The sequence below is a fragment of the Geotrypetes seraphini genome, chromosome 1 (assembly GCF_902459505.1).
Source record: "Geotrypetes seraphini chromosome 1, aGeoSer1.1, whole genome shotgun sequence".
NCBI classification, from domain to species: domain Eukaryota; kingdom Metazoa; phylum Chordata; class Amphibia; order Gymnophiona; family Dermophiidae; genus Geotrypetes; species Geotrypetes seraphini.
In genome coordinates this window covers 379592609-379664697 of record NC_047084.1, presented here as the reverse complement: position 1 = coordinate 379664697, position 72089 = coordinate 379592609, and the positions used below count along the sequence as shown (strand labels likewise).

The window sequence follows — 72089 nt, the reverse complement described above, 5'->3', positions numbered from 1 at the left end:
GAGCAGGTTCTAAACCAGTTCATAGGAGAAAGTTGAGAATCACTCAGGAGCACATCATTTTCAAAGGAGAATGGGAAAGTTACAATATCTCAAATAGTTTGTTGTAAAGGCTGAAGTAGCTGAGCTGCATTTTAACACAAAATTGACAGACTAAATGGTTCTAATTTACTCAGATCAACCTCTAGATAGGTTTTGAATTCAAAAAGCATAAAATCAGGCCTTGAACTGTTTTTATGTGAATGCCAGAAGTCTATAAAGATAAGATTGGAGCCTTGGAAATGGGTGACCTCTTTTTGATACGTACATCTAGGTCAGGATGTGTACAGTTCTGCTAGTATTTCAGAAAGAGATCTGTCAACAAAGGGCCTTTTCTAAAATACATGCAGGAGTGAATATATATTTGCTGGTACATTGGAGCAGCCAGTTTTCAATGATACACAGTAAAATACTGAATGGAGGAACTGCAGTAGCTAACAAATGTAAGTGCCAATGCTTACCCATGCCAGTCCGTAGTTCACAACATACACGTACGTGTAAGTGTGGCTTTTTAATATGCCAATTGTTAGTTGATGTTTCTTTGTAATTTGTTGTGTTTTTTTAAAATTATTAATGGTATTGTTAATGGCATTTTTATTATGTTCATGGTCTTTTTTTATATATTGTAAACTTGCTTAGAAATTAGATAAGCGATTAAATCAAATTTTAATAAAACCTTGAAACCTTTATATGTGTATGTATGCCAACTGATAAACCTACATGTAGACACACTCCAGCCGATAGTCAACTGGAAGCGGTAAGCAGTTTCTTTAAATGTTTGCCATTGCTGGCTATATTAGCCCCCAGTATTCGTGCTGGGCTATGTCCGAGCACTACCACTGAATAGTCAGGGCTAACAGAAAGGATCCTGGCCGCTGGAGCTTACACAGGTTCTGGCCAATATTCAGCCAGGGCCCGCATAAGATAATTATGTCTGCCTCGGCTGAATATGGGCCGCAGTCTACATATCTTTTTTATTTTTTAACTTCCTGATCCCTTGAAAAAAGTCCCCTCTTTTCTTTTTCCTTCCCAGGCTTGTGAGCTACAACCTCCCTCCCACTACCCCCTGGAATGACCACCAACCCCCCCCCCCCAGTCTTGGTAGGCCTACCTGATATCCCTGGTGGTCCAGTAAAATAAGTGGGGGCAGGAGTGAAGGCCACTTGCTCCTGCCCCTTGCAGCTGCTAAGAGAGCATGGTCTTTTGTGGCAACTTGTGGTACTTATATAGTGTTGCAAAACTGCTGCAAGAGGTCACGGCCATCATCAACCCCAGTGGGCCACTAGGGATATCAGGTGAGACCAGGGAAACAGAAATTAGGAAGGTTAACAAAGTTGGCAAAACAATGTGAGTGATTTCATTTAAACTTGTATTGATTGGATAAAGGTCTTAGGGCACACTCGAGAGGTAAAGCTTCCGGATATCATGAGTGCTCCATGTAATAGCTGTTTCTAGACTTGATGAGAGGGCGAACTACTCTAAATCTAGTCCTTAAGGCAATGGTGTTCTTGATATAAGAGGTAATGGCAGCAGAGCCACTTAGCGAGATGCTTGTTAATGTGCTTGTTAAATGGCATATTTTGTTTTAATTTACCATAATGTACATTACATTTAAGACAATCTACCAACTGTAATTCCATATGGGTTATTTATATTATCATCTGCCTTTGTGATTTTTTTTTTATGTCAACAAGACAAAAAGAATGTTTAAAATGATTACCACCCATCTACCCAGCATTATATCTCCTACTGTCATTCCTTCTATTTGTGTGACGGGATGTACGTCTTGATGAATTTATTTTTTTCATCAAGATGGGACTGAAGTGATCAGAGTGTCTTAAGCCTTCACAATCTGTCATATCCTCAATCTTTCACTTTCTACTGCAACTGTTCCTCCCTTTTTTATCCAAGCTATGTGAATGTGCTGTTCACTATCGTTGTCTTGACTTTCTTTCATCTCAAACTATTCTTGACCCACTTCAATCGGGATTTTACCTTTTGCTTTCTAGGGAAACTATTCTTGCTAAAGTCTCCAATGACCTGTTCCCAGCCAGATTTGAATTCCTGGAGGAAAAGTCCATATGCTGTTATTAAGACATGGGGGAAGCCTCTTCTTGCCCTGGATTGGTAGCATGGAATGTTGCTATTATTTGGGTTTTGGCTAGGTACTAGGGCCTGGATTGTCCACTGTGAGAACGGGCTACTGGGCTTGATGGACCATTGGTCTGACCAGTAAGGCTATTCTTACGTTCAATCTTTCTGCTGCTTTTGAGACTGTTGACCACCACCTATTCCTCAATATGCTGTCCTCACTTGGATTTTGGAGCTCTATTTTTTCTTGGTTTTCTTATCTCTCCCATTATACTTTTAGTTTATGCAGTGGTGGATCCTCCTCCACAGCTATCCCATTATTAGTCAGTGTATGTTAGGTTCTGTCTTGTGACCTCTTATTTTTCCATCTGTACTCATTTCCTTGGTGCTCTGATTGCCTCCCATGGTTTTCAGTATCACCTCTATGCTGACGACTTCCAGATCTACCTCTGTACCGCAGAAATTTCTAGAGGAATCCAGGCCCAAGTCTCAGCCAGCCTGTCCAACATTGCCTAGATGTCTCACCACCATTTGAAAGGGAAAAGGAAATGGGGACTTGTATGCCACCTTTTTGTGGCTTTGGCATTCACAGCAGTGGGCACTATAGGATTAAGTGACATGCCCAGGGTCACAACGAACAGCACTGGGATTTGATCTCACAACCTCTGAGTGCAGAGGCAGCAGCAGCCAGTGAACCCCCATCTTCCCTGATCTGGCAGTTGTCCCCGAAGGCATTCTCCATTGGTCCTTCTCTCAGTTGGTGCTCAGTGCCTCCTCTTGGGGAAAAGGAGTGTTAGCGGGTGGGTTCACCCTCTTCTCCCGCCCCCAGGAAAAACCATATCCAAAACAGAGCGTCTTATCTTTCTATCTAAATCCACCTTTCCTCTTCCCCCATTCTCTATTTCTGTGGATAACACTCTCATATTCCCTGTCTCATCAGCTTGCAACATCGGAGCTTAACATGTTCTTCTCGTCTGTATTTACAAACGAAAACACGTCCAACATACCGGAACCTGAGCAATTCTTCAACGGAAGTCAGGCAGAAAAATTAACATCCATAGAAGTGAGCCTTGAGGACGTTCGTAGGCAGATAGAAAAGCTAAAAACTGACAAATCCCCGGGTCCGGTTGGCATACATCCAAGGGTTCTGAAGGAATTAAAGGAGGAGATAGCGGAACTACTGCAGCAAATTTGCAACTTATCCCTGAAAACAGGCGAGATCCCAGAAGATTGGAAGATAGCCAACGTTACGCCCATCTTTAAAAAGGGATCAAGAGGTGACCCGGGAAACTACAGGCCGGTGAGCCTGACTTCGGTTCCGGGGAAAATGGCAGAAGCACTGATAAATGAAAACATTGATCAACATTTTGAAAAACATGAACTTCTGATAACCAGCCAGCATGGTTTCTGCAAGGGAAGATCGTGCCTAACAAACTTATTGCACTTCTTCGAAGGGATCAACAAACGGATGGACAAAGGAGACCCCATAGACATCATATATCTAGATTTCCAAAAAGCCTTTGACAAGGTGCCCCATGAACGTCTACTCCAGAAACTGAAGAACCATGGGGTGGAAGGAGACGTACATAGATGGATCAGAAACTGGTTGGAGGGTAGAAAACAAAGGGTAGGAGTGAAGGGTCACTACTCCGACTGGAGGAGGGTCACGAGTGGTGTCCCGCAGGGCTCGGTGCTCAGGCCGCTGCTATTTAATATCTTCATAAATGATCTAGAAACAGGGACGAAGTGCGAGATAATAAAATTTGCGGACGACACCAAACTATTTAATGGAGCTCGGACTACAGAGGACTGCGAAAAGTTGCAAAGGGACTTGAACAAATTAGAAGAATGGGCGGCGAAATGGCAGATGAAGTTCAACATTAAGAAATGTAAAGTATTACATGTGGGGAGCAGAAACTCGAGGTACAACTATACAATGGGAGGGATGTTATTGAATAAGAGTACCCAGGAAAGGGACTTGGGGGTAATGGTGGACATGACAATGAAGCCGTCGGCACAGTGTGCAGCGGCCGCTAAGAGAGCGAATAGAATGCTTGGTATAATCAAAAAAGGTATTACAGCCAGAACGAAAGAAGTTATCCTGCCGTTGTATCGGGCGATGGTGCGCCCGCATTTGGAGTACTGCGTACAATATTGGTCGCCGTATCTTAAGAAGGATATGGCGTTAGTCGAGAGGGTTCAGAGGAGAGCAACACGTCTGATAAAAGGTATGGAAAACCTGTCATATTCTGAGAGATTGGAGAAGCTGGTTCTCTTTTCCCTGGAGAAGAGGAGACTTAGAGGAGATATGATAGAGACTTACAAGATCATGAAGGGCATAGAGAGAGTAAAGAGGGACAGATTCTTCAAACTTTCTAATAATAAAAGAACAAGAGGGCATTCGGAAAAGTTGATAGGAGACAGATTCAAAACAAATGCTAGGAAGTTCTTCTTTACCCAACGTGTGGTGGACACCTGGAATGCGCTTCCAGAGGACGCAATAGGGCAGAGTACAGTACTGGGGTTCAAGAAAGGATTGGACAAATTCCTACTGGAAATGGGTATAGAGGGGTATAGATAGAAGATTACTGCACAGGTCCTGGACCTGTTGGGCCGCCGCGTGAGCAGACTGCTGGGCACGATGGACCTCGGGTCTGACCCAGCAGAGGCATTTCTTATGTTCTTATGTGTCATCTTTGATTCCTCTCTCTTTCTGTGCACAGATCCAACAGACCATTTAAGCCTGCCATTTCTTCCTCAATAATATTAACAAAATCTGACCTTTCCTTTCTGAGCACACTATCCACATTATCACCTCTCACCTAGATTACTGCATCTTCCACTAAACCATCTCTCTCCCTTCCAATCTGTTCAAAATTCTGTTGCACTTTATATTCCGCCAGTGATGCTATGCTCACATTACCCCCCTCCTCAAGTCACTTCATTGGCTTCCTATCCATTTCTGTGTGCAGTTCAAACTTCTCTTATTGACTTACAAAAAACGATGATCTAAAAATGTGCTAATAGAGAGATATCTCTGCAAAAATATTATTTAAAAGCATGCTCAAAATAATTGACATAGCCTTTTTTTTTTTTTTTTTTATAAAATGCAGTGAATCTTTCCAGTGTAGTTCAAAAAGCGAAGAATTCCACAGAAGGGGAGCTGAACACATGAATGCTCATGAATGAGTTTCTACATTCTGCAATACTTTCATTGTTGACACAAACAGCAAACTCTGATTCATACGAATAGACATAGCTTAATGCAACATAAGAGCTTCAAAGGAACTCTTGCCTTACTCAATCTGTTTGATTTTTCTGATGGTGTTAATAAACATGTGTAGCTGGGTACTGCAATGTGTCATCTATATTCAAACAGAAGAACAATTTAGCATCCCTGCCTTCTCTGCAGAAGCATGGAGGTTGGCTCTGCTCCTGCCTGTCATTCAGTCCAATGGTAGCAGGAAGTCTCTTTCTGTGGTTTTGGAAGGAAGGATTAAACACCCTGTTTCAAGAAACACAATTCATTCTTTCCTCCAAGTCTGAGGAAACATGTGAGACTATGGAGCCCAAGGGGAGCTTAGGCAATGCTTGGGAGGTTGCCTCTTTGATGGTCAGCTTACTCACGGCTGAGATTGGTGCCATACCTGATTTTTGGTAAGCGAAACCCAAGCATGAGCTTATTTGACGGAGACGAGCTGAAAAAGATCCAAGAAGGGTGATGGCTGCAGGAACAAGGGAGTCCAGGGCTCAGAGAAGGCATGCCCAGGGTCTAGCTGCTTAGAAGGAGCATGTTTTTCAGGGTGATGGGATGGACTTGTATCCCAGGTATATTCCTCTTTGTGACTGAGGTGGAAGGAGCCTAGCTCCTGGATGCATCTCCCATCTAAATTTTACTGCTTGCTCTCTTTAGGAGGAAAGCAAATATTCCCCAGTTTTTGTCTCTGTATAGAAGATATATTTTGATGCTGAGAGGAGTTTTAGATTTTTTCATTAATATCTAGAGCATGAGCTATTGATTTTTTTTTTCTATTGATGTATAAAGAAATGTGTAGTGTATCGTATCTGCAACTGTCTTGAAGAAATAGAGAAATGGTGAGAGGGAGTCTGATGCATCTAGCCTGAGCTGTACAGAGGAGATATCAGAGGACCTGCTTAAGGTCTAAAGACAGTAAAGCTTCTTTAATAATTTGAGTACCTAATACTGATTTTCCAGTTTGTTATTATCCTATTATGAAATGCATATATAAGGTGTACTACTTAGAGATATCCCTGATTCCCAATCATTTATTGGGCTTTGTGAGTGTTAACTGTCCTTTTCATGAAGAGATTCTTCCAAAGTGGTTAATGATGTATTGTCTAGTAATCAGGTACTAGTGAGTAATTTTCCCTATCTGTCCCAGCAGGTTTACAATCTAACTGTGGTATCTGGGGCAATGGGAGGTTGAGTATTTGCCCAGAGTTACAAGGAGCAGGCTGGGATTAAACTTTCAACCTCGGGGTGCTGAGGCAACAACTCTAACCACTAAACCATTCCTCCCATCCATGTCTCTTTGGAGGTTTTGTCTTTATTTCATTATAGCCTAGACCAAGGGTGTCCAATCTTTTGGTTTCCCTGGGACGCATTGGCCAAAAAAAAAAGTTTCTGGGGCCGCACAAATGCGCAAACGCTGCAGCAAGACAGAGGTGGGAGCCGGCAAGATGGGAAACACCCGGGGGCAGCAGAATAAAACACTGCATCGCCCTCGACCGGGGCCACACAAAATACTTCATGGGGCCACAGGTTGGACACCCCTGGCCTAGATCTTGAGGTTTGGCCTCCCTCTATCACCAGGACCTGTTATTTTATTGCACTACTGCGCTTTCTTCCTCTTTCTCCCATGTTTTATTGCTAGCCAGGGATGGACTGATCATATGAGCAACTGGCAGTGCATGAGGGTCCAGATCGATTGGGGAGCCCAACACTTTCCAACAGCTATCTGCCGTTCATCTTACCCCTTCTGATGTAATATCCTACTTCAGCAAGGGCAGATGCAGCAGAGACAGCTGGTGGGAAGCACTGCCACTTTATTTCAGAAACAAGGGAATGTGTGTGTGTGTGTGGGGGGGGGGCTTATTGCCTGGAGTGGCCTGCCTGAGGGGCTGGGAGGGGGGGGGCTAGGAGCCTTATTGCTCAGAAGTCCAGATCCCTGCCCTTAGTGTTAGCTGTATCCTTTTGTTCTTTTATGCAGGACCTCTGAGACATGCCCTCACCTCCGCAAGAAAGATCTGCTACATGTGGTTAACTGGCTGAATTTTAAGAATGCATTTAACAGAATTCCTCTTGAAAAATATACAGGCGATGGAATAGGGGCAATGTCCTGTTCTGTACTGAGAACTGGTTAAAAGGAAACAGAACAGAGGACTAAATGGTTAGTTTTCTCAGTGAATAAAAAAGATAAATAATGGACTGCACCAAGGATCTATACTGGGACAGCATAGATCCTTGGGGTAATATTCAGTCTATGGTGGTCAGTGTTCCCGCTAAGCTGCGTTGGCCTGCGCTCGCGCACAAAATATTACATCGCAGCGCAAAGTTTCTCTTCACAGCGCACACACGCGTCGGTAAGGTAAGGGGACGCATTGGGGGGATTGCACTTCCCCACAATTGCCATGCTTCGGTTCCTCTTCTTCCTTCCTTCCTCCCCCCCCCCCCCGCGGGACCCTGCGGCACCATCAACTCTTACTCCCTCTAATGTCGGCCCTGCAGCTCCAGACTTCCTCGCACCTTCTCCCCTCCCCCTTTGGATCGCTATTATTTTAAATGTTATAGCCGCGGAGCTGTATCCATCAGTGGAGATGTCTAACCTCGGCCTGCCCCGGAACTCTTACTGCAACAGTGACTTCCTGTTCCTGCCTAGACGGGCGGCTGCTGCAGTAAGAGTTCCGGGGCAGGCCGAGGTTAGACATCTCCACTGATGGATACAGCTCCGCGGCTATAACATTTAAAATAATAGCGATCCAAAGGGGGAGGGGAGAAGGTGCGAGGAAGTCTGGAGCTGCAGGGCCGACATTAGAGGGAGTAAGAGTTGATGGTGCCGCAGGGTCCCGCGGGGGGGGGGGGGGAAGGAAGGAAGGAAGAAGAGGAACCGAAGCATGGCAATTGTGGGGAAGTGCAGAGCTGCAGGGAAGAGTGTTGCGGTACCCAGCTGGAGGGAGAAGGAAGATGAGGGAGGGAATTAAAGGAGATGCCAGGGCTTGGAGCGTAGGAGGAAGGTATGCCAGTCTAAGGGAAAAGGAAGGGGGAGATGTGAGAGCATGGAGGGGGAGCGAAAGATGGAAGAAAAGGAAAGGAGAGAGATGCCAGAGAATCAGGGAAGGGGAGATACCAGACTATGAGGAGAGGTGTGGGAGAGGGAAGGCGAGGAGAGAGATGCCAGACCAATGGGGTGAAAGGAGAGATGGAAGGGGGAGGCATACAGTTTCTGGAAGGGGCATAGAAGGAGAGAAGATGCCATATAGGGGAAGAGAGACGGCAGACAGTGGATGGAAGGAAGAGAGTTACAAGAAGATGAGGAAAGGAGAAACCACAGAAGACAAAGGTAGAAAAAAATTTCTATTTATTTATTGCTTTAGGAGACATGTGTCACTGTTTCTGTGAAGCATTGTATGCAGAGTCCAGCTTCTTGCTGGTTCAATTTAACCTTTGTCTATGTATTTTTATTTTATCCCCCCTTTTACAAAACTGTGAAGCGTTTTTAGCACCAGCCTTGGTGGTAGCAGCTCTGATGCTCAGAATTTTATGAGCATCAGAGCTGTTACCTCCGTAGCTAAAATCCACACTACAGTTTTGTAAAAGAGGGAGGGGTTAGTTTGTGATTACATATTCCTTACTAGGCGAAGGTGTTTTCTGTGTTCTGTGTGTTCGAAAGACATGGTTTTCTGTTAGGATTGACGGTGTAGGATTGATCTGTGCTGGTCTGGCTTGTTTAGTTTTACAATGGGTGTATTGATGTACTGCTCACTGCAATATGTAAGATGCTGCCTTTTCCTAGGTACTCATGTGTGACGTGTGGTTTGTTACTAAAAATCATGTTTTTCTTACAGATGGGGGGGGGGTGCCAAAAAATGATGGGCCCCGGATGTTACATATGCTAGGTACGCCACTGTATGTAAAGATACCAGAAAGCTGGCGTAGCAAAAACTTCTAAGTTTTGAGTATTTAACCCTCCCACAATCTCACGGGCACTCGTTTCAAGCTTATTGAGATTTTGATTTAAACGCAATATCAAATATTTTCAATGCGTATAACAAAAATAAATTTGGGGAAATAAATAAAACCATTTGAACCAGTGTTCCCGCTAAGCTGCGCTGGCGTGCGCTGGCGCACAAAATATTACATCGCAGCGCACACGTTTCTCGTCACAGCGCACGATCGGAAGAGGCGTACGGCAGATGGCAGGGCGGCGAGAGGAGAATCGGGCGAGTTGGCTCATAACTTGCTGGCGCCCGATATTTTTGGCTCACGGTGAAAAAAGTTTGCTCACAACACCCGCCCGCTTAGAGGGAACACTGGTCACCTCTAAATTTCTGGCTGCTGCAGGTTTTTATATCTAGATAACCAGCTATGGGCTTTACCCAGATATCTGGCTAAATATTGTTTTGTTTATTGGTGACTTTCTATACTGCCTAAACTTTCAAAGCAGGGCAAGGCAGTTTACAACTAAGAAACATACAAATAAAGAATAGAACTACAATTTACCAGTATAGTCAACTGATTTCAGGGAATATGACCTGAATAGCAACCGACTAGTTCATGAGCTATAAGCCTGATTGACAAACCAGATTTTGCCTGCTGATTTTCAGTCTGAGGAGAATTATCCTTAAAACACTTTAAGTCAGTGGTCTCAAACTCGCGGCCCGGGGGCCACATGCGGCCTGCCAGGTACTATTTTGATGCTTCGGTATGCTTATCATAATCACAAAAGTAAAATAAAACAGTTTCTTGATCATATGTCTCTTTAGCTATAAATTACAATATTAGATTTATAAACTATAAAGAGTTTTTGCCTTATGCAAAATTGTCATTTTTTAAATAAGACATTAACTATTTTTTTTGAGGCCCTCCAAGTACCTACAAATCCAAAATGTGGCCCTGCAAAGGGTTTGAGTTTGAGACCACTGCTTTAAGTGATATGGAATTCCATATTGCCAGAGCCATGTAGCAGAATGCAGAATGCCTATTACTCTCTAACCTGGCCATTCGAGGTCCAGCTAGGACCAAGCAATGGTCATTGATGGATCTAAAGACATGAAATGGAGTATATGGAATGGTGAGGCAGGATAAATAGATGGGAATATCAATTTTAAAAAGCCCTGAAGGCTAATAAAAGAACCTTAAACTGTATATATTCAACAGGGAGCCACTGGTGCTGCTTTAGGATAGAGGTAACATTGTCTGTCTTACATAGGTTACAGAGAAGATGAATAGCCGTGTTTTGAACCATATGTAGCTTTTTGAAAACTGATTTAGTGATACCTAGGTAGACGATATTACAGTAATCAATCCTCATGATGACTGAGATAGAATGAATGAATAAAATGACTTGTAATCAAAAAGAAAATGAATGGACTGTAATTGTTGCAGAATAAAAAAGCTAGATTGGCAAACTGAGGAGACAGGGGCAAATGTGAGGTGAGAATTACAGATGACACTAAGATAGTAGAAGCTTTAAACAGGGGTAATAGTAGTACTTAGTAAATCTAGATCAGAGCTTGGACAATCATAGTGATCAGTAAGCCAACGGGCAACAGTCCTGTCTTGCTTCAGAATCAGAGAGTGATCAGTGGTCTGTAAACATGCTTATCAGTCTAATATCTGTATTATTTAGAATAGTGTGGCAGATGAGCAAATTATCAGGATAAAAGTGAAAAGAGATCCCTGAAGCTTGAATGAGTGTTGTCAAAGGAGAGAGAAAGAGATTGAATAATATTGGGGACAAAATGGAACCCTGTGGGAGACTACAGTTCAGTGGTTTGCATACAGACTGTCCAGGCAGGGTATGAACTTGAAAAGTTCAATCAGATAAGGAGTAAAACCAATTTAACACTGTACCCGAAAGCAGTGGCGTACCTAGGGTATGTGGCACCCGGGGCCCATCATTTTTTGACACCCCCCCCCCCCCATGTAAAAAATTTTTTTTTTTTTTTTTTTTTTGCAATAACCATGAAATGGAATAAATGGTCAGAATAGAAACAGGCAGTGAAAATTTTCTTTTATTGAACCTCATATATGTACCCATTATTCCAAACATAACATAACATAAATTATGTCTAAATTGTCATGATATTAGAAGTACATATGGAGTAGTTGCAGGTGATGCTTGGGACAGTTCTGATTGTGTTAGTTCGGTTTTATGTGTTTTTTGAATAGAAGGGTTTTTATTTCTTTTTGAAGGTTTTGCAGTCTGTGGTTGATATCAATTGGTTGTAGAGTTGGGGGTCGAGTGTTGCAGCTCGAATGGCTAGGAGGTTGTCAAACAGTTTTTTTCTTTTGACGTTTTTGGTTGGAGGGTGTGTGAATGGTGCACAAGTTCTCCTATGTCTGTTTGAAGTGGATTGAATTATTTAGCTGAAGAAATTAGTTACCCCCCATTCCACACACATTAATTCTCTTCCATTTTTGTTCCCATTATAAAAAACACTGATAAGTTCCCAGAAAAAAAATACATTAAAATAAGAAGTGAAAACAAAGGCCCCTACAGATGAGAACATAACATAAGAATAGCCTAACTGGGTCAGACCAATGGTCCATCATGCCCAGTAGCCCATTCTCATGGTAGCCAATCCAGGACACTAATACCTGGTCAAAACCCAAAGAGTAGCAACATTCCATGCTACCGATCCAGGGCAAGCAGACACTTCCCCCATGTCTTAATAACAGATTATGGACTTTTCCTCCAGGAATTTGTCCAAATCTTTCTTAAAACCAGCTACACTATCTGCTTTTACCATAACTTCTGGCCACTTCATTTTTAAGTTTAGATCTTTCCTTTCAAACAGAGACCTTGCTAGATGTCAAATACAGCACAAGGTAACTTCACATGGACTTAGCTGTGCAGGAAATGTGAATCTCCTCATACACCCACCATATAGTGCAAAAATGTGCAAAGGTCTGTTTTTTTCTTTCGATCACTACATAGCCTAATGCCACACAAGCAGCGCTGTTACAAACATATTCTGTAGGTCAATGCTAAGGATAACAAAGTTTCCTTCCTTGGACCAGAAGGAGATAAACCACTGGAAGAGATCCCAAAACAACACCCAAAGACCCACTCAGTGTGTGAATCAGTTGAGTGGAGTGGACTAACTGGGGGGTGGAAATGGGCCCGGAGTTTGCTCAGCAGAATTTCCCAGACCACCTCTTCCTCTCAACACATTGACACGCTGCCACCATCACCACTAGGAACACCTCACTGGGTAGGCCAGCTATGCTATAAACTTTATAAAACACATTATTATATTTTCTTATAAAGCACATATTTTAACTGACCTCTCTGACATCCTCAGCCTTTCCATTCACAAAAATAGAAGGAAGAAAAGTTCCCATTTCCTGCTGTCTCATGTCCCCGGCCTATACAATATTTTTTTTCTGCAGACCCTTCAAAAGTCTGACCAAATCCTCGTTTCACTTGCATTATAAAGTACTGAGGATGCCATCTCTCCCCAATCCCAGGTCCTAAAGTCTAAGACAGTAGCGCAAACTAATGCTGCCAGATACAGGAAAAAAAAATTTTGATTCGATTCAGCCCTATTGAATTGGTTTTTCAATTCGATTTTCCTGCCCAGTTGGGTGATTTTTTTCAAAACTCCTGGTGGGTTTTATAGCTTTTTCACCCCCTTTGGCTTCTCCTAACCACACTGGCGCTGTGGTGTAAATAAAATAAAGAAACAAAAAGGACTTTTCCTCTTTCTGTTAAATCCTAGCTCACGTTTGCAGTCCAACACCAGCTCTGGCAGGATACACATTTCAAATCTGACATGTTATAATCACAAAACAGAAAATAAAATTAATTTTTCTACCTTTTGTTGTCTGGTTATATTTCAAATCTTGTTGGTCCAAGGCTCTGGTTTTCTTCTGATAACTTGCTTGCCAGGGTCTCCTTCTTTCTGCATGCTAACCATCCATCTGCCAACTCTGTCCTCCCTTTCCATTTCCCTTCCCTTCCCAGGAAGTCTGGTATCTTTCCTTTTTTTCATCTCCCTCCACAGATCCACCTTTTCTTAAATACCCTTTCATCCGGCATTTCTCCCTCCTTCCCCACCATCCCAGAGTCCACCATCTCTCCCTTTCTTTTCCTAATTACCCTCCTATCCAGTATCTCTATCCCTCCTCCACACCATCCCTTGTGTCCAATTTCTCTCCCTTTCTGTTCCTTCCCTCCCTAAATCCCATGGTCCATCATCTCTCTCCCTCTCCTCTATTTTCAGACCCATTATTTCTTCCCCCCCCAAAGTTTGGCATATGCATGTCTCTTTGAACACCCCCTTCCCTCCGTGTACTTCTAAATCATGGTCCCCCCCCAAAGGCCTGTCCCCCCTTAAAGGTCTGCCTGTCCCACCTTGAAGGCCTGCACCCCCCTTGAAGGCCTGTCCCTTCCCCTTGTAGGCCTGTCCCTCCCTTGAAGGCCTGCCTGCCTGTCCCCCCCTTGAAGGTCTGCACCCCCCGAAGGCCTGCACCCCCCCGAAGGCCTGTCCCCCACTTGAAGGCCTGTCCCACCCCCTTGTAGCTTCTCCCCCCCCTTGTAGGCCTGTCCCCCCTTGAAGGCCTGCCTGCCTGCCTTTCCCCCCTTGAAGGCCTGTCCCCCCTTGAAGGCCTGCACCCCCTTGAAGGCCTGCACCACCCCCCTCGAAGGCCTGCACTCCCTTGAAGGTCTGCACCCCCCCCCGAAGGCCTGTCCCCCACTTGAAGGCTTGTACCACCCCTTGTACCTTCTCCCCCCCTTGTAGGCCTGTCCCCCCCTTGAAGGCCTGCCTGCCTGCCTTTCCCCCCCTTGAAGGCCTGCACCCCCTTGAAGGACTGCACCCCCCCCCGAAGGCCTGCACTTCCTTGAAGGTCTGCACCCCCCCGAAGGCCTGTCCCCCCCTTGAAGGCCTGTCCCACCCCCTTGTAGGCCTGTCCCCTCCTTGAAGGCCTGTCCCCCCCTTGAAGGCCTGTCCCCCCCTTGAAGGCCTGCACCCCCTTGAAGGCCTGCACCACCCCCCTCGAAGGCCTGCACTCCCTTGAAGGTCTGCACCCCCCCCGAAGGCCTGTCCCCCACTTGAAGGCTTGTACCACCCCCTTGTAGCTTCTTCCCCCCTTGTAGGCCTGTCCCCCCCTTGAAGGCCTGCCTGCCTGCCTTTCCCCCCCTTGAAGGCCTGCACCCCCTTGAAGGACTGCACCCCCCCCGAAGGCCTGCACTCCCTTGAAGGCCTGCACCCCCCTGAAGGCCTGCCTGCCCCCCTTGAAGGCCTGCACCCCTTGAAGGTCTACACCCTCCCCCCAAAGGCCTGTCCCCCCTTGAAGGCCTGCCTGCCTGCCTGTCACCCCCTCCCCCTTGAAAGCCTGCTTGCCTGCCCGCCCGCCCCACCCTGAAGGCCTGATGCCCCGACCCACCCAGAAGGATCGCTCGCCCCCCTGGCCTCCCTGCACCACCTATGAAGCAGCCGCAGCAGGATCGCGAAGTCAGCGTCAGCGATCCCTGCGCTGCTTCCTGCGCCACGGTCCCGCCCCTCCTCTGACGTCAGAGGAGGGGCGGGATCGCGGCGCAGGAAGCAGCGCAGGGATGCTGACGCTGACTTCGCGATCCTGCTGTGGGCTGCTTCACAGGTGGTGCAGGAAGGTCAGTGGGGCGAGCGGTCCTTCGGGGGTGGCGGGGGACTGAACGGCAAGGCCGGGAACACCCCCTTAGGGCTGGCACCCGGGGTGGCCCGCCCCCCCTAGGTACGCCACTGCCTGAAAGACCTAAAAGCCTGAAGACAAGTCAATAAGAGCAACTGATTGATGAGGTCAAAAGCTGCATCTAGGTCAAGTGAAATTGCTAGAGATATCTAGCTAGCAATGAACCTCACTGAGAACAGCTGTGATAATACTCTCTGTGCTATGTCATGACCTAAATTCAGATTAGCGTGGGTGAAGATCTAAGGCTTTTTCTATAAATTGGGAGAGTTGGGTAAACACCATTTTCTCGACTACCTTTGATTGGTAGCTGGACAGTAGTCAATACTTTACTAGAGAAGGAGGAATCTAATACTGGTTTCTTCAAAATGGGTCTTACATTGGCAGCCTTTCATTGTGATGAAACTAGACCTGAGGCAAGATTATCATTGACAATGGGTAGTAGAAAGGGAAGGAGAACAAGATCTGACATAAGAACATAAGAATTGCCACTGCTGGGTCAGACCAGTGATCCATTGTGCCCAGCAGTCTGCTCACGCGTTGGCCCTTAGGTCAAAGACCAGTGCCCGCTTCAGCAGAAACTTGTCTAACTTTGTCTTGAATCCATGGAGGGTGTTTTCCCCTATAACAGACTCTGGAAGAATGTTCCAGTTTTCTACCACTCTCTGGGTGAGGAAGAACTTTTTTACGTTTGTACGGAATCTATCCCCTTTTAACTTTAGAGAGCGCCCTCTCATTCTCTCTACCATGGAGAGGGTGAACAACCTGTCTTTATCTACTAAGTCTATTCCCTTCATTATCTTGAATGTTTCGATCATGTCCCCTCTTTTCAAGGGAGAAGAGATCCAGTTTCTCTAATCTCTCACTGTACGGCAACTCCTCCAGCACCTTAACCATTTTAGTCACTCTTCTCTGGACCATTTCAAGTAGTACTATGTCCTTCTTCATGTATGGCGACCATTGCTGGACACAGTATTCCAGGTGGGGGAATACCATGGCCCAGTACAACGGTATGATAACCTTCTCTGATCTGTTTGTGATCCCCTTCTTAATCATTCCTAGCATTCTGTTTGCCCTTTTTGCTGCTGCCGCACATTGCACAGACGGCTTTATTGACTTGTCTACCAGTACTCCCTAGTTTCTTTCCTGGGTGGTCTCTCCAAGTACTGCACCGGACATCCTGTATTCGTGTATGATATTTTTATTACCGACATGCATCACCTTACACTTATCCATGTTAAACCTCAATTGCCATGTCGCGGCCCATTTCTTGAGCGTGTTTATGTCAAGTTGCAGGTCTTCGCAATCCTTCTGGGTCTCAATGTTCCCTCTAAGCTGAGCGCATGAGCGATCGCTCACTATTTTCAGTGGCGTCGCTCATACATTTTCTCGTGTCGCTCAATCGAGGGCGGGCGGAGGTGAGAGGAAGCGGTGGCGGCGGTCTGCCCTGCTTGCCTTAGTATATTTTAAGTTGAAAGATGCAGTGGCTCCTCTCAAGATCCCCGACTGTATTGGACTTCCTATGCAGGTAGGGATTCGTGAGAGGAACCGCTGCCACGTCTTCAATGGCGTACCAAGGGGGGAGTGGTCTGCCCCGGGTGCAGCCTTAGGGGGGGTGCACAGCGGCTGTGCACCCCGCTAAGGCTGCCGTCGGAGAGGAAGTTCAGACCAGCCAATCGCTGCCTTGCTGGGCGGAACTTCCTCTCCGACGGCAGAATTGACTTCGGGGGAATGCTGGTTGGCCGACGGTGGGAAGCAGAGAGAGCTCGGGGCAGCCGCGGCGGTGGCTTTGGGGCCTGTTTCCCCCGATGGTGGCAGCAGTGGCTTTGTGGAGGGTAGGGAGAAAGAAAGAAAGAAAGGGGGCAAGTAGGGAGACAGAAGGGAAACAGAAAAAAAAGAAAGGGGGCATCAAGAGAGAAAAAAGAAAGAAAGGGCAGGGAGAAAGGAAGAAAAAGTTAGGGGAGGGAATGAGATCTGGAGGAGAAGAAGCATACAGGCTGAAAGAAGGGAAGAAAAATTGGATGCATAGTCAGAAGATGAAAGTGCAACCAGAGACTCATGAAATCACCAGACAAGGTAGGAAAAATGATTTTATTTTAAATTTAGTGATCAAAATGTGTCTGAATTTATATATGCTGTCTATATTTTGCACTATGGCCCCCTTTTACTAAACCGCAATAGTGTTTTTAGCGCAGGGAGCCTATGAGCGTCGAGAGCAGCGTTGGGCATTTAGCGCAGTTCCATGCGCTAAAAACTACTATTGTGGTTTAATAAAAAGGAAGGGGGGTATATTTGTCTATTTTTGTATGGTTGTTACTGAGGTGACAATGCATAGAGTCATCTGCCTTGACCTCTTTGAAAAAAACCCAGAATAGGAATGATAATTAACATTTTCTCAGCGTATAGTGTGCTTTGTGTTTTTTAATTTTATTGTTGGTAGATCATTTTGACTTGGTCATTTTAAAGTAGCTCGCAAGCCCAAAAAGTTTGGGCACCCCTGAGCTAGAGCATTGAAGCTGTGTATTTCTATTTTATCCCCCTTTTTACAAAACTGTGGAGCGTTTTTTAGCGCCAGCCGTGGTGGTAGCAGCTCTGATGCTCAGAATTCTATGAGCGTCAGAGCTGTTACCACTGTGGCTAAAATCCACACTACAGTTTTGTAAAAGGGGGAGGGGTTAGTTTGTGATGACATATTCCATACTAGGCGAAGGTGTTTTCTGTGTTCTGTGTGTTCAAAAGACATGGTTTTCTGTTAGGATTGACGGTGTAGGATTTATCTGTGCTGGTCTGGCTTGTTTAGTTTTACAATGGGTGTATTGATATACTGCTCACTGCAATATGTAAGATGCTGCCTTTTCCTAGGTACTCATGTGTGATGTGTGGCTTGTTACTAAAAATCATGTTTTTCGTACAGATGGGGGAGGGGGGTGCCAAAAAATGATGGGCCCCGGGTGTTACATATGCTAGGTACGCCACTGTATGTAAAGATACCAGAAAGCTGGCAAAGCAAAAACTTTAAGTAAATTGTTATTTTTCTAAGTTTTGAGTATTTAACACTCCCACAATCTCACGGGCACTCGTCCTCCACGCCTGCTCATAAATTTGTGGAGTAACTTGTCGCTCATGCATATTTTTTTTTGCACACACCTCATCAATCCTTAGAGGGAACATTGGTCTTCACTACTCTGAATAACTTTGTATCGTCTGCAAATTTAATCACCTCGCTCGTCGTACCAATTTCCAGATCATTTATAAATATGTTGAAGAGCACGGGTCCAAGCACTGAACCCTGCAGCACTCCATTGGTGATGCTTTTCCAGTCCGAGTATTGCCCATTTACCCCCACTCTCTGTTTCTATTGTGACAAACCCAGCACCAGCACTAGTTCGGTCCCTAATACGATCGGGTGCAGAAGAGCTGATCAGATTGATTCTGGCGCTCAACTTGAGGCTGACCTCCCTTGCCCCTATGATCAGAGCAGTAGTGATCTGGAGCAGAGGCAGGCAGACTGGCAACAGCAGCCTCCGGGCTTTAGGGCAGTTAGAGAAGCCACAAGGAATATAGCTGCATTAGATAAACCCAGGTAGAGAAAAGCTGCTGTAGAGCCAAAGCCCATCCCCCGCTACAGGCTGAAGGGGATTGGCTCTGAGCTGTTTAAAAGCAGGCTGAGACAAGCAGCAGGGGGAGGAGGAGGAGCGAGTGACCAGGGTGAGTCACTCTCACAGCCCAAGGCAGGTGAGGAGCTGTGGAGCAGAGCAGGAGAGACAACCGTGCCAGATTGGCCCATGCAGGATTTGGAAGAAATCCTCCCCACTTCAAACTTCCAGATTCCAGATGGTGTGGAAAGCATGGAGGTACAAGTAGCTGGCCCTATACTAGAGAGCCAGACAGAATGTATGGACACTGAATGAAGGGAGTGAGTAACTGGGAAAAATTTGTGGGTTTTTTTCCCTTTTGCCTATGTTTTTCCTGCTGTGCAAACCAAGCCTGAAGAATGTGTTATATGTTTGGGCTTTATGAGTATTTTTGAGTTTAAGAATAATACTTACCTGAATCCTAAACTATTGGATTGGTTTAGAGTCAAGTTTGGGAACAAGAAGCTCAAGATAGAACCTTTAAGTTGGTGTTTTGAACTTTGGAAAATCCTGCCGTGGCTCCCGTTCCTGAGGAGCTAATTAGCTTATCTCTCTCAGCTGTGTGTTTTGCCTACACGAGGGAGCTGAGGGAAAAGCTGAACTGTTGCAAGAGTGTGCTGTAGCTATATTGCCTAAAGAGTTTGGTTTAATTTGGATTTACAGCAAAGGTTTATTTCAAACTTTATTTGGCTGCTGAAATCTGCTGTTACATGCCTCTGATATTAATACTGAGAGAAAGTTTGAATTATGAGTGAACACCAGGGTAAAGCAATCCTGAGTCAGAGCACATGACCTCAGGAATAATCAACTACAGGAGATTGCTGTTTTGTGATATCTTTATTTTACAATTGACTTTATTTTTGAATGAAATGCAAAAGTGATTTTTGTTTTATGCTGCATCTTTTTGACCTCTGGGTCAGAATAAACATCATATTCCTATTTGAAGAACTTGGTTTCACTGGTGATATTTGGAAACTCTTTGCTTGCCTTGTCTCTCATAGGCCTAGGCGGTCGCCTAGAGCCACCTGAAAAGTCCTGAAGGTACCCCTGGTTAGAGGGGACACACCAGAATCCTTGTGTTTGTCACACGACAGCCCGCCGCTGCAGAGGGTTTGTGACACTATCCACCAACCAATTTTTAATCCATGTGAGTATTTCACCCTCGATTCCATGACTCGCAATTTTTCGAAGTAGTCATTCATGCGGGACCTTGTCGAATGCCTTCTGAAAATACAGATAGATATACAATGTCGACCGGGTCATCCTTTTCTATCTGCCTGTTTACTCCCTCGAAGGAGTGCAGTCAGTTCGTCAAGCAAGATCTTCCTTTGCTGAAGCCATGCTGGCTGGTCCTCAACAGGTTGTGTCTGTCAAGGTGATCAATGATATGGTCCTTTATCAGCACCTCTACCATCTCTCCCGGTACTGAGATCAGACTCACTGGTCTGTAGTTTCCCGGATCTCCCCTCAAACCTTTCTTGAAGATCGGCGTAACATTTGCCACTTTCCAGTCTTCCGGAATCCTTCCCAATTTGATCAACATTTTGGCTATTAGTTGAAGCAGTTCAGCTATGGTCCCTTTTAGTTCCTTGATTGCCCTCGGATGGAAACCATCCAGTCCTGGGGATTTATCATTTTTAAGCCTATCAATCTGCCTGCATACCTCTTCTAGACTGACTGACAACCCTGTCAGTTTTCCGTCTTCATTTCCTGCGTATAGTTTGTTAGCTTCTGGTATGTTGTGTATATTCTCTTCGGTAAATACAGACACAAAAAATGTGTTCAGTTTGTCAGTGATGGCTTTGTCCTCCTTTAGTACTCCCTTTATTCCATGGTCATCCAACGACCCCACTGCTTCCTTCGCAAGTCGTTTCCCCTTGATATATCGAAAGAATGGCTTGAAGTTTTTTACCTCCTTGGCTATTTTTTCCTCGTAGTCTTTTTGGCCCCTTTTACCTAAAAAACTTGTTATGAGTTTTTGACTCATTGGCAAGTTTCTTTTCATATTCTTTCTTAGCTTTCTTTATCAATGCTTTTCATCTAACTTGCCAGGGCTTGTGTCTCTTCTTATTTTCTTCATTCAGATCCTTTCCCCATTAAACATAAGAACATAAGAAAAGCCTTCACCGGATCAGACCGAGGTCCATCCAGTCCGGCGATCCGCACACGCGGCGGCCCATTTAGGTACTCCTGGTTGGAGACCCAGATATACCGTAGCCCTCAATATGATTTGCAAGAAGGTGTGCATCCAACTTGCGCTTAAATCCCAGAACAGTAATCTTTGTCACAACATCCTCCGGGAGAGCATTCCAAATTCCCAGCACTCGCTGTGTGAAAAAGAACTTCCTGACATTAGTCCTGAACCTGCTGCCTCTCAGTTTCAGTCTGTGACCTCTTGTCCGTGTCACCTCCGAAAAAGTTAGTAAAGCTTCTTCTTGGTCCATTTTATCAAATCCCTTTATTAATTTAAAAGTCTCTATTAGATCCCCTCTCAGTCTTCTCTGCTCGAGGGTAAACAGTCCCAATTTCATAAGGCGCTTTTTGTAGCTCAAATTCTCCGATCCCTTGACAAGTTTCATGGCTCTCCTCTGTACCCTCTCCAGCAGAGTTATATCTTTCTTGAGGTATGGAGACCAGTGTTGTACACAGTACTCCAATTGCGGTCTAACCATTGCTCTATAAAGTGGCATTATTACATCTTCCGATCTATTTGTGATCCCCTTCTTAATCATGCCCAACATCCAGTTTGCTTTCTTCGCCGCTGCTGCGCATTGTGCCGAAGGCTTTAGGGTACTGTCAATCAGTACCCCCAAATCTCTTTCTTGTTCGCATTTTGCTAATGTCGCCCCCAGCATCTTATATTCGTGTTCTTTGGGTTTTTTTTCCTAGATGCATCACCTTGCATTTGTTTATGTTAAAATTCATCTGCCACTTTGATGCCCATGCTTCCAGCTTGTTCAGATCCTTCTGGAATTCCTCGCAGTCCCTTTGAGAGTCAACCGCCCGACATAATTTTGTATCGTCTGCAAACTTTATTATATTGCAAGTTTTTTCCTCTTCCAGATTGTTTATAAAAATATTGAACAAGATGGGCCCAAGAACCGAGCCCTGGGGCACGCCGCTAGTCACCCTCTCCCAGTCCGAGAATTTCCCATTTATGGTAACCCTCTGCATTCTGTTCTCCAACCACTTGCCGATCCATCTGTGCACTTCTCCTCCTACTCCATGGCTTAGTAGTTTCTTCATAAGCCTTGCATGTGGAACCTTGTCAAACGCTTTCTGGAAGTCCAAGTAGACTATGTCCACTGACTCCCCACTATCCACTTGTTTGTTTATTTTCTCAAAGAATTGTAGTAAATTTGTCAAACATGACTTTCCTTTCCTGAAACCGTGTTGACTAGCCCTTATTAGGTTGTGATCATCCAAATGTTGTACAATGTTGTCTTTAATCAGTGTTTCAATTATCTTCCCAGGAACCGAAGTGAGGCTCACAGGTCGATAGTTTCCTGGTTCACCTCTTGATCCTTTTTTGAAAATTGGGACATTTGCTATCCTCCAGTCTTCTGGTATTTGCCCGGTTCTAATTGACATATTAGCCACAGTTTGTAGCAATTCACCAATTTCGACCTTAAGTTCCTTTAAAACTCTCGGGTGAATTCCATCCGGTCCAGGGGATTTGTCACTTTTCAGTTTGTCAATCTGAAAGTATATCATGTCCAACGTCACATTTACTGTTGTGAGGCTTTCTTCTATGCCTCCGGTGAATATCTTTCCTGTGTCTGGCACTGTTGAAATGTCCTCATTTGTGAAGACAGAGGCAAAGAATGAATTTAACCTATCGGCAACCTGTGTATCCTCTTTAATTGAACCTTTCTTTCCTTGGTCGTCGAGAGGGCCCACTGTCTCTCTTGCTGGTTTCTTACCTTTTATATATCTAAAAAAGGGCTTGAAATCTTTAGTTTCCTGAGCTATCTTTTCTTCATAGACTTTTTTGGCGTCTCTTACCACTTTATGACACTTTTTCTGGTCAATTTTGTGACAGTTCCAGGCCTCTAATGTTTTTTCTCGTTTCCATTTTTTAAACCCATTCTTTAAGGGTTGTGTTTTTTGTTTTTGTTTTTTTAACTCTAATAGCTTCTTTCACTTTACCTTTTAACCACGCCGGCTCTCATTTCCTCTTCTTTCCACCTGTGCCGAAAGGTGGAATACATCTGGTCTGGGCATCCACAATGGTATTTTTAAATAATATTCATGCACTCCAAGAGGAGGTTGTGGCAGAGACTACTGTACTGGGATTCAAGCCAAGTTGGATGCACACCTTCGTGCATATCATATTGAGGGATACGGTAAAGTCGGGTCTCCAAAAGGAAGTACCTAAATGGGCCACCGCGTGTGCGGAGCACCGGACTAGATGGACCTCGGTCTGATCCGGTGAAGGCGTTTCTTATGTTCTTATGCCTGGTTTACAGTCCTAACCTTTGCAACTGATCCTTTTTGCTTCTTTTTAACCATTTTCCTCATTTTATCACAGTCGCCCTTTCAAAAATTAAATGCCTTTACAGTAGATTTCTTTTGTGACATCACTCCTGGTATCAACTCAAATTTGATCACGTTATTATCACTGTTTCCTAACGGACCCAACACAGTTAATTCCTGTACAATGCCTTGCATTCCACTAAGGACCAAATCTAAAATAGCTCACCTTCTTGTCAGTTCTCAGACAGTTGCTCCAAGAAGCAGTCATTTATGATGTCTAGAAATGTTGCATCCCTAGCACTCCCTGATATAACATTTAACCAGTCAATGTTGGAGTATTTGAAATCCTACTACTCTCGCTTACAAGGAAGCACACTTATAAATTCATATTGTGGCGGGGTCAAGCCCCGCCATGCACGCTCATATCTAGTCCCCACAGAGTACCAATGAGGTATACAGGTTTCCCAAAATAAACAGTCTTTTTTTTTTTTTTTTTTTTACCTTTTTGCACTTTCAAAACCAAAAGATTTCTTTTCTTTGAAATTCTTTTATACAGTGAAATTGGCAGCAAAAATCCCCTTTGCTGCTTCCAACACAGTCTAAGGGCTCCTTTTGCAAAGCCGCGCTAGGGCCTTAACGTGCGGAATAGCGCACGCTAGCCTCTACTGCCTCCTTTTAAGCAGGCGGTAGATTTTCAGCTAGTGCACGCTATAGCATGCGCTAATCCGGTGTGTGCGCTAAAACGCTTAGCGCATCTTCGTAAAAGGAGCCCTAAGCTTCAAAAATACAGCAAACTTTTCAAATATCTCCAACAGTTCAGGATTTCAATATTCTTCATTTAAAAACAGCAAACTTATTTTATAGCTTTTGTCCCCTGGGCTGCTGCTATAACACACGGACTCTTAATAAAGCTAAGTTCATTATTTATATATTTATCAATAAGTTAAAAATAATACATCAATAAGTTAAAATAATATAATGGATAAAAGAAATATAAAGACATATAAAAAGTAGGAAGTAGGACTGGGAATTATGAAGAACCCCACCACCTGTATCGTTTTGATAAGGGTGGAAATCTGAATTCCCAAGAAGTACTCTTGATGGTAAATAGGATTGAGAAAGATTTAATTATATTGAAGATACATCCAGTGCTATTGTATTGTTTGGACTGTCCAAGCAGCCTTTGCAAATAGGACCAAAATTTGCTTCTTCTTGCCCATAGGCAACTCCAAGCAGTGCTCCTAATTCTCAGACTGCTACTAAAGTCCACAGTCAAATTAAGGGCACTCCTCCATGCCTAGCTCCAAAGATCTCTCTCACTGTACTGCACTGACTCTCTCTAGCTGGGCCAGTAGGTGTGGAAACATGCTCCACCCAATTAGAGAAAAATAGATCCTGTACTCATCCCGTGTTCCCAATTAATCAGTGTCTCAGGACAAGGACAAACTTTGGGGCAGTTGAAACAGCCTTGGTTTTAAACCTGGCTTCCTTTGCAGTAATACTAGGCTTTCCTCCCCCACTGCACTAAAGCTCATACCCACTCCTGTCCCCCACATTCAGACAAATCTCCGTTTCAGTAACAGGATTTTTTAGTAACAGGATCCTTGTCCCCCCTTGAAACAGGAAGTTTTCTTATTTAAATCAGGTTTATTCACACATGCTTTCATCATACATTTCTTCTTCTGGTTCACAACAGTAATCCATGTCATAGTCTAAAGTATTATCATCAAAACCTGGTTCATTCACCTCCATAGGAGCTACTTCTCTGCAATGTGGCTCCCCTTCTCCACTCTGTAAAAGCCCTTGTTTCTCACAGCCAGCCTGCACAAGCTTCCCTTCAGAATCCTCCTCCTCCCAAGCTAACCTTGCTTTGGGAAATGGACTCCTGCCTTGCCTGGACAGGGTCGCCATCAGAAATTTCTGGGCCCCTTACTGAGCAATCCTATTGGGCCCCCCACACACCCCTTCCCCCTCCCCGACCCCCCCTTCTTCCATGGGCCGAATACACATATACTTTTCTCTGTCGCCGCACTCTTTGACCAAAAGATTTGTAAGCCTGCAACCACGTCAAGGTAGACTCTTTCAGCAGGGCCCTAACCTAACCTAAACTAAACTAATCTATACCTATCTATTCTAAACTAACATATGTCTAATACTGAACTAATAACAAACTAACAAACATCTGCATAATAAATAACTAATAAATAATAGTGCTAGTAGCTATAATTCACTTTTGAATGTAAAATCTCAGTTAAGGATTTCTTTTGACCTTTGTAGACAAGAAGTAGATCACAATTGCACAATATTTTTTGTAACAAGTATTAAATGTGTTTTTATAAATACTGTAAGCTTAATAAATATATCAGAAAAAACTACACATCTGAGCGCATATCTGAACATACACATCTGTATGATCCCATCCTCCTCACCTTGCCTATAGCTGCATCATGCATGTTAAAAATGTACGATATGTTGATATGTGCACCTTCCTTCCTTCCCATCCATCCTCCCCATCCTGTCCTTACACATCCACAGCTGCATGTTAATGATGATGTATATGTTATGATGATAAATAAGTGCATATGAGCACATCATTAACATGCAGCTATGGATGAATATATAATGATGTTATGAGTGTGCACCTCTTCCTTCCCATCCTCCTCAGCATGTCACATACAGCATGTTACATTACACAGACTTTATGTAATGTAACATGCTGTATGTGACATGCTAAGGAGGATGTGAAGGAAGAGGTGCACACTCATAACATCATTAAATATTCATGAATCAATCTGATAATCATCACCACAAGGCTGTGTGTGTTATGGGATGGAGGAAGAAAGGTGCATGTTTAAATTGCGCGGGGACAGAAATCCCACCCGTCCCCGCGAGGAATCCCTCCGTCCCCACCCATCCCCACGAGGAATCCCCTCCGTCCCCGCCCGTCCCTATAAACTACAGAAATAGTTATTTCATTTAATTATGCTACTGAATTAAAGGCTCTGGTAGAAACCCATTTAAAAATAAGCAAAAAGACTTTATTAATTTGGAAATATTAATTGGGAAGAATATATACTTTGTAAACGGGTTTCTACCAGAGCCTCTAATGTTTATAAATTTTTATCAACACAACTAATATACTACTTTATCCTGAAGCAAAAAAAAAAAAAAGAATTTTTTTCCTACCTTTGTTGCCTGGTTTCTGCTTTCCTCATGTTCTCATTTAATTCCTTCCATCCACTGTCTCTCTTCTTTCTGCGTCTTCCGTTTGCTCTGTTACTGTGCCTCTCCCTTTCTCCCCCCTCCCAAATTGGTCTGGCACCCATCTTCTTCCCTCCGCTCCCCCCATAGTCTGGCATCTCTGTCTTCTTCCCTGCCGGTGTCTTCTCCCCACTCTCTCTTCCCAATTTCCTTTCAGCGTCCTTCTCCCCCTATCTTCCCCATGTCCTGTCAGCATCCTTCTCCCCCCTCTGTCTTCCACATTTGCATTCAGTGTCCTTCTCCCCCCTGTCTTCCCCATGTCTTTTCAGCATCCTTCTCCCCCTCTGTCTTCCCCATGTCCTTTCAGCATCCTTCTCCCCCTCTGTCTTCCCCATGTCCTTTCAGCATCCTTCTCCCCCCTCTGTCTTCCCCATGTCTTTTCAGCATCCTTCTCCCCCCTCTGTCTTCCCCATGTGCTTTCAGCGTCCTTCTCCCCCCCTGTCTTCCCCATGCCCTTTCAGCGTCTTTCTCCCCCCTCCCGTCTTCCCCATGTGCTTTCAGCGTCCTTCTCTATCCCTTTGTCTTCCCCATGTCCTTTCAGGGTCCTTCTCCCCCCTCTGTCTTCCCCATGTGCTTTCAGCATCCTTCTCCCCCCTGTCTTCCCCATGCCCTTTCAACTTCCTTCTCCCCCCATTTTCCCATGTCCTTTCAGCGTCCTTCTCCACCCCTTTGTCTTCCCCATGTCCTTTCAGGGTCCTTCTCCCCCTCTGTCTTCCCCATGTGCTTTCAGCGTCCTTCTCCTCCCCCCTCCCGTCTTCCCCATGTCCTTTCAGCGTCCTTCTCCACCCCTTTGTCTTCCCCAGTGCTTTCAGCGGCCTTCTCCCCCCTCAGTTTTACCCATTTCCCTTAAGCGTCTTTTCTTCTCCACTCCACCTTTCCTCCCTTTCTCCCTCCCTGCCCCTTACCTTTGTGGCGCTTCCCCACCCGACAGACAACAGAACAGGCCCGGTTGGACAAACCTCCCTGCCCTGTAGCCACAAATCTAAATTATCTTCTTACAGCAGCTGGAGTATTGAAGCTGCTGTAAGAAGGTAATTTAGATTCGCTGCTACAGGGCAGGGAGGTTTGTCGGCCGGGCCTGTTGTCGGTCGGTTGGGAGAAGCGTCACAAGGCTAAGGGGACCTAACCGGCTGTGCACACTCCCCCCATGGCTGCACCGGGGCGGACCACCCCCACCCCCTTCGGTACATGACTGCCTTTTCCCTACCAGCCCTGCCGCAAGCAGCCGACCGGAAGTCTTCCCGATGTCAGCGCTGACGTCGGAGGAAGGGAGGGCTTTGCTTAAGCCCTCCCTCCGACGTCAGCACTGACATCGGGAAGACTTTCGGTCGGCTGTGTGCTGCGGCAGGGCAGGTAAGGAGAAGGAGAGGAGACTATGCTTGTGACCCTGGGGGAGCCCGGGCCCCCTGCCAGCTCCGGGCCCCTGAATGCAGGACTGGTAGTACTGCCCTGATGGCGGCCCTGGCCTGGAAGTTGCTGACTGAAGTGTCCCACAAGGTAGTGGTACTGGAATGGAAACTTTCTCAGCATTTCCTAAGGTGCCTGGCAGAGCTCTCAGCTTTGTAGCTCTGGGTTGCCATTTCTCCTGCTCCTCTGGCTCTTCCTGTTCCTGCCACTCCTCTCCCCAGCTCTCAATTGTGGAAGCTTTATTCTTCCCGGGCTCTAGCACATCAGCCCTGCTGATTCCTCCCGTTTCTTTAACCCTCTGTGTGTCAGCTTGTAAAGCTGTAGGTTTAAAAGGAATATTTACTTCTGCAGGTCTGAATAAGGAATAATGGGGTAAAATGAAAGAATTCTTAGCTGCTGCTGCACTCTGTCCTATTCTCTGCCTTTCTGGTGTGTGAGTTGTCTGCTTGCCATACCTTACAGTTTGCTTTCTTGTTCTGGGAATAGGCACTGGCTTGCCAGGAATAGGGTTAGCAGCAGAGACTCTGAATGAGACAGGGTCTTGCCTATCACAATATATACCAAATAAAAATGTGCTGGCACATGCAAGGGAAGGCTGACAGTAATCAGTGTTGCCATCTCTCCCTTCTACTGAGGCAACAAATACATAATTAGGGCACCCAATAACAAAACAAAAAAAAGTGTAGAGAAAAAGATCTCAGTTTGGCTTCATAGATCTTAAAAAAAAACTCCACCTGAAAATATACACTCCCTTTGTCAATGTTTAAAGAACACAGTGCTGCAAATATTGTTCAATATAGCAACTTGTTTCTTCAGCCAATCCCGTGCTATTTTGGAAGTGAAAACAACACCATATTTTCAAAAAATCAGACAAGGTATGAATGCATAGAAACCAGACTTAGCTGAAACTCTGTCCACTCCTGCCATGGCCGGTTGTCAGCAATCCCCAGATCTCCAATATAATGCCGAATCATGGCCTGGTGTTCATTGTTTTAAAGATATTCCTTTGGGTTATACAGCATCACAGCTACCACCACTGGCTGGCTTTGGGACTCAGAGCAATCTCACCTGACAGAAGAATCCCTGTTTTGCAGATCTGCTGTGTAAGGGGTGATGTGTCTGAAGTGCAAAAATCCTAATCCAAGACTCTATCAGGCATGTAACATTCTTCTGAGGAATGGTGGCTGAGTAATTGACATCATCTATTATTATACTGTTGCTCAATTTTCCAGCTTTCTTAATCTCTGAAAACATTTCTTCATCTGTCTGCTCATTTTGACCTGGGGGATAGTAGTATAACCCTACCTTTATATTCCTTCCCTTCACACATGGAATTGCTATCCATATGGATTCCACTCTGCTATCTATGTCATGCAAAATGTCATCCTAGTTAAGGTGGAATCCATCCTTTCGGAACAAGCTCCCACTTTCCCAGAAGGTTGCTTAGTTCCTAACAAATCTAAATCCCTCATCCCTGCACCATTGTCTCAGCCACATATTGAGACTTCAGAGATCTGCCTGCCTCTTGGATCCTGTGCATGGAACTGGGACCATTTCTAAAAATGCTACCTTGGAGGATCTGGCTTTCAGCTTTCTATCTAAGAGCCTAAATTTGGCTTCCAGAACCTCCCCCCCCCACACACACACATTTTCCTATGTCATTGGTACCTATATGTACCAAGGCTGCTCTCCAGCATTATCTAAAATCCTATCTAAGTGTCACTTTTGCACAAGGCAGGCAAGTGATCAGGCAATCCTTATGCCCACCAGTCACCCAGCTATCTACATGCCCAATGATCAAATCACCAACTACGACAGCTGTCCTAACCCTTCCCTCCAGAGCAGAAGCCCCCTGGAGACACATCCTCAGTCTGAGAGGATATTGCATCCCCTGGTGGGCAGGTCCTATCTACAGGATTATTTCCTACCTCATCAGGGTGATGCTCTCCTTCTAGGAGACCTCTCTCCTCCAAGGCAGCACAGGGGCTATCAGACTGGAGGTGGGACTTCTCTACAACATCCCCATAGGTCTCCTCTATGTACCTCTCTGTCTCCCTCAGTTCCTCCAAGTCTGCTACAGGGGAATGTACTCTTTCTCAGAGTGGTAGGATCTATTTGCAGCAATCACACACATATAACATCTTGCCAACTAGGAGAAAATCATACATGTGACACTCAGTGCAAAAGACTGGATAGCATCTCTCTTGCTGTTGGACTACTGTCTGCATGTTATTATTGAGCTGATTCATTTATTAAATCAACAGGACACATTAAGAAAGTTACGTTAAAGGGCACCTGTGGTCCACGTAGACCCCCCAGCACCATAAAGTCATATTACAGCTTAAATAAATTGAATGTAAATAATTATTGAGGTTAAATGCCATAAGATCTTGAAACAGACAAGAACAAGCAGTTTATAAATTTGAAAAATGTATTAAATCATACTTTTCTGACTGAATTTAACTTTAATAAATAACTTTAATAATTAACTTTAAAACATCAACATAATATTCAGCTTCAATGTTTATATTTCAGTTTCAGATGCAATTGTCACACAATACTGACGGTGTGCTGTGCTCATTGCAAACATTGTGATTGCATGCTATGCATATCTGTTTCACTTTTCTGTCCTACATTCTACTGCAGATATAACATCGCTTTTTCTTTGGCGGCTCCAACTGGCATTTTTTGGCAAGATTTGACTGAGAGTAACAAAGCCTGATCAGACTGCTTTGCTCCCTTCTACAGCGACTGTGGACATTGAAGCCTTTCCTGTATATGATCCTAATTGCACCAGAAATTGCACCAGAAATGATCTTCTTATTCGGGTCTTCTTAGCCTCATTTTGCGGTTGACAGAATATCCAGGTTATGAAGGCTGCAATGCCACCGACATCTAGCATATTGAAGAACAATGCCATTGGCCAATGATTGTTCTTACGTCGACAAGTATATGTAGTTGCAATCTTGTCCATATTGTCAACACTACCTTTGCAATAGTTGTAGTGCAGGATTACTTGTAGTTTGCGATCTTCCCCTTCAATTGCTTTGTCGTGATGCATTGATGACAGCATTGTAACGACCTTTCCCTTCTTTGGGACGTACAACACAAGTGTTAGTTCTTTACAGAAGCCAAAAGTGGATGACTTTTCTTCTTTTCCTCTTGTTTCAGTCATCTCCTTTGGAATATCAGACTTATTTCTCCGAATAGTTCCAACCAGTGTTGTGTCCATTTGCAGCAAATCTTCTGCCAATGGAACTGATGTGATGAAGTTGTCTGTCACAATATTACGACCACTTTTCACCTAGCACTTTGTCAATCACTTTACAACTGCTGCTCCTTGGCCCTTATCTGTATCATGACCAGGTTGGCATCCAAGGTAGACTTCACCTGTCAGAGGAAAACATGTAGCCGAATCACAAGCCCACCAAATTTTGATTCCATACTTTGCTGGTTTGCTTGGGATGTATTGTCTGAATGGGCATTTACCACGATAAGCCACAAGTTGCTCATCTACTGTGATATCTTTACCAGGAATGTAATACTTTTGCAGCTGTGCTATGAACATTTCCCAGAATCAAATGAAAGTTTAGCAATAACTAACATGGACTTTGAAACATAATCAGTTTGCAGCTATCGTTGCAATAATTTGCTGCCACTGACATAGATCCATGGTTTTGGTTTCTATAGTATTGATACAGCAGCTATTGTGATAAATGATAAATTATCCAAAATATCTGCACAATTGAACAATTGTCACATCTCTCATTATTCATGTGATCTTATACTGTTTGAATTCACATAAAGTAATGCTGTTACCAATCTAATGAAGATATTTGTAAAATATAAGTTGTCCAAAGGTAAACATAAATATAAGCCATAGAATATTTATACATAGAAGAAATTGACAAAAAAGCATAGGTAAACAATGCCACTTACCCAACAGTTCAATCTGGGAGTTTCCTTCTTATTGTACATTGATCCCGACTGCCAATAGTATTAGTTTTTAGCATTCAGTTATCGAAAATTGTTGGGGTCCCTCTGGACCCCAAACGAAAAAAACATTTTTCTTAAAGAAATGACTGTCATATGTCAAGCTAGTTTACATCAATCTATGCAGGATTCTATTCTTCTCCTCTCAGAAAGAGAATGTCCTCTTCCCTCTTTCTCTCTTCTCGGATTGAAAGCTGTCAGCTTCATTGAGAAATCCAACATTAGGGACAGAAAGCTTTTAAAATTTATTCTAGATGAACACATATTATCATATGATTTTGTCTAATTCCAAATGCATATTTAGAATATTTTAGAAACAGTTGTAAGAAGTTATTATTCCCTTTACAGAAATGTATCTAATTTTTTCTATACTTTGTGAACTTCCTTTGAAAGTGTTATCTTTCGAAGCTCAGGAATGTCTTTGTGTAGTAATAGTCCAGCCTTCTGTATGCCAAATAAGGAAATATTCTGGCCAAATATTGGAGCTTGAGATTATGTGTCAGTCATTTCAACAGTATAAAAGAGGATGCCTAACCTTGGCACTTTGAGATTCTTCTCCACATGCAGGGATAACTTTAGTCCATGTGAAAGAATCTCCCTCATACAAAGGGCAATTATGGGGTTTTATTTTATGGAAATGCATATAATTAATTGGCATTTTTATATAAATTAAATAAATATATTTGGAAGTTATAATCGACAAGTCGATGAAGCTGTCCATGCAATGTGCGGCGGCGGCAAAAAGGGCAAACAGAATGATAGGAATGATAAAGAAGGGGATCACAAACAGATCGGAGAAGGATATCATGCCGCTGTACCGGGCCATGGTGTGCCCTCACCTGAAGTACTGCGTCCAGCACTGGTCGCTGTACATGAAGAAGGACATGATGCTACTTGAAAGGGTCCAGAGAAGGGTGACTAAGATGGTTAAGGGGCTGGAGGAGCTGCCATATAGTGAAAGATTAGAGAAACTGGGCCTTTTCTCCCTCAAACAGAGGAGATTGAGAGGGGACATGATCGAAACATTCAAGGTACTGAAGGGAATAGACTTAGTAGATAAGGACAGGTTGTTCACCCTCTCCAAGATAGGGAGAATGAGAGGGCACTCTCTAAAATTAAAAGGAGATAGATTCCGTATGAATGTAAGAAAGTTCTTCTTCACTCAGAGAGTGGTAGAAAACTGGAACGCTCTTCCGGAGGCTGTCATAGGGGAAAACATCCTCCAGGGATTCAAGACAAAGTTAGCCAAGTTCCTGCTGAACCAGAACGTACGCAGGTAAGGCTAGTCTCAGGACGCTGATCTTTGGCCAAGGGCTGCCGCGTGAGTGGACTGCTGGGCACGATGGACCACTGGTCTGACCCAACAGCGACAATTCTTATGTTCTTATTGAAAATGCATACCTTTGTGGGAGTTATTGGCTTTGGGAGTAGCCATGTTGGGTGGGAATGCAGTATCCCACGCTCAGCATTTTGAAATATTTTCCCCATTGACTTTTGTACCTTCTCCAAGTCCCACATTTGTGTCAGTAATCTGCTCTTTTGGCCCAGGGCTGTGGAGGAATGATTGAATAGACAATTCTGTTTAACACTGTGTGTAAGATATTTAACTATGACAGTTAGCATTTAGGATAATTGTAGACCACTGCAATTCAAATGAAACTAGATATTCAGAGTCAGTATCCAGATATCAGCTGGCGCTGAAAAGATGCTTTCAGAGCGGACCCCGATGTTCTGTGAGTGCTAGGGCACCCCCAGTATTCTTTCCAGCACTTCCCAGATATCAGAGATGAAATCTTCCTGATGTAGAGCTGCCAGGGAAAGCAGAAAGTAAGGCTGTTTCTCATCAGCTACTGCTCCCACCTTTATTTTCTTCACATAAAGGTCAGTAGAAAATTTTTATTGCTCCTTTCAGCTTAGACCACTGTTTTTCCACTTCTCTCATGCCCTCCAATCCTTCAGGTACTCTCCCATTTTACTAAAGTCCATACGTTTGAAATCTAGGACTTTGAATTTTGTGTGGCCGCTCTCCACTTTAGTTGTTATATCGAACCAAACTGTTTTATGATCGCTACTTCCCAGATGGGTGTCCACTTGAACATTAGAGATGTTCTCCCCATTTGTGAGTACCAGATCAAGTATCACATTTTTCCTCGTGGATTCTGTCACCATTTGTCTGAGCAGAGCCTCTTGAAAGGCATCTACAATCTCTCTACTTCTTTCCGATTCCGCTGATGGAACTTTTCAGTCAGCATCCGGCAGATTGAAATCAATCAACAGTAGCACCTCCTCTTTCTTTCTGAACTTTTGGATATCTACAATCAGATATCAATTTGCTGCATTTGAGTTGGAGGTCTGTAGACTACATCCAAGTAGATAGAAATTCCATTTTCTATTTTCAGAGCGATCCATATTGCTTCTTGATCTATTGCAGCTGTAAACCAGAGCTCTAGAACAAACAACCAAACAGCTTAAGAGAGTGAGATACATGATTATTATACTTTCAATGCTCTTTGAATACATATCTGTTTGATTGATTATTTATTTTAAACTTACTATACTGCTATTAACTGTATAGCAACAGAGCTTAGCGGTTTACCTCTTGAGGAAATAAATTATTTTTCTAGGATGTTTTCAGATTTTGAATTATTATGGATTTCACTGTTCCTCCTAAGTTGAGCAGAAGTCCTCCAACTGGGGGCAAGAGCAAGCTCTACAGGAGAGATGGACTGCACCTGAGCGCAGCGGGAACAAGACTTCTAGCAAACAACGTCATGAGAGGAATAGAACAGGCTTTAAACTAAAAGGAAGGGGAAAGCCGACAGTAGACCTAGCGTCGACGATTCGGAAGAAGGTATCCCGTGAAGATACTAAGGGGAAAAAAGGCTGGGAAGAAACAAGGGACAAATTACAGGAGTTGACTAACCCAGAAGAGGAGGTTAGAAAGAGTGTAGCAAAAGAGAAGACACCAAAGACCGAAGCACAGGGAAAGGTAGTGAAGACAACAAAATGCCAGGATCTAAATTGCATATATACTAATGCAAGGAGCCTAAGCAACAAAATGGGGGAACTAGAGGCTGTGGCCAATGCAGAGGACATCATTGGAATCTCTGAAACATGGTGGAATGAGGAAAGCAAATGGGATACAGCACTGCCGGAGTACAAGCTCTATCGCCAGGACAGGTCAGGACAGAAAGGAGATGGAATAGCCCTATACATAAAAGAAAGCATACAATCGACAAGAATGGACACAGTGGAGATGACCAACAAGCTGGAATCGCTATGGGTCAAAATACCGTATAGGAAAGGACATGAAATAAAGATGGGCCTATACTATCGTCCACCCGGTCAAACCGGAGATATCGACAGAGAAATGGAAACCGAGATGAAGCGAGAATGCAAAAGTGGTTACACAGTTATTATGGGAGATTTCAACTACCCCGGGATAGACTGGAAACTCGGAAGCTCAAGATGCGCTAGAGAGACAGAATTTCTGGAGGCTACACAAGATTGCTTCATGGAGCAGCTTGTTAGAGAACCGACTAGAGGAAATGCCACTCTGGATCTAATCCTAAATGGATTAATGGGCCCTGCAAAGGAAGTGGAAGTAGTGGGACCGTTGGGAAAAAGCGATCATAATATGATCAAGTTCAAAGTTGAAGTAGGAATACCGAAAGGAAAGAGAACCATAGCAACAACTTTCAACTTCAGGAAAGGAAACTATGAAGCAATGAGGGAAATGGTAAGGAAGAAACTTAGGAACACTTCCAAGAAATGGCAAACAGTAGAACATGTCTGGCTTTTTTTCAAGGACACGGTGAGTGAGGCGCAAAATTTGTACATACCCAGATTCAGAAAGGGGAGCAAAAAGAGTCGACCAAAAGACCCGGTATGGCTGACTAAAATAGTGAAGGAAGCGATAGGCAATAAGAAAAACTCATTCAGGAAATGGAAAAAGGACAAAACCGAGGGGAACTGGAAAGAGCACAGGAAGTATCAAAAAGAATGTCACCAAGTGGTTCGAAAAGCCAAAAGAGAGTATGAAGAGAGGCTAGCCAGGGAGGCACGAAATTTCAAACCATTCTTCAGAAATGTTAAAGGGAAACAGCCAGCTAGGGAGGAGGTGGGACCGCTGGATGATGGAGACAGGAAGGGGGTAGTGAAGAAGGAGAAAGAAGTCGCAGAAAGACTTAACATGTTCTTTTCGTCAGTATTTACGAACAAAGACACAACCAACATACCGGAACCTGAGCAATTCTTCAATGGAAATCAAGCAGAAAAATTAACATCCATGGAAGTGAGCCTTGAAGATGTGCGCAGGCAGATAGAAAAACTAAAAACTGACAAATCCCCGGGTCCGGACGGAATCCATCCAAGGGTTCTGAAGGAATTAAAGGAGGAGATAGCGGAACTACTGCAGCAAGTTTGCAACCTATCCCTGAAAACAGGTGTGATACCAGAGGATTGGAAGATAGCCAACGTCACGCCCATTTTTAAAAAGGGATCAAGAGGTGACCCGGGAAACTACAGACCGGTAAGTCTGACCTCGGTTCCGGGAAGATGGTAGAAGCGCTGATAAAAGAAAACATCGATGAACATTTGGAAAGAAACAAACTTCTGATACCAAGCCAACATGGTTTCTGCAGGGGGAGATCGTGCTTAACTAACTTATTGCACTTCTTCGAAGGAATCAACAAACGGATGGACTAAGGAGAACCCATAGACATCGTATACCTAGATTTCCAAAAAGCCTTTGACAAGGTGCCTCATGAGCATCTACTCCGGAAACTGAAGAACCATGGGGTGGACGGAGATGTACATAGATGGATCAGAAACTGGTTGGCGGGTAGGAAACAGAGGGTAGGGGTGAAGGGCCACTTCTCGGATTGGAAGAGAGTCACAAGTGGTGTTCCGCAGGGCTCAGTGCTCGGGCCACTACTATTTAATATATTCATAAATGATCTAGAAATAGGACGACGTGTGAGATAATAAAATTTGCAGACGACACCAAACTATTCAGTGGAGCTCGGACTAAAGAAGACTGCGAAGAATTGCAAAGGGACCTGAACAAACTAGGGGAATGGGCGACGAGATGGCAGATGAAGTTCAACGTTGAGAAATGCAAAGTACTGCATGTGGGAAGCAGAAACCTGAGGTACAACTATACGATGGGAGGGATGTTATTGAATGAGAGTACCCAGGAAAGGGACTTAGAGGTAATGGTGGACATGACAATGAAGCCGACGGCACAGTGCGCAACGGCCGCTAAGAAAGCAAATAGAATGCTAGGTATAATCAAGAAGGGTATCACAACCAGGACGAAATAAGTTAACCTGCTGTTGTATCGGGCTATGGTGCACCCGCATCTGGAATACTGCATCCAATATTGGTCGCCGTACCTTAAGAAGGATATGGCGATACTCGAGAGGGTTCAGAGGAGAGCGACACGTCTGATAAAAGGGATGGAAAACCTTCCATATGCTGAGAGATTGGAGAAACTGGGTCTCTTTTCCCTGGAGAAGAGGAGACTTAGAGGGGATATGATAGAGACTTATAAGATCATGAAGGGCATAGAGAGAGTAGAGAAGGAAAGGTTCTTCAAACTGTCAAATAATAAAAGAACAAGAGGGCATCTGGAAAAGTTGAAAGGGGACAGATTCAAAACAAATGCTAGGAAGTTCTTCTTTACCCAACATGTGGTGGACACCTGGAATGCGCTTCCAGAGAATGTAATAGGGCATAGTATGGTACTGGGATTTAAGAAAGGATTGGACAGTTTCCTGCTGGAAAAGAGGATAGAAGGATATAAATAGAGGATTTCTGCACAGGTCCAGGACCTGTTGGGCCGCCGCGTGAACGGACTGCTGGGCATGATGGACCTCAGGTCTGACCCAGCAGAGGCATTGCTTATGTTCTTAACTTTGCTGCTCCCACTGGGGGGGGGGGGGGGGGTGATTCAGTTTTGTGTTTTCAATCACTAAGGAGAAGCAGGTTCTCTGCAGTCCTGCAGAAATTGTCTGTCCCTCACTATTGAAACTGTGATAATGAAACAGCACCCCCCACTGGCAGAACTGTAGGTGGAGGACTCCCACTCAGTGTAGAGGGAAAAATGATGAACTTCTGGGATGTAAGCCCACTTCTTTTAAGGTTTGTGATATGCCTTAAGCCATAGCACTTAGTTAAGCAGAATATAAATGACTATATTAGATTGCCAGCACTCATGTGCTTCCTGTTTTCTTCTTTCAGATTCTTTTTTCCCTTTTTAAATGATGTTCTTTTGGCTTCAGTAACCTCTTTCATGTCACCTCTTAACCATGCTTGCTGTCATTTGTCCTTCTTTCCATGTGTGTTTGTATGTTGGTATGTATGCAATGCATGCTTGCATGTGTGTGTGCTGCATGTGTGTGTCTATGATCAGAACAGAGGAAAGGAGAAGACAGTTTGAAAAGTGCAATTCTTGAATTACTAAGTAACACTGAACCAGTGTGTACTGCAGCTGTTGTAACTGCTTCTCCCATAGATATGCAGTGAGACATTTTTGGAAGGTTTCATTTCTTTTCCGCCCTCCACCACATGCAGGAACTTCACTTCTACAGCACAGAAACTTCTCCATTCTTATAAATAAAGATGCCTTCTCATCTTTTACCCCCCACCAATGTCTTCTTCTTTCTTCATCTAAATAATTAATTCTTACTCTGTGATACGAGTGTGATGGTTTAGAACACACTTTCTTTATCTTTTCTGATTTTCTTGCTTGTAACTCACGCTATTTCAGACTGTTCCTCTGTTTATCCCATTCCATCATCTGAGAATGAAATTACCAATAAGCCTGTTCTCTAGGAAGTCCCCATTCCTCTTTCAGATCTATACAACACTTTTGGAATAAAATGCAATAAATTCTGCTCACCCCTACCCCACTCCCACTCAAATAATACGCTAGCCATCTCTAGCTGTTACCGGCTTTAACTATAATTCTGTCAGTCTTCTTGCACTGCTTACAAAACCTTTTAACATCTTATTCCGCTCAGTGTCATTAGTAATGGTTGGATTTTCTCTAGCTATGTGAACCTCATTAGGGTAGATGGATTCCTTCAATTTACTTTGTGCAGGCTGAGATCTGAATGCAGTTGCTGACCACTGTTATTATCTAAAAGGTTATTTCTAGATTGTTCCTCATCCATTCTGCTCCTTCCTTTCTGATCCGCATAGACCTGAGCTCTCTGTTCTTTCTGTATTGGAGTATCTAGACTAGTGTCTCTTACTAGTCCCTCTCCCTCCATCCTAATATGTCAAGTCCTGTCTAGTTATCAACCTCACCACTCAAGATCTGCTCTTGTCCTGTTAAAGGCAATTCATCAACTCCTGTTTGCCTCAGGGGATCTCACCATGTGGAACAAAAATAAAGCTTTGTTTTTAAAACTAGGATTGGAACTTCTACTGTTCTGTGGTTTAGTATATGGCAGATGTAATCTTAATGAAAATAATATCTAGAAGTGTTATCGTGAGTAATTTTATAAAAAGGCACACATAAAAATTCTCAGAACCTTGTGTATTTTATAAAAGTAACTCTGGTGCCTATGTTTAGCCTGATCATAAGTGGAGAAAGGAAAGTAAACATCGTCAACCATGCCAAATTCAGCATTTTTAGTTCCAGTCTTCTGCAGCTTATGAAGCACTAAGATGGGGCTTAGTTTTAACTGGAATGAGGCAGAATGGCATTCTGGCTCTTCCTGAACTGAGGAAGGCTGAAAGTTTGAAATGCTGAATCTGGCATGATTGATTATGATTTCTTCACTTTTGATTGGGATAAAAAATTCTGAACAAAGGAAAATGAATAGAAAATAAACAAACAAAGAATATAAGATGATGCCTTTTTTGAAATTGAACTATGGTAACAGTGAATTTTTGACTAGCTTTTGAAGGCAATGAGCTTAAGGGGTCTGATTCTATAAACAGTACCTAAATTGGTAGGTGGCTAGAAAAATGGTGCCTACCGCATGGCAATCAAATTTAGGCAACAATATACACTTCTCCCTCTGTATTCGCGGTGGATGCAGGGGGAACATAGCCATGAATATGGAAAAACCACAAATAACTGTTTATATGTTTTTTGCGGGGTTTTTTTTGTAACAGCCAGCGTTTTTGCTATTGAAACTGCGACTAACTAGAGACTCTGCAGCTGAAGGTACCTGGGAGTGTGCCAGATGCTGCGTACGTGAGCAGCTCTCTCTCTCTTGATCGCACTGGTTGGGCTGGCTGGGCTTCATGCAAGCTCTGCTTCTTCTCCGTGTCACAATGAGATGGAGAGGGGGAGGGGCGGGGGGGGTCTGCGTGAAGGATGCGTCAGTTTTCAAAGTGCTCGGCATTTGCGTTTCCTGCACTGTCTTCTGGATTGTTATGTCGCCCTGTGCATTGTGTGGGGCTGCTCTCCTCAGAGCTTCGTAGATTCGCCATCACACAGGTGTTTCTGTCAGGTGAGCCCTCCAAAAGGCACTGTTTTTACTTTAATTGCTCTCTGGGATGTAACTCAAATTTTGCATGTGAATATTCAGTGGGTGAGGAAACGAATTGTAGTGGCCCATGGCAGAAGCACTCCTCGTTTGTTTTCATTTTTATTTGAATCAGGAGTAGCAAGGCAAAATGTATTATACGGGATGATTCTTTTACTTGAAGGTTGATCACCTGCATCTCGGTTTCAAATGTAGTTTGGGTTCAGAGTTGATTGATTTTTGGGGCGGAGTCTGCATGCAAAAAATCACGAATAAGCGAAACCGCGAGTGCAGAAACCGCGAATACGGAGGGAGAAGTGTAGTGCATTCAGGAAAAACATAACATGAGAAGGAATGCCACCGATGTTATCTGAAAAGTAGAGAAAAGACCTCAGTATCACGTTGGATTAAATGAGAAAACTCAATCCTCCGGACAAAGCAACTTCAAAAAGAATTTTGAAGATGCAGACACATCTTTGGTCTAGAAAAACTCCACTTTATATAATAATTCCTTCTAGAGTAAAAATCTTATTCAGAGACATAGCAGCAGGAATTTCTTCCACACGGTATGTAAGCAGGGTGCAGAAAGGAGGTATTAATAACAGGTCCGCATACCTTGTGGAAGAAATTCCTGCTGCAGATAAGTTTTTGTTTATTTCTTTGCTTTGAGTTTTGTGAGGAATGATGCGATGTAGCTAATATGCGGTGAAACTTTTAAGAGCTATTATGCTACGTCTCTAAATAAGATTTTTACTCTAGTAAGGAATTATTATATAAAGTGGAGTTTTTCTAGACCAAGGATGTGTCTGCATCTTCAAAATTCTTTTTGAAGTTGCTTTGTCCGGAGGATTGAGTTTTCTCGTTTAATCCAACGAGACACTGAGGTCTTTTCTCCACTTTTTAAGACTACATCGGTGGCATTCTTTCTCATGTTATGTTTTTCCTGAATGCACTATATTGTTGAATATTTAAGGAGCATTCTATTTGATTGATTTTTTTTTTTCAGTTTTAATAAAATTTAGGCGCCATTTGTAGAATCATGCCTAGTGGCGCCTAACTCCCCAGTGTTTTCTTGGCCTAATTTACCGGTGCCTAACATTGACACCCACTGGCATCTGAGGTAACCCACACCCAAACTGTGCTCCTAACCATGCCCACTTTTCAGGTAGGCCTCAGTGTAGATGCCTACATGGCACCTACTGAGTTAGACACCTATCCAAAAATTAATTATTTCAACAATGTTTTTTAATGGTGCTTTCAATTACCATGCCAATTAAACCAATTAAAAAAAAATTAAGTTAGGCTCCTAACTCGGTAGGCGTGCCGATCTAGGTACCTACTGGAAGGCACCATTTATAGAATCAGGGCTAAGATGATCGTTATGTCCAAAGAAAGGAAAACACATGGCTTGTGGAAAAAACAACTGGGAGATGCTTCAGTGGACTGTATATGTTCCTAGGAGCGTTTGGAACAAGATCGCAAGTGCTTCCGTGTCTCATAACGGTGCATTCCAGCAGCTCACACCACCCTGTTCATCAATACCCAAAGTCAGATTCGATCACTGCTGTCAGCTCTTGGGTCACCGTTCTCAAGAAATTTGATAGGGCAAAACAATCGATTAAATGTAAATGTAATGTGATATTTGCATTCTGCCAAGCAAGAGCAAAGTGGAAATGTCCAATCAGAAACAAGCAAGAGCAAAGTGGAAATGTCCAATCAGGAACAAGCAAGAGCTTTTAGTATTTGCATTCTGCCAACTCTGGCTTAGGTCAAAGTTGATAGCTACCCCTAAACCTATACTACTGATAATAATATAAAGCAAAAAATCTTTTTAAAAGATATGTCTTCAGATTTCTATGAAACAGAGAATAAAAAGATTCAGATATCCAATATTTAGGTAGGGAATTCCAGAATGATATCAATTGATAACAGATAGGGTTTGATAAAAATTTATGACATACACCTTGAAAAAAAGGATAATAAATTAAATAAGAAGTAACTGCAAAGGAACTCGAATACTATTAGGGAAAGAAATTAGTCGAACTAAAAATTCTGGAGAAGATCTGTCAAAAAATGTTTAAGAATCATACAGGCCAGTTTAAAACGTACACATCCAATGGAACCAAATAAGAGATGGAGTAGCCCTATTGAATTTCTTCAGTCAACATCAGTTTTGCAGCTGTATTCTGGAGGATTTGCAATTTCTGTTGATGTTTAACTGTAATTGTAGAATAAAGTATATTGTAATATTCCAAGAGTGATAGAATAAGGTCCTGAACTCAGTGTCAATAGTAATGGGGGGTGAAGGGGGCGGACCACCCCGGGCGCTGTCTTGGTGGGGGCGCTGGCACATCTTTGACCCCCATGCCATTCTCATGCCCTCCTTTCCCCACCCCTGTATCTCTTTAAAATCTTCACCAGCATGAGCAACTACTCTAGCCTGCTGCGTGTGCCAGCCTGGCTCCCTCTGAAATCATTTCCAGGTCACGGGGCCAGGAAGTGACATCAGAGGGAATGCCAACACCAGTGTGAGCAGTGGGTCGGAGAAGCTGCTCCCACTGGCAAAGATTTAAAGAAGTACAGGGGTGGTAAGGAAAGGTATGGTGGGGGTTGGTGCAGAAGGAGCAGGGGGCGGAGAGGAGGGCACAGGACGATGCCACCACCCCAGGCACCTCCCACCCTCGCTACACCACTGCTTGAACTAATACTGAAAAATGATCTTCTGAAAACAAAGGATGTGAGAGGGGTTGCTGAACAGTTCTCAGCCCAACCAACCAACCAGCTTCCTAAATTTTGAGCGATATTTTATTTAGTTAAGTGCCAATTTGCAGAAATTAAATTCTTTGTTTTCACATTGTTTCAGATCATTCAACCATATCCAGCCTGTCATATATGTGAGTACAGCAAAGTTGTCTGAGTTTTAAAATTATAGGACCCTTTTTACAAAGCTGTGATAGTGATACTGCCAAGGTAAATGCGCCACAGCCAATAGGAACTGGCTTCATTGCATTTACTGTGGCAGCATCGCTACTTCAGCTTTATAAAAGGGGGGGGGGCATAATTTTCACTACATTATTTACTTATAATTCTAACAAGAGAGTCATTTCTAAAATGATACCTAAAATCACCCTGGGTGTCAGCCCTAGGGGGGGGTGCACAGCCAGCCGGGTCTGGAACCTCCCGCACTGCTCTAAACGGCACCTGCACCTCAGCACGGCTGCCATACTTATTCCAAAGCAAAGTTGGCAGCCACGCTGAAGTGCAAGAAGGTCCTGCGATGACTGCTTCTGCTGCCTCTGCTCCGGAGGACATCAGTAATGTTGGAGGGGGTGGACAGGCAGCTGCGGTCATCTCGGTACCTTGCTGCAACTCTGTGCGTCTGCTGGCCCACACCTTCTGACGTTACTGACGTCTTCCGGAGCAGAAGCATCAGAAGCAGTCATCATGGGACCTTGCTGGTTTGGAGGAAAAGAAGAGCATAGAAGGGTGGTGGAGGAAGAGAAAGGGGGCAGATGCTGATGGAATTGGTGTGCAGAGAAAGGGGAGAGAGACATAAGGGGAAAGAATACTGTATGGAATTGGGTTGGAGGGAAAGAAAGGGGGCAGATGCTGATTGAAGTGTGGGGGGGGGGAGGGAGAGGAGAGAGCGGGTTTGGGAGAGGGAAGGGAAGAAGAGTAGAGGATAGAGATGCTAGACCATTGGAGGAGGAAATGGAAGAAGTTGGATGCCAGACCAATGGGGGTGAAGGAAGAGATGGAAGGGGGAGGCATAAAGTTTCTGGAAGGGGAATAGAAGGAGAGAAGATGCTATATAGAAGGGGCAGAGAGAGGGTAGACAGTGGATGAAAGGAATAGAGTGATAAAAAGATGAGGAAAGCAGAAACCAGAGAAGACAAGGTAGAAAAAAAATTCTATTTTTTTTTTTTTTTTTTGCTTTAGGGGAGATGCATTGCTGTTTCTGTGGTGTTGCATTGTATGCAGAGTCCAGCTTCTTGGTAGTTCAATTTAACCTTTGTCTACGTATTTCTATTTTATTCCCCCTTTTACAAAACTGTAGAGCGTTTTTAGCGCTGGCCGTGGTGGTAACAGCTCTGATGCTGAGAATTCTATGAGAGTCGGAGCTGTTACCACCATAGCTAAAAACCACACTACAGTTTTGTAAAAGGGAGAGTTTGTGATTACATATTCCTTACTAGGCAAAGGTGTTTTCTGTGTTCTGTGTGTTCGAAAGAAATGGTTTTCTGTTAGGATTGACTCTGCAGGATTGATCTGTACTAGTCTGGCTTATTTAGTTTTACAATGGGTGTATTGATGTTGTACTGCTCACTGCAGTATGTAAGATGCTGCCCTTTTCTTGGTACACTTTTGTGTGATGTGTGGATTGTTACTAAAATCATGTTTTTCATACAGATGGGGGGGGGGGGGGGTCAAAAAATGATGGGCCCCGGGTGTCACATAGGCTAGGTACGCCACTGGAGTAGTGTTCCACCTTCAGAGACAAACCATTGGGTAGTTGAATTAATCAGAGATAGACTATACTTGAGAGCTTATTTAGCTCAAAACCATGAATCCTACTCTTATATTCTATCAGTATGATACAGTTATTTTTATATTCATCAGCAGGGACTAACAATAGATGTCATCTGCTAATGAGCACAAATTAATGCTGGGTTTTACTAAACGGCAGTAGAGCTTTCTACCACGGGCTGGAGAGTTAAATGCTCTGACATTCAGATTTCCTATGAGCGCTGGAGCTCTACCACCATTTAGTGAAAGGAGCCCTAAGTTACACTGACTTCTCATTCAGGCCTATATTTCATTTAAGCTAGCGTGTTTGATATTCAGATTATTGGATGGTTCAAACCATATTTATTGAGCTTATTCTTATTTCCTTACATTGCAATTCTTCTTGTGCAGGGATATCTTGTTTGGGTTTTTTTCCCCTCCTTCAGAATTCCTATGAGTGTCCAAGCTGTTACCGCCGTGGCCGGCACCAAAAACACTAGCACAGCTTTGTAAAGGAGGGGGTAAGTGAGTTTAAAAACTTTAACTTCCTACTTGGTTTTAGAAAACAATTGGAAAACATATTTATTAAGAAAATATGTATTAAAATAATTTTCTGTTATTGACTCTTGTGATCATTGTCTGTCATGTACCGATTCCTTGTAATCTGCTTTGAATCTTTTGGGGGGAAGTTGGCGGAATATAAGCACTATACTATATCATATCGTATTTATACATACGAGGAGCGGTTGAAAAGTTCTCAGCCCAACCAAGAAGAGAATGACGTGGAGCCATGAAACTTACATGTTTCTTGACACTTTTAATTTAACTTCATATCATTGAAATGAAAAGTGTCAAGAAACATGTGGAATAACTTGTAGGTTTCATGGCTCCACACCAGTTTCTTCTTGGCTGGACTGAGAACATTTCCATGGCCCCTCGCCTCTCTCTCATATATATAAAAGAGAGAGGGGGGAGGAGACTGTTAAATATAGATTTATATAGAGAGAGTTATAGGAATGTCTACATATCCATATGAATATTGATGTATTTGCGTAAACTAACACTTTTTCTTTTGACATTGTTGAATGTCTGATTCACCAAAGTGTTTCCCTACAAATAAAGAATGAGAGAAAAGCCTTCTTGGATCAGGCCTTATGGTTATAGATTATAGGTTGCATTCTATGCTTGATTACCCATATCTTATTCTGTATTTTCGACTCTGTACTGGAAGAACGTGCATGTGCAGTATCCAACTTGGTGAAGTCATCCGTCTGAAACTTGTTATTTTTTTTTTTTCTCTCGCACTGCAGCAGAGAGACATGAAAGGAAAAGATGAGAAAGGGGCGAAGGGAACCTCGGCCACCAGCTAAAGCCTGAGAGCCCCGAGGGCGTAGCGAGAGTGAAAAGCGAACATAAACAGGAATGGAGGACCACATGGCTGGAGGAAGTGATTTTGGAGGGCTGCAACTCCTCCTCCCGGCTTCTCCTGTCTCGCTGGAGCGGCGGCATCTGCGGCATCCCTACCGTTCACACTAACCACTGAGCACCGGCGGCGGCGGCAGCAGCATCTCCTTCTTGCGTGCAGAGCCAACTGGCTGGACTGGGTTCCGGCGGATTGTGTCCTCTGGGCTTCTCCTGCTGCTTCTGGGGGGTCCAGCGGTCTCCCGATCCTCCACTGGAAGACGAGAGAGCGGAATCCACCGAGGCTGCCCCACCGACCCGCTGGAGCATGAGATTGCGGTGCACGCAGCCGCCGGTCTCTCCTTCCTCGCTGCCCCCCTGCCTGCTGCCCGGCCCGGGGGCCGCCCTGGGCGGGGGCTGCCGCTGCTGCCGCCGCCGGGGCTCCTGCGGTGCCTTCCTTCTCTTCCTCTGGACGTCGGCGGCGGTGGCCGCGGCGGCGGGCATGAGCGGCGGCGGAGCCTCGTCGCCCGCCCCGGCCGGAGTGTGCTACCCGTCGCCCAGCGTGGGCTCCGTGCGTGAACTGGCTCAGCGCGCCCGGGTGGTGGTGGAGGGCAGGGTGCAGCCGGCTCCCGCGGGGGAGGAGGAGGAGAGGAGCGAAACTGGGGAAGAGCTGTCGGCCGCAGCCAACTGGACCTCGGCAGCCGCCAACGCCAGCGCCTCCTCGGGCAACGGCAGCGAGAGCGCCTCGGTGAGGGTGCGGGTGCAGCAGGTGTGGGCGGTGAAAGCGGGCGGCTTGGAGAAGGACTCGCTCATCTCCGTCCTGGGGGACTTCGGCTCCTGCCTCCGGCTGAAGGAGGACAGCCGCTACCTCTTCTTCCTGGAGCCCACCAACAGCAGCTCGGCGTTCAGGGCTTCCTTCCCCCCTCTGGAGACCGGCAGGAACCACAAGAAGGAGGTCGGCAGGGCGCTGTGCAGGGGCTGCGGTAAGTCCTTGCTCCCGATGTACCAAAGTTTGGGCTCCCCCCTCCCCCCCACGCCCTCTTTTGCGCTTAGGAAAGTAGTTGCAACTTTCAGGAGTGCGGGGTGAAATATCGCAATGTTTGCACACTTGCTTAGGAGTCGTTGAGTTTTGCAGGTTCCTGTGCTTCCAACTTCTCAGTGTTGACGTTTAGATTCACTGTATGTTTTCTACTATAACGGGGGATGTTTATTTCTTTAAAAAAAAAAAAAATGTTATGTCTCAGTTGCTTGTGGGAGCCGATTTCAGTCTCCTGCACCAATGAAGGCCTTGGTTTGTTCTAGAACATTTGTTTTATTTTTCTTTTCTTTTTCTGGAACTATATGCAATTCAGGGGAACAGTGGGAGTTGCTCAAGAGTTCATAGTGGTTTCCGTTGATAGTTCAGAAAGAATGCTTACAGTGGGATTGCATGTTTGCTGCTTTGGTTAATCGGAACAGAAGTGTTGGTTCGACCCTTCCAAATTGACTTGTGGATGCTGAAGTTATGATACTAATGATGCCGTTGCTCTGTCAGCCTGGAAAACGCCATGTATAACGTTTCCTTTCATGACTTCGTCTCGTATTTGTGATTTCTTCCGATTATATAGTGTATAATTCCTAAAGCTCCAAATGACATTCAGTTCAATAGCGTCATTTTGTCACCGCCAAATCAAACTCAGCAGGATTAAAACAAAACCGGTGGTCGAGTTATGCACCTGTTTTCCAGGCCATGCAGAGTGACTGCAGTTTAAAGCTTTATTGAAGTGAATTCAGAAGTTTGTCAGGAAAAACACCTCAATTTTTGTGTTACGTTTATCATTAATGGGAGTAGCGTGAAGGTTACTGTGTTAGGTGCCTGGTACTGATTCCAATCGGAGGTAGAAATTGCTTCTGCTTTAGTCGATTATTTCCCTGATTTTAGCTTTGGAAAAAAGTAAACAATACTTCGGCAGCCCATGTGAAGCTGGCCGACTCCCAGTGCTATGCATGTTAACAGGGAGCTGTTCACATCTGGTGGTGCTGAAAGGAGTCTGTGACGCTGGGATTCCCCAGCTCTGGTTGATAGATGTCACTGTAAAGCGCTCCGAATAACTCTGTTGGGACCTGTCTTATTAGCTAGCATAAAAATCTACCATTGTAGTCCAGCATCTTGTGTTCCTTTGTACAGTTTGAAATGTGTCTGCATAAGCCTCAATAACCAAATTTCTGATATGAAATGAAAAAATAAGAGACTAGGCCCAGCTGCATTGTAATTTGTGTTGGAACCATTGTTGACAAGGTGTATCATCAGTTGGTTTGAGAAGGGTGAACATAAATAACCGCTTGCCTAACGATTTTAATAGGAACCTTCAATTCCAGTACACCCAAATCAAACGTTTTCATAGCTACACATGACTTTTTGTTAGTGTTTCATCTTATTGTACTATCTACACATGTAAAACTGAATTAAAAATCAATATCCAAAACAAACACCCTATAAGGCTCAGGACTACATATATTCTACATAAAGGAGAAAAGACCTCAGTGTCCAATAGGGGCTATAAAAAGCTACCCACATAGCTTTTTATAGCCCCTATTGGACACTGAGGTCTTTTCTCCTTTATATAGAATATATGTAGTCCTGAGCCTTATAGGGTGTTTGTTTTGGATATTGATTTTTTGGACATCCTTTCTTGTTTATATATATTTTTATTAAACTGAATTAAAAACCATTTGTACCAAGACTCTTGCACAGACTTCCTTAAAATTAGGCATTGCTTTCAGCAATGTTAATAATGAGTAATATCTCCAGCTCCTTATTTTTAACTAGAATTGTTTCCAGTGAAAATAATAATTACATCTCTTCCTTTCTGTAACAGAAAGATGTTTATCGGCCTTCATTGATTTAATGCTTTACAATTGCTAAGCCCTATTTCTTCACTTATGAAAAGAGTTACCATAAACAGCCCCTAATATCACTAGCTACTTGAACAGCAAGCACTGTCATACCCATTATTTAAATTTTATGCTAAACAGATCTTTTTTTTTTCTTTTTACATATTTGTAATATAAAACTAAGTCTTTTAAAAATGTACACATAAGTTTTCATATTAACTCATAATATTAATACTTGATTTTTCTCTTTACAGCTTATGTTTATAACTATGTGCATTTTGAAGAATTCCAAGCCCTTAGCACTTCAACCAAGTCTCATTAAATGAATAATCATTGTTTATATTTATTTTGGAGAAATAGGCATCTTATAATGTACAGTAGTGCAATTTTAGTTATGAAAGATAACACATGTTTACTGATCCATAGGAAATCCATTATACATGACTAAGGGCTCCTTTTACAAAGGCACACTAGCAGTTGTAGCACACGTTTAGCATGCGCTGGCCGCTACCGCCTCCTTTTAAGCAGGCGGTAATTTTTCGGCTAGCGTGCGCTAATCTTGTGCTTGCGCTAAAAACACTAGTGCACCTTAGTAAAAGGAGCCCTGAGTATTTTAGACATGAAAGCTAGTTCTGTAATTATCAGCTGGAATATTAGACATATTTGGAAGAAGGAGAGGTAAAACGCGGACCTGACGGACCTGACGGACCTCGCGGATCTACAACTGCATGTCCTTAAAAATCTGAGGCCATGGCACTTGTAGTTAGTCTCTGGCTCTGACAGACCTCGATGACAATTTAGCGCTGACGGATCCGTCTCAGCATAGGGAGGGAAAAGTATTAGGATCCGTCAGCGCTAAAATGTCATCGAGGTCTGTCAGAGCTAAAGACTAGTGATGGAGCGGCTCTAAAATGAATCCTTTAAACCGGTTTCCTGCAGCCCCAGGAAATTTAAAAATCTGAGGTCCGCAGCTCTGACAGACCTCGATGACAGACTAACTACAAGTGGCACAGACCTCAGATTTTTAAGGACGTGCAGTTTTAGATCCGCGAGGTCCGTCAGGTCTGTGAGGTCGGCGTTTTATCCCTTCCCAGAAGGAGATGAGATAGTGTACAATTTTGCAGCACTCAGCATCTTCCATATCCTTGATAACCATTAATAAGTAGGTTGCCCTTAACCTAGATATATACATATATAAGAAATGTTGTTGAAGGTATTTCACATCAATCATTGAAAGGGTTTTTACAAATCTATAACATGAAACCAGCATCAGTATTATCTTCAGCTTAATTGCTTAGCTTTTTGTGAATACATGTGTGTAACTTCACCGGGTAGTGCCTGAATAGTTGAATTGTCATCATGTCCATAGTATATATCACTGATTTCTTCAAAGGCTTTGCATGCCTGAAATACTCTTTTCTTGGGAGGACATTTGACGGTGTCGCCCTATTTATATTTTGCAGATACTGATAGGTTTTTTTTCACTATTTATGAATTACTCATGTTGATATATCTGAACTTTAAAAAAGTATTTCAGAGTAAATATACTAGGGGTGGTTTGGAAAGTTTGGTAAAAAAGCAGGTTAAACAATGTGGCCTCCATCAAGAGCAATGCGCTTGGTCCAGCGAGTTTTCAGTTTTTCATATCATAGAACAAATAACTTACTGGACTAAGGGTATAGTCCTCGATGGAGACCACGTTGTTTAACTTGCCTTTTTACCATACTTTTCAAACCATCCTCGGAAATATATATTTAAATTCTTTTCCAGTTGTCCTTTTTTCTACATTTCTTCTCCTATTATTGATTGTCAATGATTCTTGTGAAATAGAAATGCTTCCTTGTTTTCAATTCACTCATTCTGCCAAATTCATTCATTCTTCTGTGTCAGCAAACTAGCTTGGAGCTGTATAGTGTCTTCCAGATTAGGACATCATAAGTACTGGGTTGTGGCATTGCTGTATTAGGAATAAGAGCAAGCAGAATATAAAGGGGTTTGCAAGCTATTTTTGCTAATGAGCAACACCGTTGGTCTATTTTACGAAACTGCGATAGCAATTTCTAGCACGGGGAGCCGCACTGAATGGCCCGCGCAGCTCCTGACACTCATAGAAACTCAATGAGCGTCAGGAGCAGCGTAGGCCATTCAGCGCGGCTCCCCGCGCTAGAAACTGCTATCGCAGTTTCGTAAAAGGAGGCTTAGAATTAGAAACTCCTTCTACAGAACAAGTTACACCATCACTCTGCATATTGACAATTATTTTGGCCTAAAAATATACCCCCATCCCCCTTTTATCAAGCTGCACTAGAGGCTTTTACTGCAGGCTGGTGAGGTAAGTGCTCCAATGCTCATAAGAATTCTATGAGCATTGGAGCATTTACTGCAATGTTATAAACCTCTAGCACAGCTTGATAAAAGGGACTCATAGAGTTTGAGGCAAGGTATACGGTACACTTTATAAATAAATAAATTGTATGTTGGTAGTATAAAATACTACCAAACCATAAAACATTTATATATTTTATATATACACCTCTAAATATATAGTTAATTTATGCTTTTATTCCAAGTATATTATTATGATATGTCAACTGATGTTTAGTTTAATATCTATTGGTGTGTGCGTGTGTTTGGGGGGTTACAATGTGTTTATTGATGACATTGCAATATATAAAATACTAGGGGCTCCTTTTACAAAGGTTCACTAGGGCCTTAACGCGTGGAATAGCGCACGCTACAATGCTGCGCGCGCTAGCCGCTACCACTTCCTCTTGAGCAGGTGGTAGTTTTTTGGGTAGCGTGCGCTAAAAACGCTAGCGCACCTTTGTAAAAAGAGCCCTAGGACTACAGTACTTGTCATAAACTCTAGTACGCCATGTTAGTAGAGTAGATTTTGATTATGAATTGTTTCTAAATAGGATATCGAATTACATATTTTCTTACAGCATTTGAACATCAGAATTAAATAGTTCGAGTAGTTCAAACAACCATAAGAAGGTATTGTTTCAGACTATTGTAACTTGATAATAAACCATTATTTAAGCAGTTGTGAGAACTGGAAATAGTACTTTTAATCAAATCAATAAAAAATAAACTCTTTATTGCCTTTCAAATGTAACCTAGCTCGTGTCAGTCGTAGGAGTGAGAGATTGGGAGCTCCTGGCGAGGTCTCTGCAGATTCTGGTTTTCTGGAAAACCAAGATGAAGAAGAATTGAATAGAGTGACACTCTTGGTGTCACTTGTTTTCCCCTCGGAGAGGGATCATGTCATGAGAATTTTTTTTAACATAGGCACACTTTATTTCTAGGTCAAAAAGATCTAGATTTTTCCAGGTCTATGTAAGACTTTGCAAGATCACAGAAAAAGATGTATTGCTATGTGCTCAGAGGATTTAGCTCTAGGAGTCTCTTTTTTGCTTCAATTTCCTTGTGAATGTATATTTAGATTTCAAAATAAACAATATGTATTTTTTGATCCATAACAATTATGTTCTTTTCTTAATGCTTACAATGTACCTGCGATATCTTCAGCTTAAGCTATGGCTATGTGTATCTCTCATTACTGAATATTAGGCAATAACCCCTTTTGCATATTTTATTTCTTTTTATTATTTCTTTTATTATGGTATCTCCCTTAGTAGTTCTGTTACATCTTTCCTCTTTATTATGGACCTGAGTTTAGAATATTTGCCTTTATATCGGAGCATTGTATTTCCTTTTTTCTAAATTTGATAATTCTAGTTGCTTTTCAAGTTTCAAATACTTGATGTATAATTTTGAAATTGCATAAATTAAAACAATTTTAAAAAAATGTAACCCGGCAAGGTGGTCAGATACTACCATTATTTATACTCAGAATTAAAAGCTGGTCCCCCCTCCAAACCCTGGCAATTTTAAATATATACAACTTTCTTCCAAATTTGATGATATGTTTAGAAAACTCTTATTCCATGTGGGTTATATTTTGTAAAAGTGAACTGACTTCAGATGAAGGACACCTAATAACTGATCTCGGCAAAGGTTGTCAGGGACTAGAGCATTGCAGAATAGCCAGCATGGAAGTTCACCATCACGGAAGTGGAATGTCCCAGAGTATTTGTCAGATAAATTGAGTAAATATGCTCCAACACATGTTCTGCGTTATCTCAGAAGAACTTGCTTCAGTTACCATCACTGGATAAAGTGAGATTGATCGGAACACAGAAAAGAGCATTCTGTTATGCTACCGTGTTTCCCCGATGGTAAGACACTGTCTTATTTTTTTTGGAAGGCCAAAATATGCTCTAGGGCTTATTTTCGGGGGGATGCCTTATTTACCCTTTCAATGTCTTTCCACCCTCCCTCCACTCCGGCCCAGCCCAGTATGAAATATTTCCTTTTGTTTCCCTCCCCTCTCTCTTTCTCTCTCTCTTCTCCTCCCTCACCCACGAGTCCTGCATCTGGCCCTCTCCCTTCTACCTTCACCTGGCAACACCCCCCTGCTCCGCAGCTCTCTTCAGCAACTCGTCAGCAGCGGTGATCAAGACAAGCTGCCGACATCGAGGCCTTCCCTCTACGAATCCCGCCTTTGTGGAAAAAGGAAGTTGAAACAAGTGGGACTCGCAGAGGGTAGGCCCCGACGTCAGAAGCTTGTGTCGATCGCTGCTGCTGAGTTGCCGAAGAGAGCCGTGGAGCAGGGGATGTGGCCGGAAGCAGGTAGAAGGGAGAGGGAGATAGGAAGGCTGTAGATCTCCGGAGCATGACACCGACCCCGGCCAGGATGATTTCTTTTTCAGGCATGCATCTTACAAGTCCGGCGTCGCGGCGGGAAATAGCCATGCTGAGCAGTGAGCTCAGCACTACACAGATGAAAGCCTTGCTTGCTGATTGGTCCGGCGGCACGGCCGCCGGACCAATCAGCAAGCAAGGCTTTCATCTGTGTACGTGCTGAGCTCACTGCTCAGCATGGCTATTTCCCGCCGCGACGCCGGACTTGTAAGTTGCATGCCTGCGTGACACACTACCGGAGCCACGGCAAAGGTGGAAAAAAGCCACATGCGGCTCTGGAGCCGCGGGTTGCCGACCCCCGCGGTAGATGGAGGGACCACACGGAGTCACCCACCGTACCACCCGATTCGGGTAAGCGCAGGTATCGGTGGGTGGCTTATTTGCGGGGGGGGGTGGCTTATTTGCGGGGGGGTGCCTTATTTTACAATTTTTTCTAAAAAGGGGGGGCTGTCTTATTTGATGGCCCTGCCTTATCATCGGGGAAACACGGTAGATCTAACTTCTAGAATAAGCTGCCAATTGACTTGCAATTGATGGAAAGTTACTTGGGTTTTTGTAAGCTATTGAAAAACGTGGCTTTTCACTGAAAATTTCTGTCTTGTGGAATGAACACTATGGGCTCGTTTTACTAAGCTGCGATAGCGTTTTTTTAGTGCACGCAGAACTAACGCCAGCATCTAGCATGCATGGCAATTCTGCGTGCACTAAGCGCGCACTAAAAACGCAGCGTAGTAAAAGGAGCCCTATAACTTGCATAGTAAGGAGAATCAGAATGCTATGGGTACAGCTATTTATTGTGGTCTTTTATACAGTATAGTTAATGAGTGGATTTGATAAGGAGGATTGCAGTTAGATGATTATATATGGGGTGGGTCCTATGGATGTGTTGATATAATTAATATAATAATAATAATTGTTGTTGTACTATGAGTTTGTAACTTGCTATAATGACCTGTTTTTAGAATTATAAACCACTACAGAACTTCAGTTTTTAGCAGTATATTAAGTATTAAAATCAAATCAAACCATAGTGAAATGTTCTGACTGAGGATAAGACTATTTCATAACGCTGTGCACAATTCTTTTATACAGTCTTGTTTGTTTCTGCTCATTGCCATGACCATCAAAAGGACACGACAGAAGGTCAGGACATGGGGCTCTGTTTAGTAGCTGAAGGGCAAGATGGAAACGTATCACCTGAAAGCTATAATTCTTGTAGTTGTGTGCATCCTGGTGTAACCTTGATCAGCTTTGGAGATTCTAATGTTATTAATGTAGGCATGGGTGTAGCCAGGATCCGAGCCAGGGGGTACAAACAATCTTAGGCTGAGAGAACTACACTGGGATTAGACTCAAGCTTGAATACATGGGTGTAAGCTAAGTAACCTTCAACCTTTGTTGAAGGTTGGAGGACGTGACAAAATAGGCTCCTGAAAAAATGTTTTTATTATAAACTTAGGGCTCCTTTTACTAAGCTGCACTAGTGGTTTTGCCGTGCGCTGCATTGCCACTCACGCCAGAAGCTAATGCCAGCATTGAGCTGGCGTTGATTCTTGTCGCGTAGCGCGGGTTTAGCGCACTGCTAAAAAATGCTATCACAGCTTAGTAAAAGGAGCCCTTAGTCTTCAACTTACACTAAAACAATTTTTCTTCTATCCGTGCTAAAGCTTTTCAGAACTTCCTGTTCTATTTCTATCCTTCTTTCCTGAACCAGCTTTCGATGCATACATAGCCCATTCAAGCGATTCTTTGTCATTGTTGAGCACAACCAAGTTTTCGCTCTTTGCAAGGTACTAAATGAGCGCTCAGTAGTACTTGTAGTTGGGACAAAGACATGAGAAGAGCATGTTTCATTTGTGGAAACAAGGGCATCACTTCTTTCACCAATCCTTCATTGTTAGCTACTTCATATTGTCGTTCTTTGCTTTCTTCTCTCTCCAAAACTTGTACCTGAGTCTAACCTCACTATCAAAATTTTCCAAATTATAAAAATCACAGAAACACTGCACTTTTTTTTTTTTTGCTAAACTCTTTGATTGACATGTCCAACATAGCAGCAGGGTGTAATAATAGTAAAGAAAATGCAAGTAAATTGCATTGGAAAATCTTTCCTTCAGTGGTGATATCATAGAACCTAGATAAGGAATTATTAGTAATCTTTTCCAAAAAGTTGTCAGTTGTCAATGCTGGAGGATTTGAATGATGTTGTTGCAGTCTTACAATCCTTGGTATTTGCAGTTCAATGCCAATGTTTTAAGCTACAATATCAATGGATGACAGAATATCTTGGCATAAAACATCTGTTGCTTCACGCTGTCTTTTTACAACCATTATAATTCTTTTTATGTGGTCCACACATTGTAACATATTCAGATTTGGGGATTGTAAAATATTTGCCATGGGTTCTAGCAAAGCCAAATACTTTGCAATTAAACCCCCACAAATGAATTCAGATTTTTGCTGTGGCACAATGTAGCTGGAAAGCAATTTTTCTAGTAGCAGCATTACCTTATTTTGATAGCTTTTCCAACCCTTGAATGATACTTACAAAATGTTGTTTGAATATACTGATGCTTTTGTACTTCTGAGACCAACATGTCTCACTTAAGGCTGGAATGTTGGGATATACTTTCTTCATGCAACAGATTCATGAAAAAAATTTATCACATCCTTTACTGTGGCAATTGTGTTTCAGATTTCTGGTACAGTTTAAATAGTTCACAACTAAATTCAATTTGTGAATGGTACAATGAAAAACCGGGACTTTTGTATACTTATCTAGCAAGATCTTCTTAACACCACTAATAATTCCTGCCATGGTTGAACATCCATCATAATCCTGTCTGACACACTTATTTGGATTGAAACCTTCACTTTTCAGAAATATGTCCATTTCAATTGCTATAGTTTGAGAATCCATTGCATTCAATTTGACAAACCCGAGAAAGTCCTCATGGATGGCCATCTTTTCTTCATCAAACAATCAAATACCAACTGACAACGGCTCCTTTCCAGATATGTCACGTGTTTTGCCTGCCATTATGTTGTAAGCATAAGCTTTTTTTGCATTTTTAATCACCAACCCACACAAACTGAATAATTTGTTTTGGATTTGAGGTGACATATATGTAGCATTTCCATTAACCTTTTTGAAATATTTCTTCATTACTTCATCACCTGCTTCAATTCTTAGATGAATCAAGTCCTGAAAATTGCCTTCCTGTTGTGCCTTACCTCTTAGGGAGATATTATGAGTGCCACAAAATATGACTATAGAAATTATGATAATACCTTTTTATTTTCTTCAACTATTTTTTGTGGCCAGGAACCAATATGACATTTACAAACTCATTTTCTAAGAAATTCATGGCAGCTACTACTGCTGCTTTGAGCCACTGATTTGAGACGTGGTTTTTACAGGTAGCATATGAGTGGTTTAATGATGAAGAAACCCAAGACACCTTGTACTGATGCAGTCAACTGATAGAAACTCACTTTGCTCAACTCAGTTAGGTGTAAACAAAATTTAATATGTTTCAAAGCTATCTAAAAATGATGTTACAGACAATTGCAAGGTTTAAAAACTTACCTCTCCAAAATTTCCTTACAGCCAAGTAATTAAATTAAACTACTGTAAGTCACTTCACAAAGCTGGTTCTAGATGGACTGACTGAAGACTGAAACTGAATAACAGAAGCAAAAAGCACTAATTATATATGAGTTTCCAGAGTGTAGGAGCATCAATATCCCCTCACCCTACTCCACTACCTCCCTTGCTCACATCTCTGGGTCACTTTCTTCCTTCCCAACTTATGTGTCCAGCATCCATCTCCATCCTTTCCCTTCCTCCTCAGCCTGCACATGGAATGGCAAACTGTGTGTGGCAAACATGGCATGAGAGATCGTAGCATTTAGGCACCCATGTTTATGCCAGTCAAAGAGTTGGTGTGAGTATGAGCACCTATACAGTAGGCACCCACATATCCTTTTTAAAAATTTAATTGTTATTATTAAACTAGTATTCTGTAAGGTAAACATGTAAGTGGGAACCCTCTTGTCCTGACCATGCTCCACCCCTGGTGTATATGCCCTTTGCAATTATGAGCTAAGCCAAGTTAAGCAGGTATTTGCAGAATAGCAATTAGGCAGAATTTTTGTATTTATGTCCATGAAATGGTCGTTGGCCTAGTCAGTTTAAACCAGTGGTTCCCAACCCTGTCCTGGAGAACCCCCAGGCCAATCGGGTTTTCAAAATAGCCCTAATGAATATGCATGGAGCAGATTTGCATGCCTGGCACCTCCAGTATATGCAGATCTCTCTCATGCATATTCATTAGGGTTATCCTGAAAACTCGACTGGCTTGGAGGTCCTCCAGGACAGGGTTAGGAACTACCGATTTAAACTATAGTGAAACAAACACTTAAATTACATTTTTCTAATTTTTCCTGCGATATAGAGTGGGTTTTTTTATGCCAAGGATGTTGCATTCAGTAAAGTTAGACTACAACTGACTTACTACTAACTGAGACTTTTTCTTTCATCATCTCTAAGCGTTGCGGCGTCCTCGCTACATTTAGTGGGGAGTTAGTATTGCATTGGGTATTTTTTCCTCCACTCCTCCTAGTGTTAGTGAGTCATATGTGCACTCATAAATGCATTCATGCCATTATTCTAACCATTTATGTGCAGAATGTTTGGGTAAATAAAGAATTAGGAGAGGCATGGTCAGAACTCCCAGTTATGGGCATTTGGGGGAAAAATTGTGGAAGAAATATCATACATTTGATCAAGCTGGTGTTAGACATATGGAGGCCAAAGCAGAAATTAAGGTGGGGCACCCAGTTCATCTCCTCCCTGTCCCCTTCCCTGATTTCTCCCCCACCAAATGCCCTTCTATCCAGCATCCCCCTTCTTACTCTTTCCCTCCTTCTCTCCCCACCACCCCCTGGTTCCGCCAAGTACCCTCCCATCCAGTATCCTTCCCTTCATTTTTAAAATCATCTGCTCCAGGGGGTCCCCCTCACCAGCTGTTACAAAGCCCCCCTCACTTGTGAAAATGCAAGGAGGTTGCTGCCATGGCAGCGATTTTCTAATGCTGCCCGTGACCATCCCTGCACTATTTCTCTGCTGCAGTCTGCCCAAGCGGAAACAGGAAGTTGCATCAAAGGGGTCAAACCGTGGTAAAGGAACAACTCTGAGGAGGCTACAGGCATAGCTAGAGAATCACTGCTGCGTTGGTGACCTCCTTGCATTTTTACAGGTTAGGGGGCCTTCAGAACCAGGTGGGGAGAAGGGAAGGACATCCTTTCTCAAAGGGGCTCTGGTGCTGTGGGGCCCAGGATAGCTGCCCTGTTCTCCCCTCCCCCATACCAGCCCTACATCTAATTTGTTGTGTTGTTATAAAAATCTACAGAAATTTTATAGATAAAATAGCAAAGTAGACTTATTATTTAGCTATTTGTAATGCAAATAACCCTGCTTTGGAAACTACCCAGTTGGTATTCAGTCCAGTGCAGTCAGTATTTTTTTTTTTTTTTTTAAAGGCTGACTGCAGAATTAGCCATGTATTTTCAGTGCCAAGCCATGTATTGGCAAGTACTTTATCTGGGATTAATTCACTGATAGCTGCCAGAGCTTGTGCAGTACTGGACGAATATTGGATGGGACTCACATAAAAAAATGTCAGGTCAGGCAGCCTTTCCCACCCCCCATGGTACTCAAAACTCCCAACCTTAAGATCTCCTGTGGTAAGAAAGTGCGTTGTAGAATGCCTTAAGACTAGTCAGGTAAGCAGGCTCACCTTGCAAGTAGTGATGTAATTTGCTTTTGAGATATTTAATAAATAGTGTTTAAAAAATAAAAGTGCGGAAACCTTTTGAAGATCCCTCGTATTATATTGTAACCTAGGCTTCATGGTGTGTCATGTAAACCACCTGGATATTTGCTGACAGGGGTATATCAAATAAAATGAACTATGAACTATTTATCTTAAAGGTCACATACTGAATATTAGCTATTGCTTGGATAATGCACTGTTGATCGATCCAATTCCTTGGCACAAGATATATCTAAGTAGTGACTTTTTCTCTTTTACAGTATACTTAAAATTAGTTTGCCTTAATGTTATTTTTTGGTTAATGTATCAGATTTTACAAATTAACTATAGTTTAGGGGAGATGTAGTCAACATAGGCTATGGTTAAAATTGGTTATTTTATTATTAACTAATGCTATTTTAGCACAGGTCCCATTTTATGCAATGAGATTTGGCTTCTAAGCATTTGGTTAACACTAAAATACGAGGGTCATTTCATAAATAATGCATACTATATATTTTTTTTATTTACATGTTTATTTTTTTCAATTATTTCTTTACAATCCTTCAATATAGTCTCCCTGCTTTGCAATGACCGAGTCCCAACATCCGGGAAGCTTCATTATTTCATCCAAGACACTGTTTTTGTTCAATTGCCAGATGGCTCGGGTAATGGCGGAAGAAAGCTCTTCCAGAGATGCAAAACGATGTCCATGCACAGGTTGTTCAACTTTGGAAAAAGGTTGAAGTCTGGTAAACTCATGTCTGGACTGTGGGGAGCATGAGGTAACACCTCCCAGCTGTATTTGCATAGTTTTTCAATGATGACATTCCCTATGTGTGGGCGGGCGTTGTCATGAAGAATGAGTGGCCCAACCAAGAACAACTGAGGTTGGGTTTTGGGTATTTTTCTGCACATTTTTTTTGCAAAAAATCACGATAATACATTGCTGTGACACTTCTTCCACATGGAACTTTGTGATGATGATGCCTTCATGATCATAAGCAAAAATCATCATTTGTTTGACTTTTGATTGAGCACGTCGAAATATTTTTGGTTGTGGGGAAGATGGAGCTCTCCACTCAGACTGTGATTTCAGCTTCGGCTCAAAGTCTCTGACCCACGTTTCATCAATAGCAATAATTTGATTCAAGAATGCCTGACGTTCAATGTCAAATCTTTGTTTCAGCACGGTTGCATTGTCCAGGCATCTCTCCTGTTATTCAGCAGTCAAGAAGTGGAGGACCCATTCGGTATACTGATGTCAGTGGAATCCCTGTGGTTTCAGAAAGTTCCTCGCATGTCGTACAACGATCTTGTTCAAGAGCATCAGCCATTAGTTTCACACATCATTCATCGGTTGTTGATTTTGGCCTTCCTGGTCTTGCATCATCATCTATGCTCACACGACCATTCCGAAAATGAGTTTCCCACCGAGAAACTGTACTACGGTCCACTGTTAACTCATCACAAACTTCACGTAATGCACTTTGGATTTCTGTCGTTTTTTTGCCAAGTAGAGTTTCAATCTTAACGTACAACCTCTAATCGTCAACAGCCACAGTACCCGAGACCAGTGGCGTACCTAGGGTATGTGGCACCCGGGGCCCATCATTTTTTGACACCCCCCCATGTAAAAAAATATTTTTTTGTAATGACCATGAAACGGAATAAATGGTCAGAATAGAAACAGGCAGTGAAAATTTTATTTTATTGAACCTCATATATGTAACCATTATTCCAAACATAAATTATGTCTGAATTGTCATGACATCAGAAGTACATATGGAGTAGATGCAGGTGATGCTTGGGACAGTTCTGATTGTGTTAGTTCGGTTTTATGTGTTTTTTGAATAGAAGGGTTTTTAATTCTTTTTGAAGGTTTTGCAGTCTGTGGTCAAGGTCAATAGGTTGTAGAGTTGGGAGTCAAGTGTTGCAGCTCGAATGGCTAGGAGGTTGTCGAACAGTTTTTTTCTTTTGACGTTTTTGGTTGGAGGGTGTGTGAATGGTGCGTGAGTTCTCCTATGTCTGGTTGAGGTGGATTGAATTATTTAGCTGAAGAAATTAGTTACCCCCTCATTCCACACACATTAATTCTCTTCCATTTTGGTTCCCATTATAAAAAACACTGATAAGTTCCCAGAAAAAAAAATACATTAAAATAAGAAGTGAAAACAAAGGCCCCTACAGATGAGAACATAACATAAGAATAGCCTAACTGGGTCAGACCAATGGTCCATCATGCCCAGTAGCCCATTCTGCAAGTTATTATATCAGTTTCTAAGAGACATAAACATTGATTTGGGGGTAGTTACTAATGTAACAGCAAAATTATGCACTATATTATCACAAAGCATGTTAGTTTAAGATACTGTGGGCTACATAATGATATGAGGCAAAGTATGGGCATTTGATTTAGTTAATCATGAGATATTAAAATTGACCATGCAAGACTGAGCATCTCTGCCTATGTTCCAAGGTGTATAGATGGTGGTTTTTTTTTTTACACAGCAATCATATAAAGTGAAAAAAAAAGATGGATTGTTATCTGCTACCTGGGAACCATAGGGGTATGTCTACTAAAGGGCATTAAATCCTAATGTGTGCTTAATGCACATGAAAATGCTTACTGCAAAGCATGTTAAAACATTTTGTGATAAATATTTAGCTTGCATGTGCTAAGGGGGAGAGTGTGGCTACAACCTCAGTACCTTGAGGTTGTGAGTTCAAACCCACATTGTTCCTTGTGATCCTGGGCAAAGTCATTTAATCCCCCCCATTACCCCAGGTACATTTAGATAGATTGTGAGTCCACCAAGACAGACAGGGAAAAATACTTGAGTACCTGAATAAATATATGTAAACCATTCTGAGCTCCCCTGGGAGAACAGTATAGAAAATTGAATAAATAAGTGTGGTATCTATTTATTTTTTTGGATTTGTTTTCTAGAGAGGGCCTATCAGGGGCAGAGAATGGGCACGGACATGCTGTCTAGCTGTGAATATAATATGTTATGTAGAGATTGATGTTAATTTGGGGAATAGCACTGCATGCATAGTATAAACCAGTACTGTTTAAGAAAATATACTTAGAATACTAAGGAAGGATTTGATTCTTATTCTCAGATACAGAGGGAGTTTATTTACAATAGTGTACAGATAAAGCAGTAATTTTAGCTCTCAATTTAGGGATCGTACACAAGGGGAACATGTCACAAGATAAATATTCTTTGATTAAGGCCCAGATGTATTCTTTCTTATTATTGCTGCTTCTGGTTGGAGTGGGGAAGGAGGAGTCTAGTGAAGATCCAGAGGGAGTGAGGCTCAGTGTGAAAGCCACTTTTTATAATTCTTATGGGCTATAGGAGCTGGGACACACAACCAAAAGAGGCAATGGAGATGTCAAAATCAACTGATGGTTACTTGTCCTTTGATCAAGTTTCAAGTTTTTATTAATATTTGATGAATCGCTTATTTAATTTCCTAAGCGATGTACCACTTATAAAAAATATCAGACTTACAAAATAAAACTAACACGAATCGTTGAGGGTAAGGGGGGAAAAGTTACAATTCCTTGTTAGAGTGAAAAGCAGGAGGGAAGTAAATGAAAGGAAGGGTAAAATATTAAATTAAAGCATCTAAAAAGTATCAGATAAAGTCCCAACTAGGATCCAAGTTTCGGCAACAAATGTCGCTTTCCTCAGGGGACAATAATAAATGAAAGGAAAACATAAAAAGATATACATATGAATTATTACATATATATAAGCAAAATAGACTGCATTTATAAAAATATGAATGATCACATATATATAAAATAGGAGCTGGGGGAGTCATGAGGTATGTAGTAGCCCAATCACAATTCAGGAATAGTTGGGATGGAAGCATGGATTTGAGCTGATTTGGTCTGGTTTGGCTGGGTACTTGTTTCTTAGTTGACCGGATACTGAGTTGTGACAAGATTAAGAGGGACTTTGTCCGGGAGTCTCAGTATTTCTTTTCATATACCCCAGACTCTTTGATTGCTGTTAATATATAGATACTGTTCTTGGAGAAGAGGTAGTTCGCTTTGCAGTACCAACCCAGCCTCTTTTGTTAGCCACTGATCGGGCACTTAAATTTTTTGTTTCAGACTTTCAATGGTCTGAAGGCAAAGGGGGCCAGATTCTTTCAGAGTGGAGTTTAAGCAATGCCTTTTATAGTTCTTAAATCCAGCAAAATTAATCGTATCATGCTACATAGCTAGTGCATTCTGATTACCATGCACTAACTACTTAGCATGTCTGTAACGCAGGAGTTCTTAGTACCTCCTAAATAGGAGGCGGTAAGCCCCAAATTCTATAAAGGCCGTCAAACGTTAGGCACCTACATTGGCACACCTAGCCAATGGAGGCACCTAACTTAATTGATTAATAGGTCAAAACTGGCACTGATAATTGACAATTAGCACCTTATAATTGATGTTAATTGAAGTTAATTGAATGTTAGGCATCTAATCCAAAGCACTGACACGGTTAGAAGGCAGATCATGGGCATATTTTCGGGTTAGCAATTCTTTTTTTAACTTAGGCGCTGTTGTGTGTACAACTTAGGTGCACACATTTAGGCCAAGAAAACACTAGCATAAATAAAGTGCTCCTATAAGCAAGGATGCCTAATGCTACTTAGGTGGCACTAAGCGCAATTCTATATAGTGCACCTAACTTTTCTAGAATCGTGCTTAGCTCCGCACTAGTCAGCAATGATTTTGTAGGCAACGTATGGAATTTGGGCCTAAGTGCTTCCCCCCATCAATTTTTCTCAGGTTATGTGCGCTAACGCAAAAAGCGCATGATCTGAAAAAGAAATACTAGAAACTGCTGATTTCCTAGGTGTGCTAGAAATAGGCTTAGTGCGTGGGAGAGTTCTGTGTTAGCACACACTAAGCCCATTTACTAACGCAATTTAGTAGACATACCCCTAAATGTGGTGTCACTCAAACTTCATCTCTCTCCGGTGGTGTTTACCATTTTAATGGAACCCTTAGAGAGTGAATTGGAGAAACTTAAGGTAAAAAGTTACATTTTGTCAATATTAGTATTCCTTACCCTTTATCAACTGATGACAATGAAGATTTGAAAGGCCTTTGGTTATGCTTAGATACACTTGAGCACTGGGCAACTTCTCTTAAGCTGAAAATTAATAAAAACAAGATCAAATTTTTATGGATAGGTTCACATGATAGCATTAGGAAGAATTTGCTTTTCTGATAATTATACTTTTGATTTGTCAGCTTGTGCATTGGGAGTCCAAATGGATAATCATCTTACAGTGGAATTCCTGATCAATAAAGTAATTAAAAATTCCTTCTGTCTTTTGTGGGTGATAAGGGTAATCCGCAAATATTTTGAAGTGCAGGCTTTTTCTTTATTAGTACACGTGCTTATACGTGCAGACGGACTATTGTAATCTTGTATATTCGGGATGCTCTAAATATATTTTAAAAAGACTTCAAAAAACAAAAGGAATTGACCACAAAATAGCCACAAAGAAGAAAATACAGAGAAAACAACCCTACCCCCCAAAAAAAACAAAACTCTGTGGAGTGACGATGTTCCTAAATGGACTTTATTTGAAAGTGTCAAAGTTCCAAATCATCCACATAAAATAATTTCATCCACATAAAAATAAATCATCCACATAAAAGCCTTAAAGGACCTAGTCCGCTAGGGATACAGGACCCAACATGGTCCGCGTTTCGACAAAAAGTCTTCTTCAGGGGTCCCTGGGGGTCCTATAAAGGTGAATACGTGGGAAACAATTGTGTGGTGAACCGGAAGTGAGACATTTCAAACAGAACAGAAAATGGCAGTTAGATTGATTTTTTTAATTTTTTTTCTTTCATTTTCTGAGTTTGAAAAGATTTCTTCATATTATCAAAGATTGCTGTGGCTTTCTACTGAAGCTCAGGTTCAATTCAAATTATGCTTTTTTACTATTTAAAATTCTATTTGGCTTTGATCCACAATAGCTAACTACTCTGATCAAGATAATGCAGCACCCGGCCAGTATCTAGCATCCCACTTCTAGGAAAACTTATAGAACAGTGATTGGCTAGAAGAGAGAAACTAACTAGATCCATGTCAGTCTGGATTTAGACCTAGTTATGGAACAGAAATGGTCCTTATAGCCCTACGAGATGATCTGCACAGAAACCGGGACAGAGGGTTTTCCTCAGTTTTTCAGCAGCGTTTGACACTGGATAACAATATTGTGTTAGCACTACTGGAAGAAACAGGTATCAGTATGTAGTTCAGATACTATCTATCAGACAGATAACAGTCCATAGTGTTTGGCAGCACCTCATCATCACCATGGGATACTACAAGGATCAATATTGTCACCTTTTCTGTTCAATATCTATCTTAAGCCATTAGCCAAGCTGATTCAGTCAATGGACACTTGGGGCTCCTTTTACTAAGGCGCAATAAGCATTTTAGCACGTGCTAAACACTAATGTGTGCATGTTAGTCTATGGACATGTTAGCGTTTAGCGTGTGCGTAGATTTAGCGTGTGCTAAACATGCACTAAAACGCTTAGCGAACCTTAGTAAAACTGGGGGTCAGTTCTATATCTATATGGATGACGTGCAGCTTCTCATGTCTATTGAACCTGATTTATCCGAAGCCCTGAATAAACATCAATTCAAGAATGGGCTAAAAACAATAAACTTTGCCTGAACCCAAGTAAAACCAAGCTTCTAAGGATTCCTAACCCAAGTGGGCACATACCTGACATCTAAATCTCTTTCGGGCAATATGAACTCTCCCTCAAGCCACAAGTCGGGAACCTTGGAATACAGATAGATTCAACACTTACTCTGATTCCCGAAATCCAGATCTGGGTGGAAGCTACCAAATAAGGTAAAAATTCCCTTATTTAGCAGACTAACCCTACATAGTGCATCCCAGGATGCACTACGTGAGATCAGGTACCATCATATTGAAAGATGGTGGCATAAAAGCAGGAGCAATTCAGCATCACTCCTACATTTTATTGAAGGTATCTGAGAAGATCATGGGGGTAGGTTGGACTACCATGGAATTATGGGGAGGGGTCCTTGTGCATTCCACCCCCATGAAGTAACTTCTGTTTCTGGTTGGATGGACTACAGCAAAGGAACCATGCAGAGGAGGCCGTGGGCAGCGCTAGAGAATCACTGCTGTGCCAGTGACCTCCTTTTAGTTTTCTTGGTAAGGAGGGGGGGATTAGGAGTTGTTTCTGGGATTCATGGAGTGGGAGGTCCACTAGAATACCATGGATCTTTTGAGTAGTTTCATGGGCAAGGGAGGGGGATATCTGGTGGGTCCTTTCTGGTATTGAAGAAGGTAGGGAGAAGATGTCTTTTCTGGGATCAAGTGAGAGGGGGAGGGGGTCCTTCAGACTACCAGTAATTTTTGGAAGTGCTGGAGGCAACCTGATGATGCACATGTTTTAAAAATGTCTCCCTTCCTGTCAGTGCACAGATCAATTACTGTGTTCAATAACAAGATCCTGTAATTGTTTGGAGTTGCTTTTCCTTAATATCTTATCATTTGTGATGTGATCTCATTAAGTCACACCTAAGATTGTTCTCAGGCATTGCTGGTGAAATACATCCAGTTTCTTTCCTATCTTGGTTGATATCTTCCAGGTTTTGCTGGTGTAAAGAGTGGTCGAGTGGTACAAATGCAATTTTGTTTTGCTACTGATTGATTTTGCTGACTATATTGAGTGCAACTGACCAAATGCTGCCGCTGCCTTTCCAAGTCTACCGTTCATGTCTGTCATATCGTTATTGAGAGAGTCAAGAAAGAGTTTACAAATCTTAACAACTAGATTAGAAGAGAGTGCTGGAAAAGCTGGCTTGATAATATTGGAAAAAACCCCAAGATTATGAGGTTAGTACTAGTTGCCACAGACAATTATAAGGCAGAAATCAGTAGAGGATGTAGAATGATTTTCCGTGTAGACTAGGGTTTAAAAATGATCTGATTTTACTATAGAAATACCAAGTTTACTTGTATATATTTATAATCAGCATCATTTTGTGTTTCAGGCCAGAGACGAAATCAAGAATTCCTTCACATAAGATTACAAAAAAGGAGGAGGTTCATTTACTAACAATTAATGCATGCTATCTGCTGCAGGGTCCAGTTTATTCTTATGGGCCCCTTGGTAGATTGTACATACAAATGCTGCAAGCATGTGCTAACCTTTAGCAAATGATCCCAGCATGTTACATTTATTGCTTTACCCATGATCCTGTGTATTCTTCCCTACGGTATCTCTCCTGAAATATCAGTGGCTGGCACACAAGCTGCAACAAGGTTAGGAAACCACTAATTTCATGCCTTACTGCCTGCTCATTTATCAGCCTTGTAGATGTAGAGGGACACAGAGTGAATATTCTCCTTTGCTTCTACTTCTGATTCGCTTATAATTTCTAAGCATAGGAAGGCAGAGACTCTTTGTAGCGTGTTCTTTTTTTTTTTTTTACTACATTGGGAAACAAAACAACATTCTGGGTGGGGGTGGGGGTGTGTATCAGTGTGGGCCATTGTTAAGTGAGGTTATTTTACCTCAAGTTGGATTATTTTTGCATAGGGTCCTATTATATGCAATAAACCCTGTGCTAAAATAGCCTGACATAAAAGCAGTCTACGTTGAAAACCTCTCCCTTCGGTTCTGTGACAACAGTACTAGCCTTAGCAAAGTGGCATTTTCAAAGCAGAACTCTTAACATAACATACATTTTTATTTATATACCACAAAAGCCTTTTGGTTCTATGAGGTTTACAAAAGAGATGGGCTGACCATTGTCAGTGAGCTACAATAGATAGAATATTGGCATCAACGAGTTAACGATAGTTTCACGTCAGTATGCCGCTTTGAAGGGATATGAGGATAACAAGAATTTTGAGAACAGATGGGTTTTTAATAGCTTTCTAAAATGCACATATGATGTTGATATTCTAACCATTTGGCCCAGTTCAGGACCCCTGGAAGCGGCTTGGTATGATAAGTCGGTTAATGAATCTTTTCTTTTCTTTTTTGAAATCATTTTTATTATTGAGGTCAACCAGAGAAACAGCCTTTGACTGAAGTGTAGGTAAAAAATGATTGGGAACATGTGGAGTGGCTTGGCAACGAGAACAAGAATTGAGCAGTTAGGTAGTTAGGTAGTAGGCCTGTAGGTAGATTTATGGATAACTAATCAGTTACATAAACAAGTTACGTACATATCTTAGGTGCTAGGGAAAACCATAATACCTCATCCAGGTTCAGCAAGCTTTGCCTACTTATACGACACAGAGACCCAGGCTATATGAAATATTTTATTATAGAAATATAAAAAAATATAATTCATAAGCCAGCTGTAAATAATAACTAATTATTGTTCACAAAATATCCAAATACGTATATGAAACTCAGTACATAACTATCACACCACACTTGCTAGATAAATGAGCAAATACTAATTCTTGCACACTAAATAATTCCTTATAATAATAATTTCTGATTAGCAGCAACTCTAAAAATAGCTTATCACCCAGAGTAACTCCTTATCCTATACAACAATGGAATACGTTTATCTAGCCCCAGCTGATAAGATAGATAATTTCCTTATCTCACCATCCGATTAGGCCTTAGCCCGGGAGACGGAAGTCGTCTTCTTCTCAGCATGAAAGATATGAATTCCCTTGGTACAGGAACAAGAGTCCGTTAGTCACTGGAACAGCTGTAAATTAGGTTGAGAGCAAAGGTTTCCTTTATGTGATGGAATCCAGATCTGTATAAAAGTCCAGTTTCTCTCTCTCAGGCAGAGTCACAAGAGGTAACTTTTCAGGTCTTAATTATTATAGAAGATGGCAGAGAAACCTATGATAAGATGCAAGTTCACTCACACCCTAACATAGACTAATCAATAATTAGACACCTTCTACTTGGTTCTCGTCAGATGACCTCTCAGGACCAATCCAGAAACAGAACTTGAATGAATAGCCTTTCTGTATAGAGTCTCGCACAGGCTGTGTAACAGAGGCGCCTTCAGAGAGATAAGAACAGCACAGGAGCAATGCCTCCCCCAAGATTCACCCAGGCTGAGCATGTAGGCATAGCTGGATGTCCTTGACTAGAATACAGTTCTGGTACATACCCAGAATGCATCAGGCAGGCATAAACAGCACAGATGTTTTCTTCTTTCTCTTCTTGCATGGTTCATGGTTCAGGCTTTATGATGTCAGAGAGGCCTAACCTTCAAGTGTGAATAAGGAAACACCCCTACAGGCCATGTAGGGCAGGGCTCTTCTGCTGTCACACTCTAGTGCAGAGTTCTCATAGCCAGACTGAAGCTGGAGAAACTTTTTTTTTTTTAATTTCTTCTCTGCTTAATGCCTAAGTGGATTACAATAAAACAGACATAATCAACTACATACAGTCATTACAGAAGAAAAACATTATCTCTTCACCCTTTTCCCTCCAAACCTTAGATTACATCAAATGTACTTAAAAACATTACCATTCTAAAAAAAACAAAAAACAACTTGTACAAATAAATAAGTTTTCAATTGGTTTTTTTTTTAAAGACCTCAGGTTTTTACACAATCTCAAATAAACTGGCAATCCATTCCAGAAATTTGTTCTTGTTATGTTTTTATTTTAAATATTGCCCACTGTTTATATTGGCTTGGGCATAAGTGATGCACTTAGCATGGCGCATTTAGGAGCCCCCATTTACTCCTGCCATTGGCCTGGTGTAAATGGTCACGCCTAAGCTTAGGCACCCCAATCCCAGTTTATGTTAGTTTTTTATAATGCATCTTGCTGCACAGATACTGGTACAAGCTTGGAGCCTGATTCTATAAATGGCACCACTCACTGTGGTTGTCAATCGACCAAAAGGTGCCATTTACAGAATCATGCCTAGTGGCGCTTAAGCGGGTTTTGGCGTCGCTAGGTGTCCTAGTGGTTGGCGCCTAACACATATGCCTAAGTCATACCAAGCTTATTCTCTGCCCCTAACCATGCCTACAGGAGAATGTGGCGCAGTGGTTAAAGCTACAGCCTCGGCACCCTAAGGTTGTGGGTTTAAACCCTCACTGCTCCTTGTGACCCTGGGTAAGTCACTTAATCCCCCCCATTGCCCCAGGTACATTAGATAGACCATGAGCCTGCTGGAACCTTTAGGGAAAAATGCTTGAGTACTTGAATAAATTCATGTAAAACCGTTCTGAGCTCCCCTGGGAGAACGGTATAGAAAATTGAATAAATAAATATTTACTTTTCAGGTAGGTGTCATTATGCGTCAGCTTAGGCGTCACTAGGTACTGCGTGGAATTCCACGGGCAACGTTAATTAATCTTTTTTAAAATTTTTAATTGGTTTTTGACGGCATGGTCAATTACATGCCAATTAAACCAATTAAGCCAATTTAGGTTGTGCTTGGATTTCAGTTCAACGTTGCTAGGTGCCACCAATTATGGTGCCTAGCAGTGCCATTTATAGAATTCCCCCTGCTGCTCAGCATGCCACATCAACACACCTAAATGAAGGCACCAATATACAGAATTGTGCCATACGCTATTAAAGTACTGCTGGCTTTATACATAATTCCCTTTCTTTTGCTGTACAGGCAGTCCCCGAGTTACAGACATCCAACTTAAGTATGACTCGTACTTAAGAACGCAGTTGTGTCTTTATTTGATTTTACTGAGTAGTATTTCCAGTGGCATAGACACTTCTCCTGCAGCAGATTCAGGAAGGATGCATGGTCACATTAAGAACAGTGTGGTTATGCATGCTGTACCTTAGAGGGAAAACGAGTAGGGACAATTGGCCCTTTTGTCAGCTGGGAGCAGAGGTAAGCAGCAAGAATCTTAAAATCTACAAGTTCTGAGTTACATACAAATCCAACTTAAGAACAGCTTTAGAAACATAACTCGTTCTTAAACTGGGGACTGCCTGTACTGTTTTTATTTTCTTAATCTGGTGCAGCACTGGGCTGGATTGAGCTATCCTGCAACAGCGACTGAATAGGAGAATAGCTTTAGTAATTCAATGGAAGCTGAATTCCAGCTTTATTTCCAAAATAATTAAAGAAGTGAGGTTACCTCAATGGTGCAATTTATATGGTAATTAGTTATCCTGTCCCAGATGAAGAAGACTGACTCCAAGCTTGTTTCCCAGAGGCTCAGTGTCCTTGTCCCAGCTGTTTTATCTAAGTAAGCCAGCGACTGCACAAAACCCTGCAGAAAAAAATATATTCAATAGTTAGGCAGCAACCCTACTGTACTTTAACAGTACAAATCCCAGGGCTCAATCAGCAGGAGGCCTACCTGTGGAAAGGCAGCATTGCAAATGCTAGTTGAATACTTCCCGAATCACACATAGAGAAGAAAGATA

The 72089-nt window shown here is 42.6% G+C and overlaps 1 protein-coding gene across 1 annotated transcript; it reads left to right on the top strand.

The window, feature by feature from the left end:
- The first annotated feature begins 46710 nt into the window (after nucleotides 1-46710).
- LOC117367803 (pro-neuregulin-2, membrane-bound isoform-like) lies at nucleotides 46711-49404 on the top strand. The gene is made up of 2 exons (XM_033960762.1): nucleotides 46711-47191; nucleotides 49337-49404. The coding sequence occupies exons 1-2, from the start codon at nucleotides 46711-46713 to the stop codon at nucleotides 49402-49404; spliced, it is 549 nt and encodes a 182-aa protein (XP_033816653.1).
- The last annotated feature ends 22685 nt before the right edge of the window (nucleotides 49405-72089 follow it).

Bases quoted from the DNA above. Each gene is read 5' to 3' on its own strand.
- LOC117367803 (XM_033960762.1), top strand. From the start codon at position 46,711: ATGAGCGGCGGCGGAGCCTCGTCGCCCGCCCCGGCCGGAGTGTGCTAC. The intron at 47,192-49,336 runs GTAAGTCCTTGC...TTCTCTTTACAG, and splicing joins GGCGCTGTGCAGGGGCTGCG to CTTATGTTTATAACTATGTG.